This window comes from Desmodus rotundus, chromosome 13 (genome assembly GCF_022682495.2).
Source record: "Desmodus rotundus isolate HL8 chromosome 13, HLdesRot8A.1, whole genome shotgun sequence".
NCBI classification, from domain to species: Eukaryota; Metazoa; Chordata; class Mammalia; order Chiroptera; family Phyllostomidae; genus Desmodus; species Desmodus rotundus.
Genome location: NC_071399.1, coordinates 54,347,509 through 54,419,597, shown reverse-complemented (window position 1 = coordinate 54,419,597; position 72,089 = coordinate 54,347,509). Strand labels below are relative to the sequence as shown.

At 40.8% G+C, this 72,089-nt stretch overlaps 1 protein-coding gene across 1 annotated transcript; it reads right to left on the bottom strand.

The window, feature by feature from the left end:
• Nucleotides 1-46,833: 46,833 nt before the first annotated feature.
• Nucleotides 46,834-68,072, bottom strand: OLFM4 (olfactomedin 4). The gene is made up of 5 exons (XM_024567318.4): nucleotides 67,806-68,072; nucleotides 62,876-63,028; nucleotides 56,657-56,869; nucleotides 55,517-55,676; nucleotides 46,834-48,889 (listed from the first exon to the last, which is right to left on the bottom strand). Exons 1-5 carry the CDS (start codon nucleotides 68,031-68,033, stop codon nucleotides 48,087-48,089), a joined length of 1,557 nt encoding a protein of 518 aa, XP_024423086.2. The 5' UTR covers nucleotides 68,034-68,072; the 3' UTR covers nucleotides 46,834-48,086.
• Nucleotides 68,073-72,089: the final 4,017 nt, after the last annotated feature.

Genomic DNA, 72,089 nt, shown 5'->3' with positions numbered 1-72,089 from the left:
ACATGTAAATATGATTGTGCTGCTTAAAATTTTTTTGCTTTTCAAAAATGCATCAAATACCTTAATATGCTTTAATTGGACTCTAACCTAATTCTTATTTTTTAATGTTTTTTTAATTTTTCTTTAAAAAGTTTATTACATTTATTGAGGTGACATTGGTTAATAAAATTATATAGGTTTCAACTGTATAATTCTATAATACATGATCTTTATGTTGCCTTGAGTGCTTACCACTTAAAGTCAAGCCTCCTTCCATCACCATATATTTGACCCCCTTTACACTTTACTACATTCTCCCCATACCCTTTCCCTCTGGTAAGCACTATTCTGTTGTCTGTGTCTATGAGTTTTTGTTTTGACTTGTTTTTTCATTTGTTTCCATTTTATATATCACATATGAGTAAAATCATGATTTTTTACTTTTTTCTGTCTGACTTACTTCACTTAGTATGATACTTTCAAGTCATCCATGTTGTAGTAAATGACAGTATTTCATCTTTTCTTATGGCTAAGTAGTATTCCATTGTATATATGTAGCTTAAAATGCTTTTACATATCCATATTCTTCAGAGAATAAAACACCAACTTCTAGGCAAGGCATGGAAATTTTTGACATTGAGGCACTGCCCAACTCTCCAGCTTCATTTCATAACCCCCTCCTCACACATTGCTGTGGCTGCTTTGTTACTTCTCTCTTTTGTCTTCATGCCCTGTTATCCACCCTGAGCCTGTCTACCCCATGAATTTATTCTTCATAATTTATCGAGGAGACCTTTCTGTCTCCAGCCAGAGCTGGGTAGTTTCTTATTTAACCCCTTGTAGCATCTCATGCATCCCTCCACTCTAGCATGTCTCTCATTAATGGACTGATTTGTTTGTTTATCTTCTCCTCCTGCTACACCATAATCTTTTCCAGGGTAAGGACCATGTTTCTCTCCCCAACATTTGCATGGTGCCAGGAACACAGTGGTTCTTTTTTTTTAAATATATTTATTGATTATGCTATTTATCTTCTGCTATATGCACTTTATCTTCCCTTCCATTCTAAATGATAGCTTTGCTGGATACAGTAATCTTGGATGTAGGTCCTTGCCTTTCATGACTTGGAATACTTCTTGCCAGTCCCTTCTTGCCTGTAAGGTCTCTTTGGAGAAATCAGTTGACAGTCTTATGGGAAGTCTTTTGTAGGTAACTGTCTCCTTTTCTCTTGCTGCTTCTAAGATTCTCTCCTTATCTTTAATCTTGGCTAATGTAATTATGATGTGCCTTGGTGTGTTCCTCCTTGGGTCCAGCTTCTTTGGGACTCTCTGAGCTTCCTGGACTTCCTGGAAGTCTATTTCCTTTGCCAGACTGGGGAAGTTCTCCTTCATTATTTGTTCAAATAAGTTTTCAATTTTTTGTTCTTCCTCTTCTCCTTCTGGCACCCCTATAATTCGGATGTTGGGACGTTTCAAGATGTCCTGGAGGTTCCTAAGCCTCTCCTCATTTTTCCGAATTCTTGTTTCTTCATTCTTTTCTGGTTGGATGTTTCTTTCTTTCTTCTGGTCCACACCGTTGATTTGAGTCCCAGTTTCCTTCGCATCACTATTGATTCCCTGTACATTTTCCTTTGTTTCTCTTAGCATAGGCTTCATTTTTTCATCTACTTTTCAAACAAATTCAACCACTTCTGTGAGCGTCTTGATAACCAGTGTTTTGAACTGTGCATCTGATAGATTAGCTATCTCTTCCTCGCTTAGTTGTATTTTTTCTGGAGCTTTGAAGTGTTCTGTCATTTGGGACATTTTTTTTTTTTTGTCTTGGTGCATCTGTTACTTAAAGAGGCGGAGACTTAGGTGTTTCCGGGGCGGGGTAACGCTGGTCGCTGTGCTGTGATGCTGTACGTGGGGGAGGGGCCAAGAGGGAGCAAGGGCGCCCGCTCCACTCTCCACCAGATTTCAATCTTTCACTCTGATACCCACAATCAAACTGGGCCCCCCTGGTGCTGGTTCCCAAGTGGGTGGGCTTGTGCACGCCCTAGGCCCCTGTGGGTCTCTCCAACGACCTCTCCTGTGAGGCTGGGAGTCTTTCCTGCTGCCACCCCAACCCCCACGGGAGTTTTCAATCAGAGGTTTGAGGCTTTATTTCCCGTGCCGGAGCCCTGGGTTGCGCTGTCTGCTTCACTCCCCGCAGTTTGGTTTATCTGTGCGTGAATGTGGGGCCGCAGGGTCTGCCAGTGGTCACACTGCCTGTCCCGTTTGTCCCACACTCTGCCAGTCTGGGTCCCGCCATGGCAACTGGAGTCCTCTCCACCCTGGTGCCCGTCTCCGCCCCTCCTACCGGTCTGGGTGAATGTTTATTTTTTATTTCTTTGGTGTCGGACTTCCTTGCCATTCGATTTTCTGTCATTTCTGGTTATGCAAGGAGGCGCAGTGTGTCTACCTACTCCACCATCTTGGTTCTCTCTGGTTCTTTAATAAATATCCACCACATCAATAAATGAACAGATACAGGAAAAACAGAGATACTCCTATGCTCCTCCCAGAACCTGCCTGTGATTTTTCACTCTCTACTCCTCTGATATAGCATTTACTTTTATTCTGAACTTCCCAACAGCAAATGCATAGAGAGAAACAATAAAGGATTTGGCATTTGTTGTCTGAAAAAAGCAAAATTTTCACTTCTTCAATAGAGATGAACTTTTTTCTGACAATAAATTTTAAAAGGAATTCACTGCATGAGTTCCCAAACAAGGAACATTGAACAACATAATGGGCAGTATCTTTAAGCAGTTTTTATAGAAGCTACAGAAATATTCTTCACTTCACTGTTTCAGGTATTAATGTTTTTTAAAAAAAGTTATAGACCTAACACTAAAACATGATTCATGAAAGAGTTTCCACTGAGAAAGGCTAAGCTAATAAGCACCACATTTAGAGGTATCTGGTGATCAAGGATACATCTTAGCACATGTAGGAGACTGCACATCTATAAACTCCACTTCTTCAATATCAATTGTCTCAGCCAGGCTTTAACAGGAGCTAAATGACAGCCCCAAATTGGATTCTCTGAGCCAAGAAAACTCCCACTCATTCAAGGGTAGCTATTTGTAGAATGTAAACTCTTACCAGACTGAGAGAAGAATTTGGCCCAGTGAATAAAAATATAGAAAATAAATGCTCAGAAGCCATAGGAGGAGAAGAGGTTCTGGGTTGGCGTTCAACCATACTGTTTGGTTTTGTTGTACTGCATAGAGGCACTCCAAGCAAAAAGTTACCAGTATGTGGGCTTATCATTGGCCCACAAGCACACCAAGCCTATTTTTAAAAAATCATCTTTCTATGGTTTTGTGTCTAAAAACGCTACCCATTTGTCTTCCAGCCTCTACCTAAAAAGGTAAATATGAATTCATAGAGAATTAAACTTCCAGAAATGAGACTTGGGGGTGGGGGTGGGAGGTCATTTTCAGAGGGACAATAAGGTACCTAAATAGCTAACAATTCTTCAGAATGTAAAACACAATAGAAAATTCCTTCTCAGATAGCACCCTGCTTCCAAGTAGGAAGCAGAACAGCAGATAAGAGTTCAAATCAGACAGGAGTCAGGCAGAGCAATGCAGCTGCAGCCTCCATCAGCTCAGTCCCATTGCTGCATTGCATTAACAAAACATCTGAGCATGGCAGAGTCAAAATTCACTTACAAGGATAATCATTAAAGCAATCATCAGAATTTTAAAAAGATTTCCACAATACTAAAAAAAGCAAAACAAAAATTGCAATAATTATTTTCACATCTAAATCTGCTAAATATTGAGACCGTTAATATAAAGAAAATGAAAAAACTCTAACTTCTAAAATAAAACTGCTAGAAAAATATCAGCAAAATAGTTTTCTAAAGCAAAGTAAGTGGATGTTGCTTCAGTATATTGATTGATATATAATCCAAACATATTGACTTATGTGTAATTAACAAAAGAGTTTAATTAATCTGCTGATTGAAAATGTCATCGATCTTATTCAAGTGAATTTTAATTCAGAGATAATATCATTATGAGTATTATGCTCAAGTAATTTCATTAATTAATCATGAAACTTGTTCTCACATATCCCTTTACCCTCAATAAATCATAAAATAGATGACAAATTTTCTTTCTAGAAGAAAATTAAAGATATCAAATTGAAGCACTTAATTTTATTTTATTACTTGATGTGTTCTAAAATGAAAATGAAATGTTTCAAAAGACATCTTTTTTGTCTCCACTTACGTAGTCATATAAGATAACAATTCTTTTGTGAGCATTCCTGCACCCATGAATAAAATAAAATCTATAAATTATTTTAAAGGAAAGGATGTTTTTTTCAGGCTTGAGGAATATCTGAATTTGTTTTTCTGAAAACTTGGCAGAAAAACAAGAACCAACTACTGAATAATCATTTAAATGACAGGTCTCCATTAGGCTGAATTACTGAAATGAAACTATTTCAGTAATTGTCATTCTTCCCTCCTCCTATACAGCAAGTTCAAATAAACAAAATGCACTTCAGGTCTAGAAAGCAGATCCCCCAAAGCCAATTAATGTTCCCAAGCTAGTAGGATACTAATTAGCAATTATTTCTGCCCCGTGATGTCCAGGCATCCTGGGTTGTTAAATTTTCCCCTTGCTCTAAACCACTGCAGTACACTCATTGAATAGTGATAGTTATTTCTAGGGTGATTTACAGAATGCATGTCTGCACAATACTAAGTGCCCTCCTTCCTCATCCCTGAGAAAAATAAAATGTGAGCAGATGAGGAAAAGCCAAAACAGGTACAGGCTTAAGAGGATGGTTTTTAACAAATGGCACTGAGTTATAATTGAACAGCCTGAGAAGGGTGAAGAGTCATAAGAAGGAAGGATGCAGTCAAAAAGGAGGGACCGTTTAGAGAGAGATGTAGGAAGAGATGAGAAGAAATGGGCAGACAGAATGGAGCAGAATTACTCTTTTCCTGCCTCTTTCTCCCCACCAGTGTGAATCAATTTGCACTTCATACAGTGAGACCTAATTAAACCAAAACTCACTTTCCAGGAACCCCAACGTCACTCTGAGATCCTGTTGTCTTTAGTAATCAAAATGCCAACAGAGCATTAGAGGTCTGAAGAAAGGCAAATCTAATTTTGAGGTAATTCCAGTGCATTTTCAGGATGCCTAGATTGTTACCATAACTCTCATTTCCTCCTCAAGCATAATTTTCCAAAATAAGTAAATAAGTCTAATGATTTTTTCCCTCTCCAAAGGGAACACTTAAAATATGAAGTAGTATAAAAGATACCCTTTTTATTCATGGGCTACAGAGCCCCTTCAATTGACACATGAAAGTTCCAGGAGATTCACTGGTAAACAATGGTTCTCACGACCATCACATTTTTCTAGTGAAGATCACATTATTTCTTACCTTTATTGAATTAAATTTAGCAGGTATATGTTGAGCACCCATGATATCCAAGGTAGTGTGCTATGAGTTATAGGGTGTCCAATATAAAATAGTGCTGGCTTTCAAAAAAAGTTTACTATTTGGAAGAATGAGAATAGATAAGAAACTAAGACAAGTAAGCACTTAAAAAATGACTCTGAGGGAGACAAAATAATGTGAGGGCCATAAAAAGATACAAACAATATGAGATAAGATGTCAAGTAGAGTGTCTGAGTCTGTCCAGGCTGCTGTAACCAAGTACCACAGGCTGGGTGGCTTATAAACAACAGATATTTATTTTCTCACAGTTCTGGTGGCAGGAAGCCCACAATCACGGTGCCAACATAGATAGGTTCTGGTGAGAGCCTTCTTCTTGTTGAGACTTCCAACTTCTTGTCGTACATTTACATGGTGGAGAGCAGAGAAGGGAAGCAAGCTCCCTGGTGTCTCCTCTTAAAAGGGCACTAATCCCATTGATGATGCTGCAGCTCTCAGGACCTCATCTAATCCTAATTACCTCCCAAAGGCCCCACCTCCTAATGCCATCACATTGAAAGGTAAGGTTTCAACATCTGAGTTTTGGGGTGACACAAGCATTTCTAAGCATTTCTGTCTATAATCAGAAGGAGAAATGATACCTGGTTTCTTTGGGGGGATTCATTTGTTCATTCAAATATCACGTCCTGTGCTCTGCCTATGGTCCATATCATGTGCCAGGGCTGGTATAAACATGGAACAAAACAAACAAAAGAGAAAAATATTAAATACCAGTTTGAGTGTTAGGTACTTTTTTTCCTTTCAGCGGGCTTTTACATATCTTTTTTCACATGCTCACCAATATGTGAAAGTGTCAGACTTTATTTTTTGATAAACAGAAGTAAAACATGTTTCCCATTTTAATTTACATTTTCCGAGTAACTAGTGAAACACAGAACTTTTCTAATTTCTTGTGTTTACCATCATTATCATATCGACTGTGACTTGCCTTCTATATACTTTGACATTTTTTTCTATTTTCTGTCTTCTGTCTTTTTCTGATTCATTGGTAGTATTTTTTTATTCTGGATGTTGATACTTTACTGTATACAAACAAAAATATCTTCTACTAGTTCACAGGTTGTTTTCAAACTTTGTTTATGGAGTATCCTGCCTTGTGGAGTCAAATTTATCTACCTTTTCCTTAGTGGATGGTGCTTTTTGATATTTTTAAGGAATTTCTTCCTTATGCCAAGTTTACATTCCTTCAATATTTTCTATGTTTTTTAAACAGGTTTTTCCTGGTAGTTTTAGAGTTTAATTTTTCACATTTTTTTTGGAACTTGTGTGTGCAGTAGTAATCTAATTTTCATTAGCTTTCCTTGCAGAGACTCAATTGTCTCAACACCATGTATTTTATAGGATATATTTTCCCCTGCTGATTTTGATGTCTCTTCAGTTAACAAACCAAATTCCATGCATAAGTGATTCTCTGAGGCCTCTATATTATTTCTCTCATCTACTTATAAATTCCTCTGGTGCTTTCTATTTGCTGGGCTTTCCCTCTACTTTGTTTATTTTCCCATCTTAGTTTCTGTTAATTAATCATATTTGCCTCTTTTATTTTCCTTCCCATTTAGTATTATACAATCTGTATGTGCTTCTTTAGTAATTATACTAAAATTATAATTATTTAGTAATTTTTTCATATATATAGTTAAATTTAAATTTTTCTATCAAAGGCATTTAATATCTTCCTTCCAAACTAAACTAGAACCTTTGCATATTTTAATTCTCCCTTTCAAATCCCCTCCTATTTCACTATTATGTTTTTTAATTTTTTTGCTTGTTTGATATTTTCGTTCTTTTGTAAAGCACATAAAAAAACAATATTATTATTCTCATTGATTTTAGATTTACCACCATAATTTATTTGTTCCCTTTGCAACTGGCATCCCACTTTTTCCTTCCAAATACATTTTTCTTCAATATGAAGTATATTACTTACTTTGGTGAGTGTAATCTGTTAGTGTTACTGTGGAATAAACTGCCTACGTCCTAGCAGGTCTTTTTGAAAAAAATAATTAACTTAGACCTCAGTGTCACAGTGTGTACAAAAATAAACTCTTACAGCCTGGAAACTATGAAAGCACCAAAAAAAAAATACATAATTTTAAAATTAGTCTAGTGTGAAAAAAAATCTTTCCTATGGAAGACTCCACCTGGAAGACAGAAAAATAAATGATCAGATCTTACTTTATATAAATTTAAGTCTTTAATAAGTCAAAGTAAAAAGAGTTAAAAGACAAGTGTCAAAGAAAGTTTTAAATATTAAAATGATAAAGAATTAATGCCTAAGTTATATAAGAAGCTTCTACAAATTAAAAAGATAAAATAAGCCCCAAATTTTAAAATGGACAAAAAATAAAAACTGGAAATTTATAGAATAATAAATATAAATAGGTAATATACATATGAAAAGATCCTTAGCCTCATTAGTAATAAGGATGATGAATATTTTTAAATAAAAATTTTGACCCCCCAAAATTGGAAGAAATTTAAAATATTGATAATTTTATTTACTGGAAAACATAGTAGAAGAATGAATTACTGAGGCCATTTTGGAAGTCATTTTTGAAACATTTTTTTAAATTTTAGAGAGTATATTGTTTGATCCAATAATTCTAGGAGTCTTAAAGTAACACATATGTGCACAAAATTTATTTACAAAATACCCTTGAAGTATTACTTATAATAGCAAGTTCTGTTAATGAGGCCAATGTTAAAATAAATTAAATTACATCTATTCTATGAAATACTATGGGACCACTATAAACAATGAGATGAACCCATATTTAGAAAGAGTTCCAAGACACTGAAAATGAGAAAAATACATGTCACTAAACATAGGCATAGCGTGGTTGAATTTATGTTTTTTAACTAAGAAACTTGAGGCACATGTGTATATGTTTATGTGTATACATATCTCTTTGTACATATGTATGTTTGTGTGCTTGCATCATATGTACAAATACATGGAAAGATAAATGAGGGCCTAAAAAACAAACCAAACTTACTGGGAAGAATTATATACATTGATAGGGAGAGTGCTGAGAAAGCCAGGATCTTCTCTGTATGTGTCTGAGTTTTTTAATCCTTTTAATAAAGATATATTTACACAACACCTAATATTTTCAAAACTAAAGCAGGCAGAGAATTTTTTAAAATACCAGAGAACAAAAAAGAAAATTAAAATCCTTTGTAATCCCATAGTTAACTTCCTTAAATGAAAATCTGACCACTAGATACAGACATCAATGGCTTCTCTTCCCTACAAGAGAAACTGCAAATGCCTTAGCATATATTTTTATCTCTGTCTCCTTTATAGATTTACATCTTATTTTCCCTCAACTAGTAACCTAATATCTGACCAGAACTTGAAATTTTCTGAATACATCTGCTATTCCTTCTGCCTGAAATATATTCTCCCAGCTATGGCTGGCAAACCCTTATTCATGATTCCCTTTTCTGCTTAATATGATAGTACTTCTGTGAATGTTTTTCTTCTCTCATAGTATTAGCATCTGCTAGACCATCAGCATTTGAGTGCCTGCCCCTACTCACCTACCCACCCAGTGATAAACATAGAAATTGGCTCATAGTGGGCCACTCACTAGATGATGAATGAGTGCACAGGAAGGAAGCCATGGAAGCTATGGCAAAACGGTTCAAGAAAATATGGCTTGCTGAACAGCAGTAAAGACTCAGACTGAAATGTACTACATCTCACTGCCATGGATCCAAATTCATCATTTGACAGACTTTCATTACTTTCTCAAGCAACACCTGACACCCAAGAGTAGACGTGGAGAAAAGGGGTGAGCACCGGGGAAGGTTTGCTAGGGGTGCAGCGGTGACTAAAGGGCTGCTGTCATTCTGTGGTGCTACAGAGCACATGGTTAGGGGAAACATTGTTACTGGTGAGGCAGTAAAACTGGAAGAAAGCCCTGGGGGTGATGCAAGTTAGGAGGCGGGGTTAAAGGCAAAACATTTCAGAGCATTCTTTCCCAAAGTAGTTTCAAAGTGTGGAAATACGTCTTTGTGCAGAGGAGGATGGGAAGTCTTCCATTGCCAAATATTTTAGAAATATTGGGCAAAATATGATAGTTTAGAGATAATTTTAGTAGTATAATTTCTCAGAGACTTGATGTTGCTAAACTGCTTCATGAACCTTCAAAATCAGGATGTTGTACCAATCTTTACCAAATGTATTTAACATAATATATTAGTTTTCTAGGGCTGCTATTGCAAAGTATCACAAATAGAGTGGCTTAATCAACAGAAATGTATTCTCTCAAAGTTTTAGAGGCTAGAAGGTCAACATCAAATTGTCAAGTTGTCAGCAGGGTTGACTCCATCTGACAGCTGTAAGGGAGAATCTGTTTCAAGCCTCTCCACTAACTTCGAGTGGTTTCATGAATCTTTGATGTCCTTTGGCTCACAGAATCACCCTAATCTCTGCCTCTATGTTCACCTGGTGTTCTCCCTGTGTGGAGGTAAGACTCCATGTTTCTGCCTTTTGTAAAGACACTAGTCATATTGGATTAAGGCTCACCTTACTATACGATGACCTCATCTTAATTGGACTCATTACATGTACAACAATACTGTTTTCAAGCAAAGTCACATTCTGAGGTACCAGAGATTAGGACTTCAACATATTAATTTTAGGGGGACACAATTCAACCCATAACACACAGTAACCTTTTGCTACTGAATACATAGGAGAACTGGTGTTCTAAGAAACATAGTTTTGGAAAAATAATAATTGAGAGTTCTGGCCAAGGTGGAGGCATAGGCAGAAATGCTTCACTTCCTTGCATGAACCAAAGAAAGCTAGCAACCAATTTAAAAACAAAGAACAACTAGAACTGTTAGAAAAGCATTTGCATGGAAGTCCAACAACCACGGAGTTAAAGAAATATCCATCCAATGGTGCACCAAGGCAAAGAAATATGATCCAAATGAAAGAACAAATCAAAATTCCAAAACTAGAACTAAGCAACAAGGAAATAGACAACCTGTCTGATGCCGAGTTCAAAACACTGGTAATCAGGATGTTCACAGAATTGATTGAGCTCAGTCACAAAATGAAGGAAGAAATTGAGGCTACAAAAAGTGAAATAAAGGAAAATATATGGGGAACCAACAGTGAAGAGAAGGAAACCAGGACTCAAAACAATAATTTGGAACAAAAGGAAGAAATAAGCATTGAGCCAGAACAGAATGAAGAAACCAGAATGAAAAAAAAAAAATGAGGAGAGGCTTAGGTATCTGCAGGACAACTTTAAATATTCCAACATCCAAATCATAGGGGTGCCAGAAGAAGAGGAAGAGCAAGATATTGAAAATTTCTTTGAAAAAATAATGATGGAAAATTTCCCAAATCTGGTGAAGGAAATAGACTTCCAGGAAGTCCAGGAAACCCAGAGAGTCCAAAAGAAACTGGACTCAAGGAGGAGTACAGCAAGACACATCATAATTAAGTTACCTAAGATTAAAGATAAAGAGAGAATCTTAAAAGCAGCAAGAGGAAAGGGGAGAGTTATCTACAAAGGAATACCCATAAGGCTACCAGCTGATTTCTCAAAACAAACCTTACAGGCAAGAAGGGGCTGGAAAGAAGTATTTGAAGTCATGAAAGGCAAGGACCTACATTCGAGATTACTCTATCCAGCAAAGTTACCATTTAGAATGGAAAGGCAGATAAAGTGCTTCCCAGATAAGGTCAAGTTAAAGAAGTTCATCATCACCAAGCCTTTATTATATGAAATGTTAAAAGGACTTATCTAAGAAATAGAAGATCAAAAACTATAAACAGTAAAATGACAACAAACTCACAAATATCAATAACTGAACCTAAAAACCAAAAATGAACTAAGCAAACAACTAGAACAGGAACAGAATCACAGAAATGGGGATTACATGGAGGGTTATCAGTGGGGAGGGGAAGGGGAAGAATGGGGGGAAATGTTCAGGGAATAAGAAACATAATAGGTAGGCACAAATAGACAGGGGAGAGAGAATAGTATAGAAAATGTAGAAGCCAAAGAACTTATATGCACAAACCATTGACATGAACAGTGGGGGAGTGGGGGAATGATGGAGGGTGGGCAGGCCAGTGGTGCAGGGAGGAGGAGGATATAGGGGAGAAAAAAATTGGGACAACTGTAAGAGCATAATTAATAAAGTATACCTTAAAATAAATTTTTTTAAAGAAACACAGTTTCAGTAAAATCTACTAGAATCAATTATATATCATGAGGTTCTGCCAGTAGATGACTAAAAATAGGGGCCCTTATTCACTGAGATCCTGGAATACACCAGGCAATCCAGAAAAGGTGATATTGTGATGACAACTTTACAAATGAGAAAACAGATTCTGATCATTAATGATACTTGCTCAATGTGACTGGGCTGCAATTCAAGCCAAGGTCTGACTCATTAACAAACCACTTCTCTCTCCACTTCAGCTTGCTTCTTCCCAAAAGAATATAACCATCATTAAAGCAAGATCCTTACTGGGAAAATGATGGGGTTATTTTTCCACCCCTCACTAATGCCTAATCCATACTGAAAAGTGGGTGAGATTTGAAACAAAGTAAAGGCAGTGAGGCTTCTTTCTCATCATTGAAATAAATCTGTTTAACACGTATGAAGCACTCCTGGTTAAATGTTTACCTTTTGAACCCTACACTGAAGGAATTGGTTTCGTGAAGCTTTGGCTAATCTTTTAGCAAACTATTAAACTAAAAACTTGGGTGCTTCTTGATGAGGATTTTAACTGCACTATTGATTATAGTGCAGCTTGAAACCATTTTCAGTCTTATCTTCATATGATTTAATTGACATTGAGAGGGATTTTAATTGAAACATTAGACTTCCTCAGTAGAACTACCCTTTGTTTCTAGCAAGGCAATCTAGCTTTCATGCTTTTAATCGCCATCTGTTGTTCAATAAATGTCAAATCATTCCTGATGGTCTCTCTAAGCATAGGGTTGGGTTGTTTGTTTATTTTTTGTTTTATTTTTTTAATTTGCTTTTGTACTCAGTGTTCGTTATGGGCAAATGAGCCCTTGCCATAAAAAAGTGCCATTTCTCATGGTGTTTTAGTCCTGTTAGAAGGAAAAACGATTATGAAGAGACAAAAGAAATTCTTTTTTAAAAAGTTCTAGGCAGTGGGAAGATTTAGAAAGTCTATAAAAATGTTTTAGCGGGGAAGGGAGGGCAGGAATCTTAGTCCCATTCAGAGCATGAAAGGAAGAGAGACCTCTGAAAATCTGAGTCACTTGAATTGTCTGAAATGATAGAGGCAAATATATAAAAGAAATAGGTGAGGGACAAAATCTATTGGACACAGCCAAGTTTAAGATGTACCAAAAAGCTCTTGACTGCATAAGCCAAAGGGGATTTTTTTTATCTTGCAGGTATTATGTATAAATAAAGCAGAAGCAATGCAAGAATTCCATTTCCTGGGACTTCCCCAATGGATTCTGAACTGAACTAGCCTACTCTCCACATGTGGATGGAGAAGATGGCCAGTCTTCAAATGATGTTCAGTAATGAAAAGGGAGGAAAGAACTTCCCAGGGGAGATGCAGAATATGACAGCAAAAGACACAAGAATTTTTTGTTCTTCCTCACTAGCTTTCTGACATTCAGCATCCTCCATTAGTTTAAAAAACCAAGGTTAAAAAACCAAAAGACACTGGATCTTTGGATCACAGGAGAGCCCTGAAAATAAGGAGCATGTGGCTGTTTAGAAAGGGGAGGATACTCTTACTGAGATTTGTGTGCATCATGTCACAATCAGCTTTCAAACCAAGCAGTATGCTTGATTGCTCAGATCAGGGTTTGAAATGTTCTCCAAGGACTAGGAGAAGTATATTCTAAGAGGTAATTAGAATTGGTTGACAAATACCATATGATCTCACCTTTAACTGGAACATAATCAACAAAAGAAAAAAGCAAACAAAATATAACCAGAGTCATTGAAGTTAAGAATAATCTAACAATAGCCAGAGGGGAGGGGGGAGGGGACTGTGGGGAGAAGGGTTTTCAGGAACTACTATAAAGAACACATGGACAAAACCAAGGGGGAGGGTGGAAGCAAAGGGAGGGAGGGAGGTTTGGCTGGGGGGGGGGGGAGGAGGGGGAGAAAATGCAGACAACTGTAATTGAACAACAATAAAATAATTTTTTAAAAACTTAAAAAAAAAGTATTGGTTGAAATACAGGGCTATAAATGGAGGACTGATGTGATTTTACAAGAAACAGATTATAACTCAACATTCTAATGACTTTTTCCTTGGAGAAGGTCAGCAAAGCTATTAACAAGGGAAGTGGGCATACAGAGCTCTCCATCCCAGCCTGCAACTGAACTTTGAACAAAGTACCTCTGTCAGGACTCAGACTCTAATTACCCCAGTCAGCCGCCTTCGCTAAGGAACAAATGCTGAGGGCGCTAAATGGGCAGTCAGGCTTCTGACTGCCCTCCTGCACTTCTCTGGCTCTCTTTCCCAAAGGGATAAGGATAAAGATGCAGACAAGTTCATTTTTTCAGGCACCGTAGTCAAAAATAGAATGCATTATTACAAAGATTAAAGTCCCCCAGACCCAAGTAGCATTTCCCACACTGAAGAAAGGAGATGAGATTTAACAGCTGTCCCTCTGTCATACTGTCCTCTGCCCTGAGACAGGGCAAACACGACAACAAGGGCCATGTGGCCACAATAAGATTTTGAAAGGGTAACCATCTCCAGTTCTTTAATTGGGAAACATAAAGTTGGATAATTTCGAAATAAGCCTAGGCACCCCAGTGCTATTTTGTGTTATTTGTTTACATACCTACCATATATCACTCATAAGGTTTAAACTAAGGTCAGGGAATATTTCTACTTTTTATTGAATTTTTGGGTGTGACATTGGTTAATAAATTTATATAGGTTTCAAGTTGCAGAAAGATGGCAGCAACATAGGTGGGAGCGGAGTCCACTTCCCCTCAACGCAAGGGAAATACCTAGCTGATCTGAGGAGCAGAGCGAACAGCCAACAGTTTTCCAGCATATATGAAGATCAGAGACCAAAGATAGAGGACATTGAAAGATCTGACGGTAAGAAGAGTGCTTAAGGACAATAAGGTCCCCGGGACCCGGGACCCGGGTCCTCGCGGTACAAGGGCGGCAGAAGCGCCAGCCCAGGCACAGGGGCTGCTGCAGGAGTCTTGGGAGAGGGCCAGGCTGAGCTGTGAGAAGCCAGGTGCTTGATTGGACCAGGGGGGCTTGAAAAGGAGGAATTTCTCAAAAAGAAAAAGAAAATAGAGACTCTCAGGGACTAGTTAGAGAACTCTCGGCAGCAGCCTCGGCCCCTGGCGCCCCTCCCCCCTCCGCCCCTGGACTGCGAGCGCGGGATAAGCAGCCCCAGAGCCCCGGTGCTCACCTGAGGCCCAGTTGCGGGCACGCAGATTAGCAAACTGGGGGCCCACACCTGAAACCTCCGAGAGCATCTGGAGCAGAGGCTAGCTGCTCCACCCACAGGCCCAAAACCTCGGAACCGAGTGCCGCGTGATTCAGTCCCAGGGCGGCCCCGCCCGCCCGAGAGACTCAAGCCCTGGGCGGCTGGATCGGCCTCCCAAGCACAGGGCCGCTGGCTCCGCTGGCTGCGTGCTCGCCAAGCACAAAGCCGCTTGCGAGCTTCGTAAACCCATGCTCGCGCATCCCAAGAACAAAGCTGCTGGATTGGCTGATCAACGGCCTGATTGCCTGCCAGGGACCACACCTACAATGCCTACCTAACACTTGCGCACCCTGCAGGGCCTACTAGCTCTCTAGGACAAAGGCAGAACACCCAGCAGAGGGGAGCTGCAGTGTTAGGTGAGACTGCAGGCTGAACAACAACAAAGAGTGTGGCCCAGGAAGGGAGAAAAGTGAAACCAATCCTTCCAACCACCCGCTCCCGTTGCACAGACAGGACACCAGCAGAACAAACCTGACCGGTTTAAAGCCAGCAGAAGATTTTTTTTTTCTTTTTCCTTTCCTCCTTTGCCCCTGAATTCCTTCTTCCTCTCTCTCTTTTTTTTTTCTTCATTCCTTCTTCCTCCCATCCTTTACCATTTTTATGTCTTCTTCCTGCCTTCTTTTATCTATTTCTATGTTTTAATTTGTGTTAAAATTCCTTCTTATCTTGCCTCTGATCTTTCTTTATTCCTTCTTCCCTCCTCCCTTCCTTTCCTCCTTTTTCCTTCCTTCCCTTCTTTTTTTTTCTTTTTTTTTTCTTTCATCCCCCTTTTCTCTTTTTCCCAAAGGTGAGACAACAAAACCTGGAGTGCTGAAAAGACTAGAGTTAGACCGTGTTAAACCCATAAATGTCAGCTCAAGACCAGTGAGCACAGGAGATTAAGGAGACAGCAACACCGAATCCCATTGGCATTCTGCCATAGAAGTGCATACCATAAACCCAGGGAGTCAGAATAGAGCAAATTAAGAAGCAGAGGCCAACAAGAAGAGTCTCACAAACAATGGGAAGACAAAGAAACAATTCCCAAATGAAAGGAAAGGAGGAAGTCTCAGAAAGAATGCTAACTGAAAAGAGGCAAGTCAACTATCAGATACTGAGATCAAAGCAATGGTTATCAGGAAGCTCACTGAGCTCTCTGAGCTCAAAGAGAACTACCAGAAACTACAAGGAAACTACAATGAACTCACTGCAAACTATATCAACATGGAAAAGGAAATAGAAACTATCAACAAGAGCCAAGAGGAAATGAAGAATACAATTTCTGAAATGAAGAACACAGTAGATAAAAAGCAGACTTGATGAAGCAGAGGATTGGATCAGCGAGCTGGAGGACAAAGTAGAAAAAAGCACCCAGAAAGAGCAAGAAAAGGAAAAGAGGCTCAGAAAGAATGAAGAGGCAATAAGGGAAATGCAGGACAACATGAAACGTAACAATATCCGTATAATACGAATACCAGAAGGAGAAGAAGAAGAGCAAGGGATAGAAAACCTGTTTGAAAAAGTAATGATGGAAAATTTCCCTAATCTGAGGAGAGAAAAAGTCACCCAAATCCAGGAATCACAGAGAGTCCCAAGCAAAAGGAACCCAAAGAGATCCACTGCAAGACACATCATAATTAAAATGGCAAATTTCTAAGACAAAGAGAGGATCTTAAAGGCAGCAAGGGAGAAAAAGGAAGTAACATACAAGGGAGCCCCAATAAGGTTAGCAACTGACTTCTCAATGGAAACGCTCCAAGCCAGAAGAGAATGGCAATAAATATTCCAAGTAATGAGAGCCAGAGGCCTGCAACCAAGACTACTTTACCCAGCAAGGCTCTCAACCAAGATAGAAGGCCAAATAAAGAGTTTCCCAGACAAAAGAAGGCTAAAAGAATACAGCTCCACCAAACCAGCTCTGCAAGAGATGCTAAAGGGACTGCTTTAAGGAAAGAAAGGAAAAGAGAAAAACAGAGGAACACAGGCAGGAAAAAATGGCAATGAATAACTACCTATCGATAATAACCTTAAACATAAATGGATTAAATGCTCCAATCAAAAGACATAGAATAGCTGAATGGATAAGAAAACATGACCCACACATGTGCTGCCTACAAGAGACCCATCTCAGGACAAAAGACTTACACAGACTGAAAGTGAAGGGCTGGAAACAAATTTTCCAAGCAAACAGACAGGAAAAAAAAGCAGGGGTAGCAATACTCATATTAGACAAAATAGACTTCCAAAGAAGGGCCATAAAGAGAAACCCAGAAGGTCACTTCATAATACTCAAAGGAAGAATCCACCAAGAAGACATCAACATTGTAAATATATATGCACCCAACATAGGAGCACCCAAATACATAAAGAAAATCTTGGAGGACTTCAAGAAAGATATTGACAGCAACACAATTTTAGTAGGGGACTTTAACACCCCACTATCAAAAATGGACAGCTCTTCCAAACAAAATATCAACAAAGATATTGTGTCACTTAACAATACCCTAGAGGAAATGGACTTAACTGATATATACAGAGCTTTTCATCCCAAAGAAGCAAAATACACATTCTTTTCAAGTGTCCATGGAACTTTTTCAAAGATAGACCACATGATAGGACACAAAGCAAGCCTCAACAAATTCAAGAAAATTGAAATCATATCAAGCATTTTCTCTGACCATAAGGGACTGAAACTAGAAACCAACCCCAAAGGAAGAAACCCAAAACACTCAAAATCATGGAGACTGAATAGCATGCTATTAAACAATGAATGGGTCAAGAACGAGATTAGGGAAGAAATCAAAAACTTTCTGGAAACAAATGAAAACGAACTCACAACAACCCAAAACCTATGGGACACAGCAAAGGCAGTCCTGAGAGGGAAGTTCATAGCAATACAGGCCTACCTTAAGAAGATAGAAACAGTTCAAACAAACAACCTAACCCTATGCCTACAAGAACTCGAGGAACAACAACAAAGACAGCCCAGAGCAAGCAGAAGGAAGGAAATAATCAAGATCAGAGCAGAACTAAATGACATAGAGACTAAAAGCAGAGTCCTAAGGATCAATGAATCCAGGAGCTGGTTCTTTGAAAAGATAAACAAAATCGACAAGCCTTTAAATAGGCTCATCAAGAAGAAAAGAGAGAGGATCCAAATAAACAGAATTAGAAATGAAAGAGGAGAGATTACAACTGATACCACAGAAATACAAAGGATTGTAAGAAATTACTATGAAGAACTGTATGCTAAGAAATTTGAAAACCTAGATGAAATGGACACATTTCTAGAAAAATATAATCTTCCAAAACTGAATGAAGAAGAAGCAGAAAACCTGAACAGACCAATAACAGCAGACGAAATTGAAGCAGTCATCAAAAAACTCCCATCACACAAAAGCCCTGGACCAGATGGTTTCACAGGAGAAATCTACAAAGCATTTAAGGAAGAGCTAACCCCTATCCTTCACAGACTATTTGAAAAAATCCAAACTGATGGAAGACTCCCAAACTCTTTTTATGAAGCCAGCATCGTCCTAATCCCAAAACCAGATAAAGACACAACGAAGAAAGAAAACTTCAGGCCAATATCGCTGATGAACATAGACGCTAAAATTCTCAACAAAATATTAGCAAACCGCATCCAGCAATACATTAAAAAGATCATCCACCATGACCAAGTGGGATTCATCCCAGGGATGCAAGGATGGTACAATATTCGCAAATCAATAAACATAATACATCACATCAACAACAGCAAAGACAAAAATCACATGATCATATCAATAGATGTGGAAAAAGCGTTCGATAAGATACAGCACCCATTTCTGATAAAAACACTCAGCAAAGTGGGAATGAAGGGAACAGTCCTCAACATAATAAAGGCCATATATGAGAGACCTACAGCCAACATCACACTCAATGGACAAAAACTTAGAGCTTTCCCACTAAGATCAGGAACAAGACAAGGATGCCCTCTCCCACCACTCCTATTCAACATAGTATTGGAAGTCCTAGCCACAGCAATCAGACAAGAAAAAGCAATAAAAGGCATCCAAATTGGAAAGGAGGAAATGAAACTGTCACTGTTTGCAGATGACATGATAGTGTACATGGAAAACCCTATAGACTCCACCAAAAAACTACTCGACCTAATAAATGAATTTGGCAAAACAGCTGGATACAGAGTCAATACCCAGAAATCAAAGGCATTCCTGTACACCAACAACGAAACTGCAGAAACAGAAATCAGGAAAAAAATCCCATTTGATATAGCAACAAGAAAAATAAAGTACCTGGGAATAAACCTAACCAAGGAGGTAAAAGACCTGTACTCAGAAAACTGCACAACACTGAAGAAAGAAATTAAGGAAGACACAAACAAATGGAAGCATGTACCATGCTTATGGATTGGAAGAATTAACATCATCAAAATGGCCATACTACCCAAAGCAATTTATAGATTCAATGCAATCCCTATTAGAGTACCCATGACATATTTCACAGATATAGAACAAACATTGCAGAAATTCATATGGAACCATAAACGACCTCGAATAGCTGCAGCAATTTTGAGAAAGAAGAACAAAGCAGGAGGGATCACAATACCTGATATCCAACTGTATTACATGGCCACTGTAATCAAAACAGCCTGGTACTGGCATAAAAACAGGCACATAGACCAATGGAACAGAACAGAGAGCCCAGAAATAAACTCAAGCCTTTACGGTCAATTAATATTTGACAAAGGAGGCAGGAGCATAAAATGGAGCAAAAACAGCCTCTTCAACAGATGGTGTTGGGAGATCTGGACAGCTACGTGCAAAAAAATGAAACTCGATCACCAACTTACGCCGTACACGAAAATAAACTCAAGATGGATAAAAGACTTAAATATAAGTCGTAACACCATAAAAGTCCTTGAGGAACACATTGGCAGGAGAATCTCAGACATTCCACACAGCAACATCCTCACAAACACATCCCCTAAAGCAAGGGACATTAAGGAAAGAATAAACAAATGGGACCTCATCAAAATAAAAAGCTTCTGCATGGCTAAAGAAAACAGCATTAAAATAAAAAGAGAACCACAAGTATGGGAAAACATATTTGCCAAGGATACCTCAGACAAGGGCCTGATCTCCAAAATATATAAAGAACTCACACCACTCCACTCCAGGAAGGCAAACAACCCAATTAAAAAATGGGCAAAGGACTTGAACAGACACTTCTCCAAGGAAGACATACAGAGGGCCCAGAGACATATGAAAAGATGCTCAGCATCACTAGCCATCAGAGAGATGCAAATTAAAACCACAGTGAGGTACCAGCTCACACCAGTCAGAGTGGCCAACATAAACAAATGCACAAACAAATGTTGGAGAGGATGCGGAGAAAAGGGAACCCTAGTGCACTGTTGGTGGGAATGCAGACTGGTGAGGCCACTGTGGAAAACAGTATGGAATTTCCTCAGAAAACTAAAAATGGAACTGCCCTTTGACCCAGCAATTCCGCTGCTGGGATTATACCCTAAGAACCCTGAAACACCAATCCAAAAGAACCTGTGCACCCCAATGTTCATAGCAGCACAATTTACAATAGCTAAGTACTGGAAGCAACCGAAGTGCCCATCAGCAAACGAGTGGATCCAAAAACTATGGTATATTTACACAATGGAATTCTACGCAGCAGAGAGAAAGAAGGAGCTTATACCCTTTGCAACAGTATGGATGAAACTGGAGAGCATTATGCTGAGTGAAATAAGCCAGGCGGTGAGGGACAAATACCTTATGATATCACCGTTGACTGGAACATAATCAATAGAAGAAAAAACCAAACAAAATATAACCAGAGACATTGAAGTTAAGAACAATCTAAGAATAGCCAGAGCGGGGGGGGGGGGGGGGGGACAGTGGGAAGAGGGGATTACAGGAACTACTATGAAGGACACATGGACAAAACCAAGGGGGAGGGTGGAGGTGGGGGAGGGAGGTGGGTTCACCTGGGGTGGGGTGGAGGGATGGGGAGAAAAGGCATACATCTGTAATTGAATAACAATAAAAAAACATTTATATAGGTTTCAGGTGTACAATTCTATAATATATCATCTATATATTACATTGTGTGTTCACCACCCCAAGTCTCTTCCCATCACCATTTATTCCTTTTACCTTATTCTACCTCCCCTACTCTCTTTTCATCTGGTAATCATCATTTTGCTTAATCCTTTCACCTTTTCCACCCAGCCCCCTACACCACCCCTCTGACAGCGGTCAGTCTATTCACTATATCTATGGGTCTATTTCTATTTTGTTTGTTAGTTTATTTTGTTCATTAGATTCCACATAAAAGTAAAAACATATGGTACTCGTCTTTCTCTGACTGCCTTACTTAGAATAATACCTCCAGGTCCATCCATGCTCTCACAAAATGTAAGCTTTTCTTCTTTTTTATGGTCAAATAGTATTCCATTGTGTAAATGTACCACTTCTTTTTTATCCACTCATCTAGTGATGGGCACTCGTGGTGCTTCCAAAGCTTGGCTATTGCAAATAACACTGCAATGAACATAGTGGGGCATACCTACTTTCAAATTAGTGTTTCAGGTTTCTTCAGATATATTCCCAGAAGTGGAATCACAGGGTCAGAAGGCAGTTCCATTTTTAATTTTTTGAGAAAACTCCATACTGTTTTCCACAATGGCTGCACCAGTCTGCATTCCCACCAACAGGACACTAGGGTTCCCGTTTCTCCACATCCTTGCCAGCACTTGTTGTTTGTTGATTTATTGATGATGGCCATTCTGACAGGTATGAAGTGATATCTCATTGTGGTTTTAATTTGCATCTCTCTGATGATTAGTGACATTGAGCTTTTCATATATCTATTTAGTTTTGTTTCCCCACTCCCCATCCAGCAATACTCAAAATAGTGCCCAGCATATCAACAAATATTTTCTAAATTAAAAAATACAAACTAGGAGTTTTCAAGGGAACCTCAGAGCATGAGCTCCTTCCAAAATATCCAGCTCTTCCCCAGTGACCCAAAATCTCGGGGAGAGGGTTATTCTCTTTTTATATCCTCTCTGCTTTCAATAGAGACAGAGTATCTGGCTTATTCCTTTGTTCCTCTGGGAGTTCATCATTGATTCTGAATGAACTTGACCCTACGTCTCTCCTCTGCAAGTCCAGGATCAAAATCACCACCACAGTCAGTGTCAACAAAACTGTATGTTTAGCTAGAGTGTCACCCCATCCCCACCCCCCACCAAGACCTCACCAAACTAAAATATTTGACCACCAGACCCTGGAATCCAAGTACTGTCAAAATTATGAGGAACGAGAGAGAAATACGTCTTCACACCATTACTCCTTCTGAGCAAATTGTTTATCACTCCCTCCATCATAATGATTCCCATGATGACCTGTATTTATATGTCTTATAATTGCCCTATGTATGATTATGTATGTCCTGTGATTATACATGTTCAGTGCTTCTTTTTATTCTTACCTTACATCCAGTTACATTTCTGTTGGACCCTTATTGCTCTCAGCCTTTTAAAAATTGGAGAATTCATGGATGGTATCCTCTAATCCAGCTCCCTTATATCTGTGATGCTCCCAGGCTTGGACTCCAGGTTTCTGGGCCTCCCCATGTCCTTGCTTCAGCTCAACTGAAGTTTGTTTATTTCTTGATCCCTGGCTCTGGACACCAAGCAGTTATACTCTAAGTTTGGTTCTGTGAAACCAAGGTAACAATACATTGCCTAATTACTCTTCAAAGATATTTATTGTGAGAGGACACAAGAACAGCTTTTGCAGCCTTCCTGCTGTTAAGAATTCTAAAGGTTAAGGTCTCTGGTAAACCGTGATTAGAAAAAAATCAACGGAATAACTGCATGATCACCTGCTATATTTAGCAGGCTACTGATTTCCAGAGTCACCTGGCATTTCTGCCCTGCAGCCCTCTCTAACCCCTCAGGAAGTCTTCCAGACGGAATATGTGCTGTTCTCCTGGCCCAGCACCTGGAGCAGAGGTACAAGGCCTGAAATAGCTTAGCGTCTCACATAATGAAAGGGTGTCCAAAAGAGAAAGAAAGAAAAGAAAATGACTTACTATAAAATGGTTGGGTGAGGTAGTGCTGGTTCATAAAACAAAACTGTTATATAAAATTCCAATGAGGCTTTTTGCTCTCTTAGGTTCATAGAAGGTATAGCCCCATTTCTTAAACTGCTCAAGACTCTGTATCTAGTGGACTGGAGTAGTGAGGGGGTGGGTAGTGCACCCACCCCCGCACTACCCCTTCTACACACTGTAGGATTTCCTTTCTGTGGCTTTTCTACCCTCCACAATACCCCTTTCTCTTCCTTCCAGTACTGCTTTGCTCTTCCTTACCCTCAAAAAAAAAAAAAAAAAAACCCTGCATGTCAGAAAATCTGTCACTTGCATTTTAGCATACATTGGAATTTATTTGTGGAATAAGAGGAAAAATTATTTAAATAATGATTACTAATAATTTTGAGCACTTACTATGTGCCAGGATCTTTTCTAAGTGCATCATACATGTTAATCCAGTTAAGTCTCACAACCGCCCAATGACATAGTTTGCTATCATTTAGTCCCCATTTTAAAGATGAGAAAATTGGGGCACCGAGAGGCTAAGGAACTTGCCACAGTCACCCAGCTAGTAAGTAGGAAAACAGAGCTTTGAACCCAGGCACTGTGACTCCGCAATCCATGTTCCCAACCTCTAAACTAGTCTACCTTTCATTAACTTTTCACCACCACCACCCTTCACTTTTTAGGGAAGAGTAGAGCAGAATGGTTATTAAGTCTGGCCCCTTAAAATTGTCCTTGGACTTTACCTGCACTCTAGTGGATCCCAGGCACCCAGAAGATCTGGGAAATGGAGGACAAAAGAGGGACAAGCTGGTCTTTAGACTTCTAAAAGGGAACTGAATGTTGTTCACTGGGGCTTTCAAACTGCTTTTCTCTGCACCAGAGTCTTATCGTGGGAAAGGCAGCAGGGTTCCCACCTGGACACCTCCACTTTAAACTGCCTCACACCCTGGGTGTTTGAGGAGGATTTTCACTGAATAGAGATTCGTGACTCAAAAAGGTTTGGAGACCCCTGGGAATGAAGCAATCGCACAGGTGTCAGGTTCTTTAATTGCTAAGCCCTTCTCCTGGCTGATTTACATAGCCCTGCACTCCCTCGAGAGGACCAGTGGTAAGGTGTAGACCAGAACACATGTTGGAATGCCAGTTCTGTCTGCCAGTATCATCTCTGTGACTGTCTCCTAGGAATGCTCTCGCCTAGAGCAGGGAGAGCATTCCTAGGAGAAGTGGACACATTAAGAGAGACAATGACTTTATCTTATGCCCACGTACACAAGCTTAAAAAAATGTTTAAGGGTATTAACCCATTTGGAAATAAGATGAATCTGTGAGAGCCTTCCAGCAAGTACAAAATATTTGAAAATCCATTTCTTCCCTTGTCTTCCAAATTCCTTAAATCAGTTACACAGTGTCCATTTGTGATTCATATACTATTTCTCATCTGCCTGTCTGAGCCTCAGGAAATGCTTCAAAAGACCCACAAACAGATGTGTGTGTGTGCATGTGTACGCACACATACGTGTGTAAAAGATTTAAGCAGGGCCAGCTCCAGGTACCCGGTTGGGTGATCTACCCTGGGTACATTTCTCAGCAGGATTTTGGTAGATCAGAGAATGAAAGTCCTGTTCCCTGACTAATTACATAAATCATATTCACACAGCTTCACATTTATAGGCTCGAAGGAGGCCATAGAACACAGTGGTCAGTGGAAGCTGGAGCCAGGCTGCCTGGACTCAGATCCCAGTCCTGTCACTTATAAGCTGTGGGTCTTCCAGAAACTTCCTAAATGAACCTCTCTGACCCAGTCTTATCATCTGTAAAGTGGGAATAACCATAGTGCCTATTGACAGAATCGTTGTTCTGACATACAGTACTTAGAGCAATGTCTGATACATGGCAAGGGTTCAATAAGCATTACCATATACAGCTATAGAGGCACCAACCAGCCCCCTCGGGCCCTGCTGTGTAAGCCCAGCCCTAATTCCACTCTGGCTCCAGTAAGAATTCCTGGATGCTGTCGCTGCAGAATGCAGATGACCACAGTTAAAGAGGAAGATTAGCAGTCATCCTTGTTGCAGACAATCAGAAGTTACAAGGTTCCTGGGGGAGGCTAGCACTTCATTAGGCTTTCTTCCTGGCTCAAGTTAAAATTGAAAACACTGCCTGAAGCATCTTGTGATCAGAACAAATATTCTTCACTCCTTCATACATTATTATTGAGCACATCTTAAAAATAATAGCCAACCAAGTATATACACTCCCTGAATCAAAGCTGTGCTAAGCGTGTTTTCCATTCATTCACAGCAACACTATAAGGAAAGTACTGTTACTCTTTCCATTTTGTATATGAGGTTCAGAGAAGTGAGGTAACTCTCCACAAGTCACACATACATGGCAGAGCTAAAATTCTACCAGAGCCAAAGCCAGTTTTTTACTATTGTGCTACTTCTCTCATGTCCTCAAACTCATACAGACAGGCAGGGTGGCCTGTGCTTTATCTATCCTCTTGCCCTCTCATCTGTGAAATAGGAATCACAAATCTCAATTCCTTTCTCACTAACTCATAGAAAAAGTCCCCAGGCTTCTGTTTACACAGCACACTGAAACCCAAAGGGAACAATGCTGGGACAAGCTTCACTACTTAGTCACACAAACTCCAAGTTTCAGTTTAAACTTTGCATGCAAAACCTTTCTAATCTCTCTGCCACCACATTCAGACAGAAAGGTGTGAATATACACTTCCTTGTTTGCAAGCTATACAGATGTAATTGTGATAAAAATTGTCTTGGGTGTGCCTCTCTCAGCCATTAAAAAAAAAAAGTCTGGATAGGTATTTTGGGCTGCTTTAGGCAAAAAGAAGCTATAGAATCCTTTTTTTACAGAAATGAAACCCTTTGTTTATTGTAATTAACAGGGAGTATTCTGTCAACTGAACAATAACACTAGCATCAAAGTACAGATAATGTAATTACAGAGTATTAATAAGGTCTCTACAAATATCCATAGTGACATCAGTCAAGTCATCATGTCTGCCTTCACCCCACCCACCTCCCCACCCACCACCTCATGAGGACACACACACCACACACACCCAGAAGGCAAGGACAAGTTGTTCCATAATTTAGTTATACAAACTCATTCAAACTTAGTGAAAGCCACATAACTAACACCCCATGCAGTGCTTTGAAATTTTTATTCATAAAAATCCATAGGGCAAATCGTGTGGTTAAGAGCGTTTTTAGCACAGAGGTCCAGACAGAAGGCCGGAGGAGTCCCTGAAGCACAATGTCATTCAAACTCTAGGTCTCCTGTAGAGTCGACAGTCTGACAGATGTCATGGGCACCTCGATTCAAAGACGTCCCTCTTGGCAGGGAAGCTGCTCCCTTCCCGGCTTCAAAGAGCACAGAGCATCCCAGCCCTCTCCTGCCTGCCCAAAGCGGAGCTTTTTGGCTCCTCCCTGGACTGCTGTCCCTGCCCCTGTTCAGCCTTCCTGAGGCCCATACTCCTTAGGTGGCTCCACCAGGAAAGTAAACCCCAAGACCCTTAGGGAGGGGGAGCTTAGCTGGGCAAGGAGAATGTGCACTAGGAACTGGCATATCCAGGTTTGGGGGCATGGCTCTGCCTTTGCCTGGGTGGGAGGCTCAGGGCCTGTTCTTGGACCTATTCAAACCTCAGTTTCATCATCAATTAGATGGTGATGATAATACTTACCTCATAGGGTAATTGTGAAATAACTGTTCTTACCATAAATAATAATAATAAAATCATAATACAATGGGTGGAAGGAAACTTTGGAAAGTAATGGTTAGATGGTGGTGATGGGTTCATAGATGTATGTTGGTCCCCAAACTCATTAAATATGTACAGCTTTTTATATGTTCATCATACCTCAATAAAGTGATTTAAAAAAGTAAAACATACAAAATATCTTGGTAAGTGCTCATTCAATTTAAGTCTTATTGGTTGCCTTCCCTTTCTGTGTAGTTGTCCTTTTTTTTCCTAATGGAAGTGAGATTTAAAATGGTTGATTAACTATCTTAGCAATGGTTTTTAGCAAAATCCTGAAAAAACTGAAGCTAAAAAATTGACAGAGAATTAGAATTCAGCACACCTATGGAGAGGAAGTCCACGTGTGAGGAGGGAGGACTGGGCCCTGAGGTATCCTTGGGTTCTTAGGCCGCTGCCCACTGCTAGTCCCACTGTTCCTGCAGCCTGGTCTTCTCCATTCTTCTTTACATACCAGCCCAGACATGTATCCTCCACCAGCCCCTTGTGACAAAGCAGAGACCCAGACACATTTTGGGAAGATTACACTAATGGCTAAGGAATCAAAAAAGATAATTCAACAAAAAATAGCAAGTAACCAGATCATGTTTACACATGTAGGTTATCCACCTTGAGTAAGTGACCCCTATGGGGAAGCCTCCCTGCCTAACTGTCCTGCTGCCTCCATGCACTGTGTGTCACATTTAGACCCTGCCATCCTACAAGGATTGTGTGAATCTCTGCAGCAACAGATTTGGCCAATGTGTAGCCAAAAGGGTGCATGGTTTCCCTAGGCTGCTCTAGGCAGACATCACCCATCAACCACAGCACTCTTCCTCACTGAGTATGTACTTGGACTCAGTATTCTAGGTATGAACTACTAGTCAGGCAAAGCTAAATTCACTCCTGAAAGTCCTTATCAAAGAGGCCAGAGCCCTGAGAAAGCCATAAAATTCCTTGTCCTGCCTGACTAAAGCCCACCGTCTAAGCTCTGGTTTCCTGTCTGAAGACCACCTTGTCTCTAAGTGAATGAACTATCAGGAACGACTTACATCAGAGAAGAACACACCGGCCCACAGAGAGAGGTACTATTCTTGGTACCAACTCAAAACCACATATTTATATGAAGGTCAATAAGAGAAGGGTCTTCACAGGTGTCTCCTCTTATACTTTCCACCTAACCCCCAGGTCCAGAATCAAAGCACCAGATGCCACAGTATTAGCTGAAGATGGACATCTTTATCATGTTGTACATTATTTACCCTATGGTTATCCTCACTGGGAACACAGAAAAGTGCAAGCTACTAGCTGGTAGAAAGGATTATTTTGAATCCCATATTACGCCTCCTTGGATATAATGTGACACAAAGGAGTAAGTGGTTAGTTCCATCTGAAGTGGAGACAGCTCTTGAGCCGGGCTTTGATAGTGGCTAGGATTTCCCCCAAGAGCAGGTAAGAGTGCACGGGGCATGTGCAAAGGTGTCATGCATCATGTCCAGGAAACAGAAAGTGATTCTAAATGGCCAGTTGTGAAGAGTACAAAGTACAGAGGTAGAAAATGAGATTGGACAAGTAGGCTTGAGCATGGAGTAGGAGCCTTCCATGCCAGGCTAAGGAGTTTAAATACGACCCTGTAGGAGAAGGGTTTTAAGCAGAGGCATGACTTAACTGTGTATTTCAGAAAGATTGTTCCAACAGCAGCCTGGAGGGTGGATTAAGAAGAAAACACAGTAGGAACAGGGACTGTGGAGAGCAAGCTATGGTAGTAATCCAGGCAAGTGGGCTGCCCTAGAGTGTTGGAAAGAATTAGAGAAGAAGTGTGCATGTTGGGAGAGCCATTAAGTCCCTAAAGCATAAGAGAGTTGAAAGTCCAGGCTTGGGTGATGGGTTGATGCCATTTTCCTAAACAGGGCACACAGGAGCAGGAGTAGGTTTAGGAAGAAATACACCAAGATCCTTTTTGAACATGTGAGTCCACTCCTGCAGAGGAACATAAGAGCAGGATGTTGTGGCCAGCGCTGTTGTTTTCAGGTGGCTGGAGGAGCTGGACTCTTTGACCAAGTCACTACTATCCATGCTTCATCTCTCAGGCAGGAGGAAAGCAAGCTATGATCGCCTCTTTCCTCATGGGGGTGTAGCAAGGCTTCGTTTAGCTATTTCAAGAGCTGTGCCACATCCAGATGAAAGGAGTGCTGTTAGTGAGGAGCATAAGGAGACCAAGCATAAAGAAATGTTTAAAAGGCTGCCTGAAGGCTAGGAGACAGGCTGGCAGGGGGTTCTTTCTAGCTTCATAACGAGATTTAGAGATCCAGAGATGAAAAACAAAAGGATGCAGGCAGCAGAAGACATGGATTCCTTCTCTCTCCAGATGGATTAACATTTGGATTGTTTTTTTCCAGATGTAACTGGCCAGGATTAAAAATCCATGCTTCTTCCACAGGGAGACTGGCAAACCAAAGCAGTGGAATCCTGGTGGCTCCTAAGGAGACAGCTATCTGCCCATCAGCTCACCATAGGGACTGCTCTCTGCAGAGGTGCCAAGGCTGGGAGCAGCCAGGTTTTAGGCATGGGTGCGGCCCTTCACCAGCTGAGGGGGCCGTAGGTCCCTCCATCCTTACAAAGCCCAAACAGCACACCAGACACCAGAGCCCATCAACCTGGAGAAAATAAAAATCAGTTTGCTTGGTACTAGGCATCAGATGGCCCCCTTTCCTATAAGACTTCTGAAGTGTCCACAGTGTCTTTTCTTGTCAGCTCACTCATGAGGCAGCCCCTCAGACTCTACCTGGCTTCTACAAACCACTCCTCCCTAGGACCTCTGTGAAAGTAGCCAGACTTTGTGAGTTCTGGAAAAACAACCTCTCCTCCAGCTTACCAGTTTCTGGGAGAAAGGGCACCTTCTTCTGCCTGCATGACTTAGCTCCTTCACACTCACTCTTTCCCTCCACTCCCCTTACTGCCCCAGGTCTAGCACATGAGCCTTACCTCAAGGCCCTGACAAATCACACTTCTCCCCAGAACCTTTCTGAACTCCCTAGTAAAAGCAACTATCTCTCTCTCTCTTTTTTTCTCTCTCTCTCTCTCCTCTGCCTCTCTCTTTACTCTCCTGTTGCCCTTTATTTGCTCTAACCTTGAGTTAAGTACCTGCATTACTGTTGCTGTGGTTCTGAGCTTCTCTCATGCTCTTGATGTTCAGCCTTGCAGAGCAGGGCTGTGTTGTGTTCAGCCAGTTAGCCCCCTGGGCCTGCCAAATGGAAGTCAATGTTTGTTGAATTCATTAGAAGAGGTGAGTAAAAGATGCAAGTTGTACTGCTGCAGTGAAGAGAGGCAGGTGCTCCCAAAATGAGTCTGTTTCTGCTAAAGCTGCCTGGATTTTATAACCTGGTGTTATTGCAGGGGGACTTAGGGGTGTGTGGCAGGAGCCATGGTTATAGGTCTGGGAGCATCCACAGGCTAGGCCTGCCAGTGGTTAGGAGGGTCAACTTTATGCCCCTGGGAAGAGTTCTGGTTCAGACATAATGGGTTGAATTCTGGCTCCCTCTACTAATTTGGAGTCCTGGAAAAACAAGGAAATCTCTTTTCCTCTTCCAATCCTCAATTTTTTCACTTGTAAAATACAATCATTATTCCTACCCTTGCAGAAAATTATAGAAAGATAACTGTAGGTACACAGTGCCTGACACCAAATAGACATGCAATAAGTTCTCCGAATAATTCATTCATTGATAGACAATATTAACTAAGAGAAGGTGCAGCCTAGAGATAAGGAATCCACAGCTTGTGACAAGAGTGATTCTTATGATGCAGATTATCAAAAATGTCCAGGTGTCAGTGCATCTATAATCTGAGTTACCTGAACTCTGAGACCTACCTGGATTCTCTCCTAGCAAATCTGATACCCTCAGAGCCTTAACTACACTGTTTCCAATCTGTGGTTTTCACTACCTCTACAGGGTTACCATGAGTAATAAACCACCACAATACAAGGCTGTTGAGCCTTTTATGAAATGCAAACATGTTTGCACAGCCCTGCACCCAGACCCTCGTAAGCAAGCATTAAACAAGTGTTAGCTTTTATGATGTTTTTTTTTTTTTCCCTCTTAGACTCTAAGCTCCATGCAGTCAGGAACAGTGACTGTTTTGCATCTCACTCTATAATCAAATCCTTAGCACAGAACCTGATAGAGGGGTCTCAGTGAATATTTATTAAATAAATTAATTAAGACCTGACTGGCATTTTTTTTAACTTTAAAGCATGGAGGCCATGATGATCTGTAATGTTTATTTCATTCTACGGCATTCAATGGTTTCTAGTCAGATGGGGCGACCAGTTCAAGTCAGGAAGTACTTTTGCTAGTGAATCCATGATTGCATTTTATCATGAGTAAAAATAAATCAACATTTTTCTTTTCTTTCTCAGTCTATTTATTACCTCTGTGCAATAACTGGGAATTAGGAGAAAATCTATGTTCCTTCTTTCTAATGTTGACCAACAAAGTTGTGAAATTGAATGCATGTTAATAATGAGTATTGATTGATTTCATTTACAAGCTTGGACACATAACCTGGGAATTCTGGAAATTTTCTTGACCACAGCCATGGATAGCCAGAGAACAAGCTGATCTATGACCACTGTGAATTTCTTGTAAACCTAAAACCCATACTTCTGACTGCCCAACTGCTCCAGGAGTGATAAGGAAGAGAGAAGCCTCAATTTTTCATGTGCCAGACCTTGTGCAAGGATCTTGCAGTATTTTGTGCAGTCTGCCAAATAAATATTTCCAGTTCTTCTTCTGGGCATACTTCCCTTTCTCTTCAAAGTTAGGTTTAGCCATGTGACTTTGGACAATAAATGTGAGCAGAAGTGATACATGTCACTTCTGGGATAAAGTTTTAAGGGCCAGCATACTATTTTGCACCCTCACTTTCCCTCTGTGATAGCAATGAACCACAGAATGAAATCTCCTTTAACATAGAACCAAGAGTTAGAATAATTTGGAACAGGGTTTCCATCCAGTTCCCCATGAGTGAGTGGCATTATTAAGAAACATGTCTTTAGAAGTTTAAGACACTGTAATTTGAAAATTCATTTGTTAGTGCAGCAAAACCTGAATTATCCTGACTTATACAGTATGTTAGATCATTTAATTTTTTAAAAAAAGATTCACAAGGTTTTGTTAGGAGACAATTCTTCATGGGTCTCATGCATTTTGGCATGTTTTGAAAGCAAAACAATAGATCCCTTTGTTCCAGACTATCTTTTCAAGGACATTAACAAACAGCCTGGAAAGGTAGAGATAGTATAGCCCTTCAGTGGAAAGGGTGGACAGTCATGCTTACTCCCCTTCATAATTTAGGACCCTGAGACTTGAGTTCCTCTCTTATGATATAGCTGGCTGTGTGTACAGGCATCCACCTGAGCCATTGCAAGGGGAACTTATACTAACATGGTGATGTTTATGTTTTGCTGTGCCGTGAGTGATAAAGTCTGTGTATCTGACCCAGAAGTCTAAGTCTTCTCCCAGCACCTTTGAAACTGTGGCAGGCTAACAAGTAAAGCAGAAGTAAGGTAAAATTTCAGGCTTTACATAGTTCTTGACAGCAGGTACTAGCATCACCATTTTACATGTGACAAATCTGAGGCTCAGAATGAGTTACCCAGTCATACTCGTAATAATTGGAAGATCCCATTTTTCCTATTGCTCGCCATAAAAAACAAAACTTTAATACCATTCATTCATTCACTAATCCAATTATTAATGTCTATTAAATACTTTATTTCAAGCACTATGCTAGGAAGCTGTTTCCTAGAGTTCTTTAAAAACCAGCACTGAATTATCCCAGTTCTGATGCCTAAAGTAAGATATATGAAGTTGTCTTAACCTTGGCATATAATATACCCATTTTCTTTGTTTTAAAATATATTTTATTGATCATGCTATTACAGTTGTCCCATTTTTCCTCCCGTTAATTCCCCTCTGCCCTGTACCCACCCCCACCATCATTCCCCCACCTTAGTTCATGTCCATGGGTCATACATGTAAGTTCTTTGGCTTCTCCATTTCCCATACCATTCTTAACCTCCCCCTGTCTATTTTGTACCTACCATTTATGGTTCTTATTCCCTGTACCTTTTTCCCCATCCTCTTCCCTCCCCCTCCTTACTGATAACCCTCCATGTGATCTCTGTTTCTGTGAATCTGTTCCTGTTCTAGTTGTTTGCTTAGTTCGTTTTGGGGTTGTTGTTTTTTTTAGGTTCAGTTGTTGATAGTTGTGAATTTATTGTCATTTTACTGTTCAGATTTTTTATCTTCTTTTTCTTAGGTAAATCCCCTTAACATTTCATATAGTAATGGCTTGGTGATGATGAACTCCTCTAACTTGACCTTATCTGGGAAGCACTTTATCTGCCCTTCCATTCTAAATGATAGCTTTGTTGGATAGAGTAATCTTGGATATAGGTCCTTGCCTTTCATGACTTTGAATACTTCTTTCCAGCCCCTTCTTGCCTGTGAGGTTTCTTTTGAGAAATCAGCTGATAGTCTTATGGAAACTCTTTTGTAGGTGCCTCTTTCCTTTTCTCTTGCTGCTTTTAAGATTCCCTTCTTGTCTTTAATCTTGGATAATTGTGATGTGCCTTAGTGTGTGCTTCCTGGGTTCAACTTTTTTGGGACTCTCTGAGTTCCTGGACTTCCTAGAAGTTTATTTCTGGAGCTTTGATCTGTTCTTTCATTTGGGCCATATTTTTTTTGTCTCAGTGTGCCTGTTACATGGTAACACAGCCTTACTGTATTCAACAGGGTGGGCAACCCACATTGCTGTATTGTGGCTCTGTATGTGGGGGAGGGGTCTGAGAGGGAACAGTGCCACTTGCTCAGCTCTTGACAGACTTTCAGTCACTTCCTGTGCTACCCACAAGCAAATTGGGCCCTTTTGGTGCTAATTCTTGGGTGGGTGGTTTTGTGTATATTCTAGGGCCCTGTGGAAGTCCAGGACACTGTTGGAGAGTTCTCTCCAACAAATTCTCCTATGAGGCTGGGAGTTTCTCCTGCTGCCTCAACCCTCACAGGTTTTTTCAGTCAGACATTTTTAGGCTTTATTTCCCCGCACTGGAACCCCGTGTTGTGCAGTCTGTCTTGCTCCCTACTTGTTCCTCCAGTTTATCCACATGCAAATGTGGGACCACCTGGTCCTCCTGCCACCACCTTTCTGCAAGTCCTCTCCACCCTGGCTTCCCATCTCCACCCATCCTACCTGTCTGAATGAATATTTCTTCTTTAACTCCTTGATTCCTTCTTTAACTCATTGGTTGCCTGGATGAATGTTTCTTTTTTATCTCCTTGGTTTTCTTTAACAGTTTTATTTTCTGGCAGTTCTGGTTATTTTTTGTTTTTAAATTTGTTATTGTCCTTCTTTTGGTTGTGTGAGGAGGCAAAGTGCATCTACCTATGCTTCCATCTTGGCTTGAAGTCCAGTACTACTATACCCATTTTCAACTACCTTTTCCTGAGCAAGCTGATGACCAGGAGAGTGTATGTAGCAAGTAGTCAGGTTTCTCATAATTTAATGTCTAGGGTACATTTATCCCATTGATGCAGTGGTAGATCTGGAAGCTATAGAAAGCTCTGGAAGAAGCCCTGAGTATGGGTACAATGTTGGGGACCTATAAATTATGTGCTGCTCACCACGGGCATTTAGACACAAGCAGGAGCTTCACTCCATTTTCCTGTCCTCTCCCAAGCACTGCAACAAAGGAACCGGGGGCTTAGCATAAGTAAACTGCAATGGAAGTATTCACTCCCCCACCCCTCCCCCACCAGGGAATAGCCTCAGGGTGTAAGCTCCCAGGAAAAGTGAGCCAGAGGCTAACATCCAGCCCACTCTTACGTCACCCTTTTCTACTGGGACAAACTGAAAATGATTTAGGCCAACAGATCTGGGTTTGACTCGACTCCAACTGTAATCTACTACTTGAATGACTTTTGGTATATTTTTAACCTCTCAGCTTCAATTTTCTCATTCATAAAGTCAGATAACAATATCTAAAGATTTTATGAAGGTTAATAAGTGAGATCCCATATATAATGCACAGTGTCTAGCACATAGTAGGCTTTCAATAAGTAGCAACAATTCTCATTATCATTGTTATTTTGCTTTGACAGAATGTCGAGAACATTCCTTTAAACAAAAAGAAAATTAGAGACTAGGTATAGAGCCACTGGCTGAGAGCCAAAAGGGAAAGATAAAGTGTTATAATTGCCTCTCTGGGGAAAAACAATGAATCCAGGCAGCTGTGCTGCTCCCACTCTGACAGCATGAGAGGAGGGCTGTGTCAAAGAACGTCCGTCGCAGAACACGAGCATCCACCATGTACAAAGCACTCTGGGGTGATGTAAGGGGTACAGCTGGGAGACAAGCATTTCCTACCTCCCAGAGGTTTATTCTACAGAGACTGGAACAAAGGGAAGATAATAAAGGTAGATAATCTTTATTATCTACCAAGAATGAGACAAAGGGAGAATCAGAAATCATTGTATTATGAGGGAAATTGAGGAAAGGAAAGTTAATGTGCTTGATGTTTATGGTGGGTGAGCTTTCATTGCATTGAAGGGGCATTATGATAGGCTTCAGTTATGGGTATTTGGGATGGGCACTGATAGGTGAAATTTCAGGAGAGACATGGGAAAAAAAGAGGACAGTGAAGGCAAAGGGAAACATGAGTTTGAAAAGGATTGGGTTTGGCTGTAAAGTGTTAAGGGCTAACCAGGAGACAGAGTCTACACAATGGATAGCCTTGAGAGTTTGCTTTTTGTGGTCATCACTGAAGAGTGACAGCCCCTGAACTATGTGTAACAAACATTAATCTGACAGCCAGGTGTAGGGTGGGTTGGAGGAGGAAGAGGTTAGCAACAGAGAGACCAGTTAGCTAAGTATGCAACACTGAAGCAGAAAGTCCTGGATCCCTGAACGGTGGGGGAGAGATAGTGACAATAGGGTGATTCCTGAAAAGGTAAAGATTCTGGATCTAACAAAGTGAAGCCTGAGAAACTTAACAACATCTAAGTCGTAAAGCAAACATTTCCTATGCTGAACCCAGAGAGGTACTGACAAAGCACCCCTGTGATATGGTTGCCACCCACACACTGTGGAGAGCAGACACACACCTGGAGAGTGCTATTTAATAAGACCAAGTGGTCAAGGATTTGGGGGTAAACTTAAGCAGTAATTTCTCAAATGAGTGGCATTTTCCATATAGCAATACACTAGGGAAAAAACCTATGGGTTCACCTGTTCTGGAATCTTTTAAAGACGGGTATGATGGAGGATGCCATTCCACTGGTCAGAAGTCTGAATTAGTTAAGCTGAGGTCATGAGGTCAGCTTGGATGTGGGTAACTCTCAAAACCAGAGCACATGGGGCTTTCCTGTGATGAGATTTTAAAGGACCCTCAAATCAGGGACATTTCCAAGGCAGCCCAGGAGTAGATTGAACAAAGATGTGAGTTAAATATTTCTCTACCCTTTTCACACAAACACAACCCAGCTTATTGGAAAATGTTGATGTGTGCAGTTTTGGAGAATGAGCTTTACAAAGTAAACACTGCTTCTTTTTGCAAAGCAACTTGCCAATTTGAATCAAAATTCTGAGGTATGTTTATGTTTTGACCCAATAATTTTACTTCTAGAAATCTATCCTAAGAAAATAATGAAAAGGTCAGACAAAGATCTATATGCCAAGATATCTGTAAAAAAAAAAAAAAGGAAAAACAAAATTAATTGTTACAATGGGGAAATAGTTAAATAAATTATGGTTTATTTATGAAACATTTTATAGATATTAAAAATCATGTATTTGAAGAAGGGAGGATGTTCACAAAAGAATACTAAATGAATGAAAGCAGCCTACTAAATTATACGTGCATTATGTTAATTATGAGGATTTCATAATGGGACAAACAGCAAACTCTGAGGAATGAAATCGAGGCAACTTTCCTGCTTCATATTTTTATGAACTTTAAAATTTGTCCATAACTATTTACTAACAATACTAATAATAACATTTATCAAAGGCTTACTATGTGCCATATACTTTATTAAAACTTTACATGTATAGCAATCCACTTAATACTCTTAACACTTCTACAAAATAGGCACAGCAATCAAACCCATATTGCAGCTGAGAAACCAGAGGCTTAGGGACAGGTTCTTTGCTCAAAGTCATCCTGCTAAGAAAGGGTGGAACAAGACCCCGGAGGGTCTTGATCTCCCTGCACTTATTTACTGTATTAAGTCCCCTCTGTGCTCAGTGAATAGACAGGTGTATGTAATGCTTTCAAGTCCAAATGTCCTTTTACTTCTACATTTTACTTTATAAGGGAGTGTAGGGGTGATTAGCAGAGAAAAACATGACCTTCAGGAACTGGACTCTGTTTTTCTGCCAAATAATTCACCAAACTGCTGATGGCTCAAATTTCATTTCTGTGGGAGGAACATGGATTATAAAAAGTCAAAGAAAACTACTTTTAATTTTTAGCAATTAGCTAGTTATGTAAATTATGTTAAGTACTTAACACTAGAACTAGTCATTAGAGTTTACAAGTAGAAGATTAAGAACAAATGGGAATATGTTTTTCACTCTAGAATAAAATAAAATGGGAAAATCTGCACATTTTTCTCCTGGAAACCCTAAGTCTGTTTCTTTGATAGGCAAAACAGTGAAGTAGAAGCACAGTCATCCTCACCCCTGTGAAGACATTGGGTGAGTTACCTTCTCTGGTCCCCACTTTCCTTATCTCTGGGACAAAGAAGTCAGTCTGGATGATGTTTTGGTCCATTTCTTTCTCTGATTGTCAGGGCATCTATGACAAAAATCATATAAAGGATAAACCTATTCTGAAAAATCTGGTAGACCACCAGGCACAAGAATCCATCATTTTATGTGACCTTTCTCCACTAGAAAGCACAGCCCCTCCTCTTCTTCCCAGCCTGGCAGCCCTTACTGAGATCACAAGGCTTATTCAAAGCTTTTCGAGATAAAGCAGCCAAAGTGGGAGTGATGCTAAGTAGAAAAAGTAGGATCAGGGAGCGGGGAGAACTCAGGGTACCCAAAGGACTTGTCAGATCACGTTCCTACCTCTGCTTGCTCTTCGGAGCTGCCAAGAGAACTGCATTATGATTCCTTTGTTGTTGGTTTTGCTTTTTCCTTTTAAAGCACTATGGGAATAAAGGTTCATAATCCCAAGGATCCTGAGCTAATTTATAAAATGAGAGAAGGAAGTTATTTTCCGTGCATGTAGCATGACTTCCCCCTGACAAGGCACATGCTGGGCTGGCAGCACAGGCTTGCTTCTTCCCCAATGCCAATTGATATTCTGCTCACAGCACAGAATACAGGAGAGTCAAGGCCAAATGCAGGTATTGCACAACAGAAACGGGCCCTGGGCAGACCATTTTCTGGGGGGCAGATCTTGTTACCCTCTTATTGCTTGGGGACAACAAGAAACAAAAAGAGGAATGGGCCCTGAGCAGTATCTTTGAGAGACAAACCCCTATGCTAAATCTCTACAGAATCCACTTGCAGAAACCTCAAAGAACCAAACATCACTCTGAGCTCCATGGCCCCTGGTAAAGCTAGCATTCTCCCTGCTCTTGACCTAACTTCATTCCTTCAGTAACAACAATTACACACTTAGGAAGCCAGAACCCAGGCCTATGCTAGGCCCCCACAGTGTATATGAAGTGGGGTGAGTGGGTCAGATGCTGCCAGTAAGGAATATAAAATCTGAAACTAAATAAAAGATTCACTGTAGGCATGCTCCCTTAGCCAGAAGAGAGTATGTTTTTCTCTTCTGCGAGCCTCCCCCTGCTCAACTTAAAGGTTCTTAAAACTAAAGCTGGAATAAGAATGAGGAAACAACTGCTGACTGCGATTTATGGACTGATCCTATGGACCACACCTGGAGCTAAGGACTGCATATTTTATCAGTTCATCCTCACAGTAACCTTATTTCATAGTTGAGGAGACTGCAACTCAGAAAGTTTAAGCACATTGACCAAGGTAACCCAGCTGGTAAATCGTGGAGCTGGGAGGATTTGAAATCAAGTTGGATTGCCACCCAAATCAGATCTGTATCCATTCTGCCACACTAATACCTCCTGTCTATATGTTGTGTGCCAGCTCTATAGTAAATACTATGGATGAAAAAATGTGTGTGTGTGTGTGTGTGTGTGTGTGTGTGTGTGTACAGATTCCCAAACTCCCTGGGATTTGGATACATCCATCCAGCACAGCAAACTTCCCAAGCCCATGCTCAGCCCTTTTTTCCTAATTCTAAGACTCCTTCTCCCCAATTCAGGCAGCAGGTTGAGTTACCAGCCTTTACTTCACTGCTGGAGTTGGCAGCAGATGTGACTATGACCTACTTCACCGAGTAGCTCTGTCACATGCTACTCCTACCACATAGCCCCATCATTAGCATATTATGCCCCCAAAAGTTCCATTCAAGCCAAAGATAATCAAGATCCCAGCCCACCACACCAGTTTCCCAAAGCTTCTCCCTGATGCCACCGCAGCTTTGGTGCTCAGCGGCAACTTCAGTGAGCGTTAGGGGCCTGAGCAGGAACCAGGAACCACTGCAATCTGAATTTTTGTGTAGCTTGTTTTCTTTCAGGCTTGCCTTGTTTTTTTTTTTTTTTCCTAATTGACTCACGTTTCTCCTTTTCACTAAATTGCTGTGTGAAAGTAGAAGCATGTGTCTCTTTTCTGCTCCACCAAAATCAGAAAAAAAATTAAGAGGTTAAATAAAAGAGACAAAACATATGATATTTTCCTATGAGGTGCCTACAAATAGGGTGACCATACAGCGCTACTACATGTATTAATAATTACACCAGGACAACAAGCACAACCCAGACTGGCCCAGGCCAACAAGATGTGCAGGCAGATTGGAAGTCTGAGAGAGCATGGTCCATGTCACCACCCTTTTGGGGGCAGGATGTAGCATATTAGGAGGTGGTGGTAGGGGTGTTGGCTGTTTTAATACCTAAAAGAAAGAAGAATTTAAAAAGCAAGAGCTTTTCCCAGGGGACAGGGGGTGGGGATGTCCAGCAAAGGCAGATAAAGTGTGTCTTCCTGCCATTGTCTCCTCTTTTTCCTGTCCTGCAAACTTTCAGAGATGTCTCATCCACTCTGAGCCCCACCTTCCTCAAAATCTCTAAGCTCTCCATTATTCAAACTTCTCAGGCAAGGTGTAAAAATAAACACATCATTATGAATAAATTCTCCTGGCCAAAGATATTTGCATTTTAACTATTACCAAATCCCTAAGGCAAAGCAGTATCTCTCAGTAGACTTGGGGCCTCAGGATCTTAGCAGAGGTTGGCAAGGTTGGCAGAAGCCAGCTCAAGTCTCTGGATAGGTGAGGCTTCAGAAGGAAAAAATACCTCCCCCTTTTGCACTTTGCCAGAGGTTTAAAGGGAATAACCTGGCAATCAAGAATATTGAATTACTAGGATTAACAGGCTCTAGATTTTGTCGATTCAGGGTTAATGAGAGCCAGACTGTAAAATGCATGATATGCCAGTCTGGCATTCTGAACCATGCTGGAGAGGGCCAGGGTAAGCATCCCCTCTGAGAAGTATCACCTCTGAGAAGCCCCTCTGTTGTGGGGCCCACTTTAGAAACTCTCTCGTTGAAAAAATGCATTTTCTCTCCCTGAAGGCAATGATGACAGCCATACAAACCTGAGCTCTGCTGCTGGCCGGGTCTTCAGACAAATGACCACAGAGCAGCACCAAGAGCTTCCAGGGTACTATTTAATTGGGTGCACAAAATCCAGAGTCTACTAACAGCCACTTAAATACCAGCACCATTAGCTGCATCACTGTAGAACTACCTACCAGATGTGTAACAACCATATTTACTGGTCTGTTTGCAGCTGGTTGTAGCTTCTCTGGGCTCATGACCCATTCACTCAAATGGCTGCTTCCCTATTTGCTTAAATGAGAGAGCCCCAGTACAGCCCCGGGACATGGTGGCCCACATGTGTCCACAGGATGCCCAGTACAGGATCAGGAGGGAGGGCAGTGTAGAGGTCAAATGACTGCAATCATCTGATTTTTATTAAACACAACATTTAAAAAGAACAACCATTCTGTTGCCACCACAGTACTTTATTTTTCTTCTGGGAGAAGAAAAGCTCTCCAAATGTTTTATTCAGCAGGAACTAGAACATTGTTATTATAAAGTTTCTTTCCCAAACTAATTCCCTGAGCTTATGCTGCCAGAATTCCTCCTCTCCAGGGCAGTTCTGCCTTCATTCAGTGACTTCTGAGATTTTGCTAGAAAAGCCTATCACCCGGGCTCCAGTAAGCAGCAGATGGTGTCAGTGGGGCCGTGCAGTGCAGCCCTGCCCAGGATATTTCTGAGAAAACCAACAAACTGTTTGGTGTCATTGGAAAGGAGCCCCATGCTACCATACTAAATGGGATTCTCCTGAGTAGCAGATCAGAGCCTGTTGAAGACCCAGTGGTGGTCCCTATCTGCACTATTACCTCAGGAGTTCTGGGTAAAATCTCACCTCCCAAATGCAGCCTGTTGGCCAAAGGACCCCCTAGCTCTGCTGAGGAAATATATCAGCCAATATTTCAGGGATGATGAACACAGGGAAAATGAGAAACATGGCATGCCCCAAATTCTGGAAGTTTCTGGGTCATTCTACAAATAGAAGAGATTTTTATTCTTATCATCAATGGGAAATTGAGGAGCCCAAGACTCTACTAGGACACTGGTGGATCCCTGAGATGGATTCACCATCAGGATCCCATTGCAATATTTCCGATGGAGTCTGGTGGAGAACTATAACATTGTAAAAACCAGCTCACCTTCCAAAATTCATTCAGAGTGAGCACTGTTGAAGGAGAAATTTGCTATGGTAGCATCAGGTAAAGCCACCAATGGGTGTGAGCACAGAAAAACAAAATAGTGATGATTCATCAGGGGACAAAGGAGGTGATAAAAGAAGCAGTCACCAGAGACTAGCCGAAGCCATAGTGATGGTGAGAGCAGTGGCCACCGAATGAGGTGGCTGGCCACATATGGTCTATTGCCACTGGCATCAGTTTTCAACCTCTTTCATCATCTTTCTTGTATCACAGGACAGGGAAGATTCAAACTACATTTTCCAGTCTCCTGGATAAATACACTTCTTGGTTTATTTTAGGTTCAATTAACCAGATCCACTTGATACAACCTTGTAAGATGGAAGGCTTTCCAGGAGTGCAAGTGGGTAAGTGGGCACCAGCGGAGGACGGTAGCAGATGGACTCCATGTTCCATTGTCTCACTACCATTTTGGAGAGTGTGAGGATGATGCCAGTGGCAGTGGCAGAAGCAGTTTCTGGATTTCTGGGTTGATGACTGGGGTGTGACCATAAAGACAAATGTTAAACAGCAGACTCTGGTTGTCATTCCTCAGCCTTTCCAGTGATTTTTGTAGGCATCTAATTCTCTGTATTAAATCCTTTCTCCTTGCAATACCTACAGTGGTGAGTCAGACCAGCTGGCTGTTCACCAACCCGTTTTCTTTTCTTCAGTATACCCAGCTAGAACAATGCATTTGCCAGCCTCTTTTGCAGTTAGGTGTGACCCTATGCTAATGATGGTAAAGTAGGAGTGTTGAACAGCCCCTTCAGACCTGAGCTAAACAATTGCCACCTAAGACTCTCCCTGCTTTTCCCCCCTCTACTTGTCTGATACAGACAAGCACAATGACCTTGGGCACTATGTGTGGTGATGGTGGGACCACAAGACAGAATGGAATGAGCCTGGATCCCTGGATCACTGTTTGAAAGAGAGTCACCTTGGAAGAGAAGCTCCCTCTCACCATAGTGGCACCAGACAAAATCACAACTGGCATGTGAGGGTAGAAAAAGGTGTCGAGGAAGATATTATAGAAGCAACAACCAAGAGCCAAATGGTAAAAACAGTGGCCACTGGAGTGAAAGTACAAAAAAACGCTGCTGTTTTCTAAGTCACTGGGATAGTGAGGTTTATCTAATGTGAGGGTTAGCAGCACCCCTGTGAAAAGAAGTTGTTTCTGCTCTTGCACTGAACTCTGATGACAGTCACCAAGGTGAAACTCAGAGGGAATCACTGAAAGTGCTGATATAAACACAATAGAGGCCACAACCAAAAGGAACACATGAGCTGGTAGAATCTGACTAAAAAAAAGGAGATTGGAAAGCCTTGGGGGTCAGTATACATTTCCCATGTGGAAGCTTAAGAACCAAATCCCTTTGATGTCTTATAAACCCCAGCCCCTGTTCATCATTCCACCCTCATCCTTCACATACACTGAACTCTAGAAAAAAAAGCCTTAGAAGTCCCCAAACACACCAAAGCTCTTTTTTTAATATTGCAATATTTCAGGTCGAGGAAACCATGTTCACAGATTCCAAGATGTCCAGGGGTGGCTTCCAAGGAGAAGCCTCCCCACTGCACAGACTGAAAGCCATCTTTCTCCACCATGGACCTTGATTCCAAGGGCTGTTCCCTCTGAATGAATTCCAGGAGCAGATGCAGATCTCAGAGACAAGTGGAAGCATCCCGACGTACAGATGTGAGGCCTGGCAACTGAACTGACAACTCAAATAGCATCTCTCATCCGTGAGCCAGGCCAGCTGGTCTGTTCCACTGGCTGGGAGCATGCCTGAGAAACGTGCCTCCTTTTTATATTTTGATGTGTCATGATTCACCCTTTTGTTGTTCCAGAACATTCTGAAGCACAGGAGGCTAATCATCCTTAATGGTGTGACATCTGTTTGAGATGACTGGGGTCCCATGACCAGAACCCCCCTACATCATCATGAAGGTGGCCACATAGTCACCCTCTGTCCATCCTTTGTCATTTCCCTTTCAGTGGCTCACCAATCAAGAAGAGAAGAAAAGCAGCCTTATGGCTGGCAGTGCAAACTAACCTTAAAAGATAAATATATGTTACTAAAAGTAGAGTACAGAAAAAAATACTTGCAGTTGTTCAGAGAAGTTTGATGTTCCACTGACCACAGCAAAGCAAGTAGGAGAACATGTGCACGTGTTTTGGTCCCCGCTATGGGGCTTGAAGAAAGCTGGCCTTCATTTAGGTTTTCAGTGGCTCAAAAGAAAACGAAAACAGCCTCAGTTTCTGCTGCTCATGTTGAGTCACAACATGAAAAACATAAGCTCCAAGGATCAATCATGCAGTCAAAGATAGGGGAAGGGTGTTCTAGCCTTTGGAACTCTTTCATACCAGAATGGCACCCGCTTACAGAGTCACTAGTTGCAAAAAGTCTTAAAGGACAGAAAATGTAAACTCTGATCCCAATTAGCTTTGTGTCCTGTCAGCCCAATGACCAATCTGAACCTAAAGTTTACAATGAGTAATAGGGATAATAACTTCTTGTTGAGCACAGAGCATGTGGCAAAGACTACACTAAACACTTTACATACTTACTATTATTTAATTTACCTAACAGGACTCTGGGGTTTTATCCCATTATACAAAAAACAATGCAGAGTATCAGAAAATCAAAGAACTTCCTCAACACCATATCACTTGTAAACAGCTGAGACAAGAGTCAAATGCAGTTTGGCTTACTCCAAATCCTACACTCTTAACCTCTGTGCGTCATTAATTAGTATCAGGAATCACCTAGGTAGAGATACTTGTGCCACAGGGGTAGAGATTAGAGAACAAATATTGAAGAAAGCTGGTGGCAGGGCAGCTTTCAAGGTTTGGAAAGCCCTGCCAGGTAGGCTTGATTGATGCCCAGAGCCAGATATCCCCTCCATCCCGACAATTCCAGGCCACCAGGGAACACTTATAAAGGCAAGCAGCTCACCACAGCTCTTCACAATTCCCCCACCGACCCCCTCCAAAGATAATAAAAATGTAGGAAACCCTGAGAGCCACTGGTAATGCTCAGTCACCCCCTGGGGTTATTTGAGCTCACAAGTTCTCTTTTTCAAGAGGAAACCGGAAGAAGCCAAGTTCAAAAGGCTGTATATCACATGATTCCATAGAGATAAAAAACAGATCAGTGGTTGCCAGTAGGTAGGAGATGAGGGTAAGAGTTGACTGCAAAACGGGACAAGAAAACTTTTGGGGGGATGATGAAAATGTTTTATACGCTAATTATGGTAGACTTGACACAAATGTATACATTTGTCAAAACTCATTTGATCATACACTTAAAATTGGCATATTTTACCTTGTACCTTACATCTGAACAAAGCTGATTTAAATATATGCACACAATTTTTTCTACCGAAAGAAACCTAGCTAACAAATCTTGAGCTAAAATTTTTATTGTGTGACTTTTTGCAATAAACCTTGGAACCTGAATCCCTCAGTTGTTCATCCTTCCCAGAGGGGACAGTTCCTGCAGGCAGCCACTGCTGGCTGATCCACCACGTCCACTGGGAAGAAGGTTCTAAAAGAGATTTTCAGGCAAATTCTTCTGTACTAGTTTAAATAGGAAGCTGATTCCCAGAAGTGGAATCACTGGATTTATCCAAAGAAATCCAAACACTAATTCAAAATAATATATGCACCACTGTGTTCATTGCAGCATTATTTACAATAACCAACATTTGGAAGCAGTCCAATTGTCCATCAGTAGATGAGTAGATAAAAAAGCTGTGGTATACTTCCACAGTGGAATACTACACGGCCATAAAAAGAAGAAATATCATGGATGGACCTGGAAATCATTATGCCAAGTGAAATAAGCCAGTCAGAGAAAGACAAATACCATATGATTTCACTCATATGTGGAATCTAGTGAACAAAATAAACTAACAAGCAAAGTAGAGATAGGTTCATAGAGAGCAGGCTAATAGCTGTTGCAAGGAAGGTCTGGGTGGGGACAGTGGAGGAACTGAGCAAAAAAGAAAAACAAAAGAAAAAACTCATGGACATCAACAACAGTGTGGTGATTGATGGAGAGGGGGAGGGGAAGGGGGCTATAAATGGTGATGGATGGAGACCTGACTTGGGGTGGTGAACACACAATAAAGTGTACAGATGATGTGTTGTAGAACTGTGCACCTGAAATCTGTGTAATTTCGTTAACCAGTGTCACCCAATAGATTCAATGAAAAGAAAAAGAGAGAAGCTGATTGCTAGAGTTACCTTGGCTTCCTGCCTCCTTTCTCAAATCTTAGAAATCAAACTATGTATTCAGTAGAAACATTCATCTGGGAAATTGCCTAGAGCCAGATTAAATATAACATCACTGTTTTTAACTTCTATCTCATATGACATACCTGTTTTTATCTTCATATCTTGTTGCATTCTGAAGGCCATACCTGTCTCTGTGCTCAGCTCCGAAATTCAGGGGGAAATCTTGCTTAAAATACTAAGTATTGCAGCAACCACCTGCCTCAAAGGATTTGGCGTGGATTTAAAAATTAGTATTTTAGTAAGACTAACTATACCAGCCTCATCTGCATATCCTTCTGGTTCTGGGTCCCCCATCCCCTACACATTCTTTTTGATAAAGGTACTCTCTCCCCAGTTTGGTCAGTTAGTCTCTTTGCTTTTTGCACCAGACCTCCTGCTTGGGAAAGATCTGAGGTTTCTGACTCATGTTAATGGCTCATTTGGAAAAGGAACACAAGCCATACAAATATAGTCTAACATTGCAAATGATCAAATCAGTCGTGCAAATTAATAAGTACATAAGGTCATATCCCAAAAGAAAATAGTGCAGTCTCATACAACAAAAGCTGCCAGAAAGAATGGATTTTAAAGATAAATGAAAAAGCCAGCTTGACTTTGGACTCCTTTAAAAGCTATTAATGTAATCTGCCATTGAGTATATGGTCTACTGGCACTGCTAGTTGGGAGGTAGCCATTCTCCGTACCTCACAGCAAGGTATGAGCTATTGTATTAAGAGTTTTTATTTCTAACTTTTATAAAAAGAGTAAATAAGACAAAAGACAACAAAATTTTCAAAGCACATTTTAATCATTTATTAAAAGGGGAAGAATACAGCATTGAAGGAGCCAATTCTATAGACCAGGACTTGAGAACATTGAAGGAAAATAGACCAAGACCAGATGATAAAGCCTCCAAAAGCACAGAAGCACATACACCTACAAGCTGTTCAAACTGCATTGATTTATGAGGTACCTGCTACAGGTTTTCTACATTTCTCCCCCAAGAAATAAAATAAAATAAAATAAAATTTTCTTACAAGTTCCAATCTTAAACAAAGACAAAAATTGAATGAAACAGTTGCATGACTTCACACAAGTCACAAATGCTGCAAGGGCTTTGTTATATAACAAGAAATGTTGTCATTTTATCACTGCCCTCTGATTTTGTTACAATCTTAGAGTCATGAAAGTAAAAATTCATGATGAGAAAAAAAGTAACTTTATTTTGTATCTGTTCCATAGAAAAACTGGTTAATTTTTATCAAAAGCAGCAGGTAGGAAGAAGGTGGGGAGAATTGGCTGGTAAATCTGTTTCCAATCTTCTAAGCTTCCTTGGAATCAAGTAGTGAAATAGGAGGGTTCTACTGATCCTTATATAAGTAGACAATGGGGAAAAAATACTCCAGTGCCTCATTTCCAGATCCATATGGGGTTGATTTGCAATGTACAATTAAACGTATAAAAGGGCCTTTCTCCAGAAAACTCAGTGCATTTTACAGATAAAATACGCTAAATTTACTTGTCTGCTCTGTACAAAACATCATTTCAGATGCTACCAAGAAAAACAAAGTTAGAGATTTTGTTCTTCAAGGAGCTTCAGGTATTAATCTGTCTAATTCGGCTCCAGGTTTTATTCAGGTAGGGAAGAATTAGACTTCATGGAGAAGAATGGTCATTGAGCTCTCTTACCTGTACATAGTATCCCCAGAAGCCATACAGAGTTCTTTTAAGTTTCTTAATTTCCAGATGTCACCTCACTGAAGGTTTTCTTGGATTCATAATGACCTTAGACCCCTGACAATCCCACCCTGGAAGGACCATATTTCACTAGGGAAATGCATCCCAGGAGGCAGATGGCTTTCAAGAGAACTCATCACATCAGGGCAAATATCTTAGGTCTCTAGTGTGGTAGATTATGCTCCCAAATATTAGTACTAAGCAAATATACTCTTAATCCCTCCTGCAAGTCTCTAAAAAAGTGGAGAACACCATTTTTTTTCAACTAACATTTTATTTCTCTCTCATCCTAACACCTAAACAGTTTAGCGGGGTTCCTGCTCAAAGACAAGATCATAATTCAGAAGGTAGCCATCATTATAGACATAAAGTTTCTGGTCGAAAGGATGATAATTAATGCTCTGCACAGTTTCCTGCATCTTGTGCATTATAATGTTTAGTCTGCCCTCTTTCCCTGTGTTTGTGTCATAGTAGTAGAAAATCTCTTCTGTTCTGGTGTTCAGAGTGCGGGTGGCATACAGAACCCCACATACCATGAAGGCATTAGAAACAGATGGTTTATACTGCTTGGTATACCAAGTGTTTAGCACCACAAGTGTGGTGTCATTGAGCTTACTAACCACCATGTTACCAGTGCTGGCTTCAGTTGCATAAATCACCCACAACCCATTCTCATCTACAGCCAAGTCAATATCTTGCCAATCAACATTAGCATATGAAAAGCGGTTATTATAGGCAGCATCTGGGAGAGTTTGAGTCACAGCAGCCGTGTTAGTAGTCAGGTTAACTCTGGCGATGGTGCGGGAGTTGTACCAGTTGACATACATGTTGTTTTTGTAAACTGCTGTACCACCACCTTGACCATAGAAAATCCGGTACTCTCGGGCATTTATATACAATAGTAGATCATCCAGTGTGTTATAGAGTCTGTAATATTCCAAGAGTTTCCCATCTGCATTTAAAGGTGCCACCCAATACAGCCCTTTGTCTGGATTCTGAGGAGAGTAATCCCGACCCCAGGCACCATACTTGAAGGCAAACCCTCTCCAGTTGAGCTGAACTATAGCAGGTCTGCTGATGTTCACCACACCACCATGAGCACAGCTCCCTAAACAAACAAGAAATTAAAAAGGGCATTCTTAGAGAAAATGAACAAGACACAGACAGTTTAATATCCTAAGAACTAAAGGAAGCCATAAACATTTTTCTTGTCAAGGTTCAATGACAACAGTGGTTCTGATGGAGAAGAGCCAAAACCTTCTCTTGGTTTCAGTCTCCGTGCAAATCGCCTGTCAGCTCTAGAGAGAACAAGCTTACATTTCCATGGATTGGCTCTGAGTCTAGAAAATGAGGATAATGAAACCACCAAGGTTAGAGAGGTGGCCCAAATTCAGAAAAGGGGGATTTGGTAAATTTAATATATTTTTTTCTATCAAGAAGCACTTCACCAATCATATTTTATTTCATTTTTCTTATAGAGAAATCAAGAAAGCAGGATCATTCCAGAATCTTACCTTGTTTCCATAAAGCCAGAAAGTACCACTCACCGGGGTCAGGGAGAATCAATCATAATGAAGGAGAAGACTTTCCGGTGCAACTATCCTTTCCCTTTACCTTTCTGCCCTTCCATGGGACCCCAAGTGCATATCCACACCAGGTACCAGTGCTGTCCCAAGCTATGTTAACAGAGGAAGCCTTCAGAAGCCATGGGAGTAATTTTAGGACAACATTGCCTGCTCTGAGCCCAAAGCATAGCCCATCACACAGATCACTTGGTGATCATCTTGCTTCAGAGTGACAAGGCGGGTCTTTCTGTTTATAACCTGTGTTCTACTGCAGCAAAGAATGACAGGCAAGTACTTCACCATTCCCATTCTGACACTGTTGTTGTCACAATGTGCACGATCAAGTGGGACCAGACTCACTGAATCTATATCCCCTCTAATACTTGGGTAAACAACTCAGGCTGGACAATTGGCCCTTCACATTGCATTTCCTCTAAATGCCCATGAACCCAAACCATTTCTGAACTATAAAAAAATAAAAAATTTCCTTATTTTTATAATAACTATTCAAAGAGTTGAATACACATTTTCTAGGATCTTAATAATCCCCTTAAAAGTAGATGAGATAGTTTATTGAATAACAAAAAAAATGCAACTTTAAGTACATTTGAGGAAATTTTCCTCATCTGGCTGCCTGGAGCAGAGCAGGTGAGGGAAGGAGGGAGCAGAACCTGAATATCTGGCTCTGGTTTTAAATGCCTGGAGGGAATCAGGGAGCCATGGAGAGCTGGAGCCAAAAGCAGAGCTCCAAAGAATTGCATGAGGTTAGCATTGTTGGGGGCAAGGGGTGCAAAACTTTTGCCTCCAAGTCTCTGTTTCTGACCCATTCCCTTCCTTACTAAATATCTCCCCCTCTCCCTGCCTCACTCAGGGACTGCTCAGAGGTGAAACCATTACTAGAAATCCTGCTTTTATTTTTCCAATCTGCTGGTGCTTTTTGGTCCCAGAATTAAATACATGCTCCTTAAATGCTCTCATAAATCTGCAGTTGGTGCGAAAGCCAGCCAACCATACAACAGGTAGAAAAATGAAACAACTCTGTACCCAACCTCAAATAATTTTGCATATCATTAAGCAGAACACAGCCATGGGTTTATTTTAATAATGCATGCACCATTTCATAAATAAAAAAGCAACATGTGTTCAGCCAAGAGACTGTTCCTACTAAAGAAATAATAAATAAAATTATAAATTATTATTTCTTCTCCTAAAAGTGATCTCTCAGATGGATGCTTGTTTGCTTTTGTTTATGAAACAATCCATGAATTATTAAAATAAAGTTAGTGATGTGTTCAGTTTAATGATAACAAAAACTGTTCAAGTTTCCATATGCTACAAACTGGATTTTCTAGTTAGAATATCTTCCCTAGAACTTAATTATTCAACTGCATTTCACTCTGAGGAAATGAAAGAAAGTCACTTTTTTCTTGCAGGTTAGAAGACTTAGGAACTGTTTGCTTAATTGAATCTTCCCTTCCTGGAAAGGAAATATCTCAAGCCAATAGCAACAAAATATTTAAAGAAAGCTTATGATGCATATAACTAACTCAAGCATTATCATGGGGTTAAAGATAATAAACTACTCTGTCCCAGATGTGCAAATCCTTAGATATGAATGAACCAAAATAATCTTCTCTTTAAAATCACAGCTACTAGCAGCACCAATAGTAGTAATAGCTCATCATTTTACTTGTTGGTGAGAAAATTAAAGTTATACCTGGTATAAATATTAAAACTCTATGACCCTAAATCTCTTTTGCTCACTTCCCAACCATTCCTAAATACTCTCCTGTTCTGTTTGTTATCTTCACTTTATGCTCTGTCTCCTTTGGGCCATTTTTAGGATGCTGGCTTTGTCAAAAGGAAGTGAATACAGGGGAAAAAATCTAAGCATTGTTGCCAATACTACAGATGTGGCTATAGCAATGAAAAGCTATGGCATTCTTCCCTGCTTCCTGGCAGCAAACAGTCTTGGAAACAAGACTGAAACTCACATCCAGTGTCCACTGCTCATCTAGCCCAGCCAGAGTATCCAACCCTACCCCTACCTATACATCCACCCTAAGTTTCTCCCCCCACATCCTTATCTCACAACCCTTCCCAGTCCCTTCCTTCATTTCAAGAGTATGTTAGAGGCACTCCATCCCCTCCTTACACATCCCATCCAAACTTTACCCTGCCACTGATGTAACAACCCATTGCCCCACCATGACCCAAAAATTGTTAAAAAATAATGAATCATTTTTCATTTTCTGGTGAAAGAGGACACAGCATAGAACTGAGAGTAAAAGTATCACTTTAGGTCCTTTGCAAGCAAGGAAGAAAAGATAGTTTGGTATTAATCAGGTTGGTGAGTTGTTGGAACTTTCTTGTCACTCCAGGAATCACAGGTGTACCTCTATTAGAGCATCTATGCAAAGCAGCCTGCTACAGTAAAGATATTACCACATGGATTCCAGTTCAGTCCTGACTCTAATATTTACTAGCTGCGTATCCTTGAGCAAGTTACTTAACCTTCTGAACTTCAGTTTCCTCATGTTAAAAGAAAAATAATAATACCTACTCTGCAAGACTGTTAGGAAAAATACAGAGAAAGTAGGTACATGTAACTCACTAAATGGTAATTATCAGCAGCATACTCACGATGTTACCATTGAAGGTATATGTGACTGTCTCCCTTCCTGGATAGTAGCTTTGTACCCATCCTGGTGACCTCAGTACTAAGAACAGGCCAGCCATACAGTGTTTGTAGAATAAAGAAATGAAAGACTAATCAAATCTCTCAAACCCAGCTTACTTAGTCATACTGATAAAATACCAGCCCTCTACCCTACTATATCTCTAAATTTTTAAAAGACCCTGGTGTTCACAGAATATAAGTCAAGGAATCTTTAACACAATGGTAGCTTTGGTTGGCAGTCTCTTCACCATGTAATTCATTAGATACTGCCATGACATTCTGAAAATATCCTGGGAAGCCACATGATGAGACTTTAAAATACTGTAACTTGGTTGTTTTTAAATATCATGGTTAGCATTTGTCTTTAAAGATAAACATTGTATGCCTGCAGAGGAAACTTAATCTTAGATCTATCAATATGCTCTCTCACCTGGGCAAGTGAACTTTGAGCCAAGAGGAGAATAAATAGACTTGTGAGAATTAGGCAATTAAAACAGTAGTAATCATAAAATAATTAAGACTAAATTGACTCTAATAATTGGATATATGCTACTCAACACTCTCCTCTTCTCTAAGCTTGGGACTTTGGCGGATAACCCCAAATCTTCCATGCCCTGGTCAATCACCAACCATTTCCCGAGCACTTACGTGTGTCAGCACAGAGCCTAGCATTGCCGAGCACCACAGTGCTCAACCCTTGGGCGTTTCCATCACATTTTGCCTATGCAGTCATTTAAAGTCAGGGGAAAACCACAGAGAGACAGAGTCAGTTGTTTTCGGGGGGGAAAAGTTAATGAGCAGAAGGCCAATTATTTTTTATTAGGAAGTTCTAAGAAATAAAGCAGAAAAAGATGGCATCTGCAGCATAAACCAAGTGTTAAGTGCACTTTATTGAACCCTTACTACATGTCCTGGTTCTAAGATCAAGCTGATCACCGGGATAGCAAATCACAGCTGCAAGGAACGGGCTGAGAGAGCACAGAATTCCTTCATAGCTGAAACATGCATCCAGTCTTTTTTGTTCTGTGCAACTCTGCAGGCCTAAAAAGCAAAGAGGCCAGATTTTCAAGTCCTATAATAGTGAGGAACTTTAATTAAAGTCTCTACAGGCTCACAACTTGGTGGTGCCTGGGGATTTTTCAATTCTGCATTGTCAACCAACCTAAACAGAAAGAGAGCAAGTGAAAGAAATTGATTTAAAAACATGACAAAAAGTCAGTTTAATATAAGCATCATAAATATAATATGAACAAAGCTGGAAGAGGGCCAAGTGGCTTGGCCGGGATCCAGGTACAGCCAAGGTTTTAGGAAAGTGAGAAGATATCTGGGTCCACTTCACTTAAACAACACAGCTGGGCTGGTATGGCTGACAAAAGTCTAAGTGTGAGGACCTAGAGGAAAGTTCTAGGGAAAAAAAATAACCCAATGGACTCCCTTGTTTTCCTCCTTAGATACTAAGCAGTGTTCTTTCTCCCCCACCACTGTCCTCCTGACACTCTAGGTCCCAAGAGGCCCAGGAAGGGAGGGGCCTTGTGTTCCAGCCACAGGTCTGTCACTCCCTGTGTGGTCTCAGGAAAAGCAGCATCCTCACCATCTAAGTCCCCTCCTCCGAGAAATAGTGGGTCTAAGCCAGATGGCCTTGAATTCATTCTGCCCTAAAATGTGCTTATTCTAAGAGATGTATAGAAAACTGTGCTGGAAAAATCTATTCCATGAGGGAGACTTGCTGAGGTTAAACAAGGAAGAAAGAAAGACTTGCTCAGGTACTATCAGAGTTTGTCATTGCTTCGACTCCTGCCCTTAGGGAGTGCTTAGTGGAGAAGCACATAAGCACAATGAGCACTCATTTACAACTTGTGTCGGCACCACTGATCCCAGACCCAATTTAGCCTCACTTTGTTACAAAGGATAGAGCATGGCCTTTGTCCTAAACCTCCTCTGGTATGGCATGCTATGACAGATTCCCAACTGCAGAAGGAGGGAGAGTACCCTGAACAGGACCAAAAGGCTGATAACTATGGCAGTATGTAATTAAAGCCTTAAACAAGCCAGCTACACTGACAAGGATCCAGAAACGCAAGGTCTAAAAGGAAACAGGTTGTGATAACAGGAATTGATGAAAACAACAAGCGCTGACCAGGTGATGAAAAGATACAATCCACACTCAGGCTGAGATGCTCACGACCTGTAGCAATTGTTTCTCTGTGACAAGGTGTCTCTGAGGGACAGGGCTGAATGCTGCGGCTGAGAGGCTGGCTTTAGTTCACCAGGAGGGATGTGCTGAAGCGCACAAGGACCTGGCACTGCCTTTGTTCACAGCAAGGTTTTCACTTCAATTATCCTCATTAGTAATAATAACAACTGCCAGTGCATAAGTGCCGATCATAAGAGCTCTGAGCTCCTCAAGCCTTGTTTCATTACTCTCACAGCAACCCTGCAAGGCAGGCTCTATTATTCTCCCATTTTATACATGAAGAGATTAAGGATCTTTTCACTGTGGCCACATAGGTGGGAAGCTCAGGTCTTTGGGGTCCCAAAGCCGTGCTCCAGAGTTCTACACCCCACTGCCTCCAATGACATTCATGAGGTACTTACAGAGCACCCACCTCTGCGCTATACTGGACCCCAAGGGTGATTCATTATAGAGTGTGATGTCATTCCTGCCCTCCAGGAGCTCAGTCCAGAGGGGACCGCAAGAGACACCCACAAGTACGGGACATGTGAGGCCACCCATTAAATCCTCATGGAATTTCAGGACGCTCAACATGCATTTAAGAAAAGCACAAAGGAGCTCTGGCCGGTGGCTCAGTTGATTGGAGCATCATCCTATACACCAAAAGACTGAGGGTTTAATTCCTGGTCAGGGTGTATACAGGAGGCAACTGATCAATGTTTCTCTCTCAAATTGATGTTTCTCTCTCTCCCCCATTCTCTCTCTCTCTCACTCTTTCATCCTTTCTCTCTAAAATCAATAACATATCCTCAGGTGGGGATTAAAACTTTTGTAAGAGGGGAAAAATAAAAAGAAAAGTACAGAGGAAAAATAAAGAGGCAGAAGGAGGGAGGGTAGGAGAGAGAAGGAAAGAAAGATTCAAGCCACAATCCCAACTCATCAGATAAATAAGCCAATCAGCCTTCACAATCCACAGGCAGTGTGGAGGCCACACAGATTCCAGGGGCTTTCCCCAGGCCCCTGACAACAGCTGCTTCACCAGAGGGATGTTTGTCCTGCTAGTAAATGCAAAGGGGATATGTGTACTGCGTGGATTTTGTTTTAAATTAACTCATTGTTTGTGCTTTTCCTCTGTGAGCTCCAGAATGTGACAGTTTGTAAAGCTACTAGGGAAGGAGATTTAGAAGATGGAAGGGTATATATACTCAGAACAGCAAAACACCCATCCTTGCTTCAGGGTTACAATCCTGAATCCCTTCCCACCCCGACCTAGGCTTCTGGGGGCCTGGCTAAGTAGTAGAAATATGGCATGCTTACCTGGAGCGGGACGAGGTGGGGCCACAGGGACATTTTCGACTTTAGAGGCTTCACATTCCTTCAGCTTTTTCTTCAGAATCGCGATTTCTCGGCGAATAGTAAGGACATTGTTTTTGTCTAGTGTCTCGAGCTTCTCTACCAGGAGAGTCATATTCCTTATCTAAGGAGATAAAAATTCAGAGTGACTTTATATTATTGTGCAATTTCTTTCATAAACATTCCAGGGCTGAATTTGTCACTTAGTGAAACATTGCTAGAGAATACACCCGAGATTCTTCTGAATGGTTTCATTTGGAAGAACACATTTTATGGTTTAGCATGAATGCCTGTCAGATCTCAGGCAGATGTGTATGACAAGGAGAAAATGGCAAAGATTTTTAACAGCTTTAATAATAGAGCACAGGTTCAGTCTAAGCAACCACAAATGTCCATTAAAGTTCATTTCTAATAACCTTCTCCTATAAACTCATGTTTACTCCTGTTGTATCATAATTAAGTTTCTAATGAATAGTGAAGAACAGAGAAAACTTAAATTCTAAAATAAGTAGCTAGAATTCTCAACTATAGCCCATGCCATGACTGGTAGTAAATTCTCATTGATATAAATTACCCACCCATGGTCTTTGTCTACAGAGTTTAAAAGGCTTCACTAAAACATACTTAACGAAACTCCTTAAAAAGGGTTACCAGTATGTAGAGAGAAGTTCCAAGAGGGGTCAAATATTATGTGATCATTCAAAAGGAGAAAGAGACCTAGTAAGTCCAAAATCAGGTCAATTGTGGCTTTCTAGTCCCATGAGGATAAATCCAGAACAGAAAAGGCACTTGACCTAACTTGGCCATGAAGTTGTTCATAGCATCTCCTTTCTAGAGACATTAAAAGGCCATTTTGTTCTGGGATAGGACCCAGATTATTACCTGACATCTGTTCCTCAGTCAATATGTTCCAATTGTGCTTTGTGCTTACCATTCTAGTCGAAGACAGGTGTCCAGTTCTGGCAGAACACTGGAATATGTCATGTGGTCATGAGAGAGTACAGACTTAGAAGTCAGAAGACAGAGATCCATATATTCTTGGCCTAACACTGATAACTGAAGACACTTATTATCAATACATTGAGAAGTAAGTTCACCTCTTACCTCTACTTCCAGCTGGTCAACAATTTCTGAGCTTCCAACAAAACTGCCCTTCAGCTGGATGATCAGTTTCTCCATCTCCTTCACTTCTATCTTGATGAGCTCAAAATCTAATTCAGTATAAGAAATGGAATCTTTTTCCATGATCTCTACCCGGACAGTTAGGTTTGAAAGTTTCTTTTCATAGATACTGATTAGTTGGACATACTCCTTCACCTGAAAGGAAGTCAAAAATATCAAGTCAGTTCTCAGAGTGATATCATACAGTTTCCTCCAGTACCACTTCCTTAATGTTCCCTGGAGACAAAATCACCACCACCACCACCACCCTCCCTCCATTTAGAACCACTGCTCTATGTACTTTCTAGAAGGAGAAATGCACCAAGTAGAATTCTTTCCTTGTTCACCATATGCAATGAGTTTTGAACCCCTCTTCTTTTTACAAAATGGCATAAAGACCCAACTTACTACACGATATGTGAGTGTATATGCAACTGTGGAGTGCTCATTTCATTAACTGCACCCACATTTATTCTAAGAACTGATTATTGCAATCAGCCCTTTAAATTACACATTTGTTGCATACATTTGAATGTCTGATCATTAAGTTAAAATACTTACAAAAATTCCCTTGATGGTTTACTGTGTAATTGGAATCTCCAAATGGATATTTCAATAAACACAGTTGGTGGTTCTTTCTGTGTCTGATCTCTAAAAGATATGCCATGGCTTTTTAAAAGAGCTGTTCATTAAAAGTCACTGGTTTTACATTTTTTAAAAACAATTTGAACACAAGTGACACTTTCCCCCAAACAATGCTAATGTCAAGTAGCTGATCCACAATGTCTGGATGAAGTCAGAGCCAGATGTTGGTCTCTAATCCTTCTACTACTAAAGAAAGCCTTAACTTTTGTCATTTTAGCCCTTCCACTCAACCTGTCTGAGCAAATTAGTGTAGACTCATAGACCACAGTCCTGAAGGGCTAGAGCTTCAGGCAAAGAGGATTTTAATGAAAGCTGAAAATGCAGCCCTTAGCACTGATGGTGTATTTCCTCAGGCAACTGATGCTCACAGCCATCAGACGTGTCATCACTGAAAGGATGATAAAGCTGGTGACATTTTGGCAGATAAGAAGGTTAAAAATTATACATATGTATACATGGTCTGTCCAGAAGGTATTGAGTCATGTAATATGAAAAAGATATTTACTGAAGAAGATACAAGATACAAGAAACATTGGACAAAAGGACAATGCTGGCTCAGTCCCCTTCAAAGTAGGCATCTTGGGACCTCACCCAGTTCTCCCAACTGCAATCAGCTGCCCCATCGTATTTTCCTGAATCTCATTAACAGTCTGAAATCCCTTTCAGAGGTAATTTTAGTTTTGGGAAAAGGCAGAAGTCACAGGGCACCAAATCTGGGCTGGAGTGGGGCTGAGTCACTTGGCTGATTTAATGTTTCACAAAAAAACCGTGCACAAGATGTGATGCATGAGTGGGCACATTGTTATGATGAAGCTGCCGATCACCAGCTGCCCATAGCTGAGGCCTTCTGAATCACCTGAACAGTTTCTGTGGAGAAATGTTCAAGCTTAATGCAAAATTTCATGCAGATTCATTGCCCTACTCATTCAGTCATTTTGAATGTGACAGCCACACAGTACACATGCTCACTCAACAGCATCTACCATTCCCACTGACTAGTACAGTGAAGTTGTCATTGTTCACACATGTGCATTCCAGTCCACTCTCCTTGGCTGCCAGGTTACATCAATGTCACACAAACCATTCTTGTTATATTAACAATGGCTGGACTTTTTCTGGACAGACATCGTATACATACATATCTATAAAACCTAACAAGCTCCCCTCAAAAGTACAAACACACATATAAGGTAAACATATTTCCATTTCTAAAATAAAAATAATCAGACATAATACCTTGCCTATGATAAAATAATAATAATAATAATAAAGTGCCAATCTACTGCAGAAATGGAAGCTTACAAAATGAATATTCTTGTTGGAATTTGGCCTTGCCAGCTCTTGTAATAAATGACACACCCTCTGCTTTCCTAGAACATTTTGGTGGCAGATCAATAGCAGCTGTTGTTCTACAAAAATGAGGGATTCGAAAGTCATCCCTGCTAAAGGAAATGTGGCTCTCACTGAAAATCAAGGCATAACTTGGAGTTTGTTTCCTATGAGAATGTGTGGTGTGCCTGTACTAGTTCAGCCACAAAAGGAAAGGTCTCTGAATATCTGTTTGGGAAAAGGCTTAGGTTCTTTCAGCTGACATTTAAAGGAAAGCTCACTGTTGTTAGGGAAACCTGGAATCACCCATGGAGTTATGGAAAACGAGAGAATTTGGGGATGAGCCAGAAAATTTTGACAATGTAAACTTTACTAATATAAGCTTATTGTACAGATCTCTAATGATGAAATGGCGTGGAAAATTCTGAGAAGACCCCAGCTCTTGCTACAACACAGGTGGCAAACACAGGGCCTGCGGTACTAAGCCAGCCCTCCACCTTGCTTCTACCCAGTGACAGCACTGAGCTCTCGCTTAACTGTTAAGGAGTACTTACATTTATACAGTCTTAAAATTACATTTGGCCCTTTGAAGGTAACTGCGAGGCTGATGTGGCCCCTGGTGAAAGTGAGTTTGACACCCCTGCCCTAGAAGCTGCAGTCTTAGCAGAGGCAGCCCAACTTGCCCTTGAATGTGTAGCAAGAATATGGGTCTAGCCCTAAGGGGACACATCCCTGTGTCAACATCTCTACCCAAGGCTCCTAATCTCTAAAAGTTGAGCTTTAAAAAATTCATCTCTGCTAGCCTTCAATTCACAGCCTGACATTCAGAGCTTCCATGTTTATATTTGCTGTGCACATATATGTCACTGATGCATTCTAAGAATCAAAGTTTGTTTAGTTTCTTTTTTTCTGGAACATTTGTGCTGTTCTGTACAATAAATGTGGTCCTGCAATAAATACGGTGCAATACAGCAGGCTATTAAGCTAAAGAATTAGTCTGGCTCATGTTTCTCCCAGTTCCCCAAAAATCTGTGATTATAACTATGGCCAGACTATTTGAAATAAATATATGTACTTTGCAGCACACTCATTTTAATATATCTTCAAAAATAAATGCAACAAGGTTAAATGAGCTTGAATTGACCACCATGACATATGAAGCACTTCGGAGCTACACCCACCTAAACTGTAATCTGACCAGTACTTAGTGGGCATTTGCCCACTTGATTTCTCTAAGCCTTAATTTCCTGCTATAAATTGGGAGTAATGGTATCAAGCTTAAAGATTATTGTGAAGACTAAAGATAATAAATATTAGTGTCTAGTATAATGGGTACTGTATAAGTTACAACAATTGTTAGAGAAAGAGTATTTCAGTTTTTTTCAACCTGACCTTTTAATTTATTATATTTTACTACACAAAACATTGCTCAATCAATGTTGTTTGTTTATGAGTTGCCTAAATGTCTCGCAGGCTGCCTCAACCTTCTCATGTGTGACAATCTATTAGCAAATGCTTGATATTAAATAACCTTGCAGAGAAAATAACCCTTCCAGAAAAAATAAAATCCTGAGCTGCCTTTTTTGTCATCCCCTTCCAAAGAATACTCACAATAGGACATATTATAAACAACGGAAAAGTATAAAATGCTTCCAGCATCTCGGACAGAGACATAAGTCTTCTCTGTGTACTGGCAGATAATGAACTAATATAAGGCAGTCAAAACCCTTTTCTACTGGCCTGCCCAAATGGGCATTCCCCCAGGCCTCTAGATAAACGGTGATTTCCAAGGCAACCAAGAGACAGCTATAATAATTCACCTGGAAATTCAAAAGCTCTTAGCTAAAGAGATAACTTTAGATTTGAATTCATTAGTGACCCAGAGCCTCTCCTCTTGGGTCTGCACTGGAGGATGGTATCAGTATGGCTAAGAGAAAAGAGAACTAGGATTAATTTTGAAGACACAAATTCCTAACCTGCCCAGAGAGGAATGACATTTAACATTTATGTCTCTTTACCTTTATGAACTTCAGTTTTTTCCATCCCTAAAATTAGAAGGAGAACACAAACATATCTGCTTTGAAAGAAAAATAGAAATGGAAGCATTTCAAAAAGCACAAACATAATGTGCTACTCTTACTGTTATTATCACCTGTCATACTGATCTATTACGCAAATTTCAAAAGTCAGGACTATTCCTTTCCTAGGCCTCAATCACCAGTTTTTTTTAGGACCAGCTACTAACATTTTCAGAACTAAAAGTTTTCCCACCTACTTTGCACTTCTTCGCCGCCAATTCTTAGCAAGGCAGATACCACCTGCCCCACTCACAGAACTGGAATTAAATATCCCACACTCACAAACCTGGCAAGATACATGCTCTCCCTGAAGCAGCATGGGGTTTCATGCTGCCCTTCGCACCGCTGCCAGCAGAGAAGACATGCAAATCAGTAGCCTGCACCATTTCAAAGCAATGACTCTAACTGAAAAGATCTTTACCTAGGATTATCCTCTGCTTGTTGTGTTTTTATGCATAACTTCTTATCTGTACTTGATTATGCTGGAATAAGGCTATGAATATTAATGATTGGAATTTATAATTTAGTGCTGTGCCTTTTCTGCTGATTAATTCAAGGACATTTATTTCTTAAAAAGCTAGATTCCAGAAGTAGTCAAACACATTTTCCTGGACACTCATTTAAATTTAGAATATTTATCTACCAATTCAGGTTGAAAGCAGGATGTCAGCCTCACCATAATTTTTTTAAAGATAACTATGCTGGATGTTGTAGTAGCTAAACTTAAGTATCTCAGGAAAACTTACTTTGAATCTTATAGGAAGGCCAGAGCTCCCTGTAAATTAATGGAATGTTATTAAATAATGTATAATGTGATTATAGCCTAGCATGAACTCCACCTGTGCAGAAAATAGGAACCTTTCAAACTGACTTTTAACTTGGCTGAAAAGGTAGGAAGGGTCAAAACTATAATGCAAAGTCTCCTTGCTCCAGTCAGTTCAGAGAAAGGCAAACCCTGTAGGAAAACTTCCTCCACTAGAGGAAAGCATTAATCGGGGGGGGGGGGGGTGAGTCAAGGTCTTTATTTACCAAGGCTGAATGACCTATTAGTTTTGATCCAAATTCCCAGGGAAGCCTTCAATTTTGGTCTAATGCTGGACATGTCCAAGTAATGTTCCCATGAGACAATAGATAATAATCACCCAAAAAAGAGAGTGGCTGGGGGAAAGAAAGTAAATTGGAAAGAGGAAGTAAGAGGGAGAGAAAGAAAAAAGGGAGGAAAAGAAGGATAATAGGCAGAAGATTTGGGGGAGTAGGGGAGGAGAAGAAACAGGAACAGGAAGAGAAGGGGCCTCCCAAAAGTAAGAACAGTGAAAAGGAGTTTCAAAAACTTAGGAAGAAAGGGAAAGAAAGATTAAGAGGATGCACAAGAGAAAGGACTGAGGCAAGGGGAGAAATAAAAAATTAAAGAGAAGGAGTAAAGGAATAGGAATAGGAAAAATAGTAAAAGAGAAGGAACATAAAATAAAACATAAAGAGGATAGAGGAGAGAAAAGAAAGCAAAGCTAGAGAGAAGACCAAGAAGACCAAAAGAAAGAAAGAAAAACAACAAAACAAAAACAATTATAGAGTTGGGGTTTGCAGGGAGAGCTCAAGGTCTCTTTCCACTGCATGAGCACCGTGGTGCTGAAGGGCATCTATCCAAGGCACAAATAACCTTGATCCATTTTCTCCCTGTGCTCCCATTTTTCCTGCTTTAAAGAACTCCATAGCTGTACTGGAAATAAATGCTAAAGCCTCCATAGCATGCCAATGTGCTGTCTTTGATACAGTAAAGAACAGCTTCTTAGAAAGTCCTGAATAAAAAGTGTTTTGTGAAATAACAAAACACACAAAAACAAATGCAAGGATACAGACAACCAAATGGTGGTTTCAGAGGTGAAAGGGAGTAGGGGGAGGACGAGGTGGGTAAAGGGAGTCAAATATATGGTGACAGAAGGAACCTAGACTTTGGATAGTAAGCACACAATAGAGTACACAGATGTTGAATTATAATATGCACCTGAAAATTACATAATATTATTAACCAATGTTATCCCAATAAATTTAATTTGTAAAGTGTTTTGTTCATTCTTATTGAGATATTGTTCAAAAAGGGAAAATTGCTTACTTTAGAAAGCTCTTTCTCAAACTTCTGGTAGAGAATGAGAGCTGTGCTTTCCAAGTGTTCCACCCTCTCCACCGGAAAGGTGGTGTCTGGTAGGGCGACGGAGCACAGGCAGGTCCCTCGGTCATCCTGGGAGCCAGTGAAATTGGAGAACAACTGTAAATAAAAATAAGTTCAACATCAGTAACAAGCGGAGAAATGAGCTTTTTGGCAACTGGGGTGACAGAAATTGGCTTGTCAAAAGAGTGCTTACAGGCAAGCAAGTGGAATCCAATGCATAAATGAATAGAATTATAGGAACTAGCTAAAACCGCCATGTTTCACTGGTAGTAAACACTCTTAGAATTTTAGCCACATCTTCACCTGTTTGACTAAACCGCTGTGTCAGCCACCTTTATCTAAAAAGCCTTTCTTGAGGAAGCTTAAAAAATATTATTACTGTCCCCATGTAAAGAAAGGAAAATAAAGAATGGATGAAAGTCCTAACTTTAAATTCCATGTCTACCACTTTACTGGACTTGAATCCTTTTTAAGTCCCAGTTTCCCCGCCTGTCAAAGATAACCTACATCACAGGGTTATCCTCCAGATTAACTGCATAGCGTAAACCAAGTCCCTGGCACAGTGTTGGTGATCAGTAAATGTTACTTTTCTTTTCCTTCTACTTATTCATTTTCTTTTCCTCACTTTACCCAAACCCCAAACCAGTTCATCCCCATTGGAATGAGAAAAACATCAAGGATATGGGTTATGGTGCAAATATACAATGCAAATTCACATCCTCTCCTCACCTGAGAAATTGTATAATTAACATCCTTCAAAATGGAAACAAACCAGCCATTCGTTAAAAACTGAACAATGCATGAGTTTGAAGGTTTTAGGCAAATTTTTTAAAAGTTTTCCAGCTTATGCCCTGGCCAGTGTGGCTCCATTGGTTGCAGCACCGTCCCATAGACTGAAAGGTCACATGTTCAGTTCCCAGTCAGGGTACACCCCTAGATTGTAGTTTGTCCCTGGTCAGTGTGCATGTGGGAAGCAACCCATTGATGTTTCTCTCTCACATAGATGTTTCTCTCCCTCTCTCTCCCTCCTATCCCCTCTCTAAGCATGTCCTCAGACGAAGATTTAAAAAAAAATAAGTTTCAGAAAAGTCACTTTAAAATATTTAATGTTGCTTTAAAATATTCAGGCTCACACTTCGGTGCCACTGCATATTTTAAAATGACAGGTTTGAAATATCCTGTTTCTCTTTTGTCCCCTTTGAACTTCTCTAAGGGGATCCCACCATAATTAACATTTTTTTATTACTACTATTGCTTTACAGAGTAACTCTTGGCAGCTGACTGGCTCTACCCTTCAATGATCTCATCTGACAGCCAGCCCAAAGCTCGCCTGTAGACCATTGACAGGAAGTGTCTCTGTCTGAAACCAACAAGAGAAAAGCAATCATTTGCAGAGTCTGAAAGAGACTCATGCTACACCTCCCAAAGTTTAGAAGGTCAGCTGGCTGCAGCTAAGGTTGTATGTTCTGTGCATTTAATGTCCACCGACCTCCATGATTCCCAAGCAGGCTGAACCTAGATGCTTCTGTAATCAAGATTTATTCCATAAGTGATCTCTGACTTTTGCAACTAAGTTGTTCATTAAGTTAACCTAATATTCTTTAAGATGAGCAGATATATATAGATATATAGATATATATAAATTTGTACCCCAAACTCTCTATGCCAAGTAAATTCCTAACAATGGCTTCAACTTTCTTTGCCAATCACACCCACACCTGCAGGAGTTGAGGAGTAAGGAGGAGGAGCAAGCAGGTTTATGCTGAACACCAAGGCTGGGAGAGGGGTATATGAATAAGGACTGGACAAACGCTACTGGGAACCTGTCACAGAGGCCAGCTTCTCTTGGAACCAGCTTTATCATTCCCTCTGAAGATAGAAAGACTCCAGCTCAAGTATGCCAAGGCTTTTTACAGAAGGGCTAATATATCATGGGCTTTTGAAGAAATAGCTTATTATAATAACTGCTAAAAAAAAAGAAGTCTTTCATTGCATTTTGACAAGGGGAGGTTAATTAGCTGCACAAGACAGGGTTGGACCATTCTTCAAGCTCTCTGAAAAGCTCTATCAACTCAGAGAACACTGGAGATCATCAAACAGTCTCAGACAATCAACTAGAAACTACTAGCTAACAACTTTTAGTCCTGAAGTTCACCTGAAAGGCAGGCAAATCATTATGAGCCCTGCTGACAGTCATTCCACCGGCTTCTATTGAACATCTCTGTCCCGGGGCTGTGGACTCCCCAGCTGCCATCCTGCTTATCATCAGTCCAGCGTGTTCAGCTGACATCAAAATGGGCCATAAGTTTGATCAGTGTCTCCCATTAGAGATATTTCTGCTCCTCGCATTCAAAGACAATGAAGCTAATGGTGATGGGTCTCTCTCTGTGGTGAATGCTTAAACTCCATGTGTGTGTAACACGGGGAATGGAAGACAAAGGCAAGCACTCATCCCTTTGGTTATTGGGAGGGTATGTGACTCCCCTTGTGGAGGGCAAATCGGACCCTGTGTGCCGCACAAGACACCATACTCTGGTAGGTCCCCACTTACTTGGCATGTGTTCAACTAACATTTACTGGTGTCTACAACATGCCAGGCTCTGGTAGTAGGGAGATAGACAAGAACTGATTCCTGCCCTGTGAATCAGGCCCATTTTCATGATGAGAGTTGTCTATTTTTTTTCAACAAGCCCCTTAGCCTGATGATAAAAACACATGACTCATTCTGGTTCTGACTCTGCCAGTTACAGTGTGGAGCAAAGCAGGAGCATTTTCTCATCTGTGAAATGAGGACCCTGAGAGCGGCCCCTTCATGATGGGGGGTGGCATCTGAGAGGCATGTAGAGTCTCTGAGCACTACAGCAGAAGGTGTGACTCACATTTGTGATTTGAGGTGGCAATTGGCTCTAATTAGCAGCCAAGTCTAAGTGCCTGGAAGATTCAAGGCATAAAATAATGGTACTCAACATTTTCAAAGTACAGAAAATGATACATTTGGAACTTGCTCAATGACAGTTATAAAGGGGTTTTCCACCACTTTCCAAAGAGCTCATCAAGCTGACAGCCAGCCCTAGAAAATTGGGTTTCTAGTGGAAGTGACACCTTATAGTCTGCTGTAGAAGAGAAGCTGGAGCTGTAATACTGACTCATCAGATGAAGATAAGTAAACCAGGAAAGAGATTGAAACTTCTAAGTACAATTTAACTACCATTTCTTATCTACTTTTAAATATTTATCACCTTATCAGACAATAGGCATTTTGGATTTCTGATTGACCTACATTTTATTTTCTATTTATTTTAACTGATCATCTTACTCAAGTACTAATTTCCAATTGGTGATGAAGTTTCAAAATAAATTATTATTGTTATCTCATTTTTTAAAAAAATGTTAACAAGTCTAATTGTCTCTGTGAAAATCATGCATTTAAATGAAATAAAATGATGCATCTCAGTTCTGGCTACAAAGAAAATTTGGACATAATCATGATTCCCAAAGCAGCCTCCTTTTAAAAATAAGCAATTTTCATCTATCTGCCTTGAAAATACAGTAAGCTACATAGAGAGATGGGGAAGAACGTGGGCAGACAGTTTGAGCTATGGAACTTGATGGTTTAGTGACCTTAAGTCAGTGGCTTCCCCTCTCTAAACCTCAAATTTCACATCTCTACAATGGGATCATTAATTTTATCCATCTCTTAGAGTTAAATAAGATGATATATACTATGCACTTGACAAAGTCCTGGCATTTATTAGGCACCCAATGAACACCGCTGCTGACATTTCTAGCTTGGTCCCATCAAAACCATTTTTAATCAACACATTTTTATTGCCTATATAGTCTTGATGGTAAATACAACAAACAAAAGCCTTTTCCTCCTCTCTTCCTGGTGGCCCTTCCATTCAGACATGATCATGTAAGACCTGACTTGTGAGTAAAGATCATAGAAATGCAGGGCGATGGTTTTGGGGAGATTTAAGACTTCTCCACCCCAAGTCACCCCTTAGCATGGAAAGCTTAGGTTTTGCAGAGCGAAGCTCCTACTGAAAGACCCAGAGCTCATGTGGGCAGAGAACGAGGAACTTCTTCTTGCTCCCTAACTCCTCATCCCCCCAGGCCTTTTCCTATTTCCTTAAGGGAGGTCCATAGAACTCATTGCAAAGAACTGGCTCACTACACGTTCTAGTGATGTAGCCTCTAGTACATGGTTTGCTTTATTGATTTGTTTATTTGTTGCTACTTGTGGTGTTGTTTTGAGCTGGAAATGGCTCTAAAAATTCCCTATAAGGGAGATTGAAAAATAACTATTACTCCTTCAGGGAAATATGTATGTGTAATAGAACTTTCCTGGAGACCAATGTCTCCTCCCCCTACTTCTGTCACTCATCTCCTTTACAAAACAGGCTCAGGGAGACTGTCAGAGCCCCAACCAGACCACCGTGGCTATCACTCCCTCCAGGGCTATCCTTCGTCATCCACAGGGTCTCTGCTGGGCAGTAAATCAATTGAACAAACTTTTCTGGAGCTACTACTGGCAGGGCTGCTTCCCTAACAGCTCTCATCCAGGACAGAACCTGGGCATCTCAACTTTTAGAGTGCCCTTCCCACCCCTCTCTCCATTCTAAAGTGCAGCCAGGTTAGAGAGCCTCTGTATAGCTTAGATTGTTTCCTGAACTGAGATGTCATCTCTCTTGCTAACAATTTAATTATTTCACCCAGGTTTTAATTCATTTCCTTGGCACCTACAGTTAACAAAGGGAGTCGTAAATCTTTTAGAGTGCTCAGGTCTAGCCATCCATGAAATTATATTCAGGTCCCCAAAAAGCAAGAGGAAGGGAATGACTGCAGCTCTCAGACTCTGAGACCTACTCACCTGGGTCACGGAGCTAGAACCAGATCCGGAGCTGGCGCTGGCAGCTGCCCTGGATCTGGAGCCAGAGCCAAAGCCAGAGATGAAGTTAGAGGTAAATTCAGTGAGAGGTAAGGAGCTGGGGCTCAGGTGAGAGGCCAAGGTTCCCCAAGACCCCAAATCCTCTGCAGCCCCTGAAGGTGGGCTGAGGAGGAAAAGAAGGGCTTGAAGGAAGGGGAAGCAGGGCCTCATCTTGTACTTTGGCTGAAGCAGCTAGCTTCTTCCCAGAGTCCAGGGGCTTCTTATAGTGCCTAGTGGGGATTTCCCCATGGCCAGTTTGCGGGGAAAGAGGAAGTCACCAGGGAGCACGTGATGGCCCTGAGAGGGTCAGGACACCCAGGAACCTGAGTCACCTCCACACCTTGTTACTGAGCCCACACTCAGCTGCCCTTTGATCTGGTTATCTCCTGCCAAATATTAATTCAAGTGTGCTTTTTCAAGCCTAATATCTCATTTCCAACATGCTACTTCCTTGAAGGAAACCCTATCAAAGTAGTCAAAGTAGAGCTTTGAGGTAGGTCCTGGGAGGGAGGCAACCCCCATCCTTTGCCCAGAAGCCACTTCTAGTGGCCCATTTCACTGAGCTCTTCTCTCCAGAGAAAGTCAGGGAACTCCATTTAAAAACTGTCTTTCTCCCCAGGGTGTGATTCCCTCTTCAGTTGCTACTGCCCAGGTTCTCCCCTTGCAGTGTTTGCCTCTAGACAAACTTCTCTCAACAACTCAAGATGAAGGAGGGAACAGCCATGTTCTTCTCCCTGGAAATTCAGTTAGGGCTCTGTACCTCAAGCACTCACCACTGTGGGCTCCAGGTAGGAGAAAGAACCCAAACAGGAGGCTGCTCAGACCCAGACAGGGAGGCTCACATTGGGCAGCTTCTCTCTCCTGAAGACTCTGTCTGCATTCCATTGTCCCACACTCTCCTGTGAACTGGTCAGGTGTTCAAGAGCTCGATGCTTATTCATCATGAAACTGAGAGATGGGGGTGGTCTTTAGGCCCCATTTGCAACTCTCCAACTTTTCACACACCCTCGTGCCATATGCTTTCCTCCCTGCAGAGTAAGAAAGGTATTAGCCTGAATATTAAAAATCAGCTCAGTCACTCTGTGGCCTTTGCAAGTCCTTCAGCCCCTCTACTGTTGTAACAATTTCTAAATTGTTAGAATTAAGTAAAATATTATATAGGGAGTGCTCATAAACTTTGAAGTGTTATATAAATGTTAGGTTTTTGTGCTCTTTTGTTGTTTTGCTTTTAATTTACTAAGGTCTGGCTCTGTGTGCAAGGTTGCTGGGTTTAAAACAGAGAAAGAAGGTCCCTGCCCCACTTCATCCCAACCTACCTCTGGAGCATTTGGAAGACGTGGCTTGAAGGACTCTTTCCCCTGATGGGCTCCATAAACTCCCAGAATAAACACTGGCAATGTGAGAAACAGTCTTAAATCATTGGAAAACTATTCAGATACTCAGGAAAGGAGCAGGCAGGAATATAAGAAAGAATGAGAGAGTGAGAGAAGAGAGAGAGAGAAAAGGGGAAAGAGAAGGACAAGTCTCTCTTTTTGGTGTACCCAAGGTACACTGGGACTGCATCCCTGGTCAAGTGCCCCACTCTGCCACCTGACCCAAGGACTGAGTAGACACCCCACCTAGATCAGTCTCCTCAATGTTGAGGTCCACACTGCCCAGCTATCCAGGCTGTCATTGCTACCTCCACACACCTTCAAGCCACACAGGGTGTCTTCTTATGCCAACCTTACACCCATTTTCATGTGGGTGTGGTGATTCAAGGTGGTTAGAGTAAACCCAGGAAAGACAGGAGCATTCTCCCGGAAGCTCTCTGGAAAGAAAAAAACAGGATCTACCTACATATCTTCTCCCAAGTTAATCTGTGGTAAAGACTGAGATCAAGGACAGGTGATCCATGGCTAGCTCTTATAGGATAGAAGCAGTAGTATTTTGAAGCCTCCACCTCTCATATTCTGCCCTATGTAGGGTTAATAGATAGAGCAAATGAAAATGTGGGATGCCCAGTCTAATTTGAATTTTAGATAAATTAAAAATCATCATTCAAGTGTATATCCCATGCAATATTTGGAATATACTTGTTCAACTTGGGCAGAGCCTCTTGGGGCAGGATGTGACCATGAAGTTCACCATTCCCTATGGGAAGAGATTCAGGCTTGGCCTCTTTGGTTGAATGTTCTAGCCACTTGGACAGCCAGTCCAAAGCAGGAAAAGCATGTGTGAGAATGAAAACATATGTGAGTATGGGTATACTGCATCCATCATCCTGCAATGGAATGCTATGAACATGGATATAGGGAGGGAAGTTTTTCTCTCCCTCCCATCACAGTTCCCCCTCTTCCTCCTTATTCCCAGCAAAGCAAAGGGCAAAATCTCATCTCATTTGTTAGTAGCCTATGTCTGTGGCTATAATGAGCGTTCCTTGTCCTTTTTCTCAAGGAACATGTCAGTGTCCTTGTCAGAAAAAAAAAAAAACACATTAAAAATGGTAGCCCACAGTCATGACTACCTTTAGGAGACCCCTTCTAGAAGGGTTGCGTTCCTTTAGGAATGAGGCAGCAATTCTCCCAAACACAAGTGTACCCCGACCACATAAAAACCAGCCTCCAGTCCCCTGCTCATTAGCTTCTTTGTTCCTGTATGCCTCCATCATTTTCAGAATAAAATTTTAATCTATTTGGTAGCCTCAAATGCACAAAAGCATTGATGATGCCTTAGTAATGAGATTATCAATGATACCAGTTTGATCAATTCCTCTGCAAATACCTTTGTCCCAAGAAACAATGAGCCTCCTGGTTATTTGACAGCCTCAAAGACAAGAGGTAATTATCAACATGGCGAAGTAAACAGTGTATGATTTATAAAAATGTGTTCCCGCATTGGGTTCCTTCTAGAGTAAGGTAGTAACTGAAATTCTCTTGAGTAATACCATTTTTCATTGACGGCTTGAAAGTCACTGTTTATGCACTTTATTAGGGGCATTCTCTGATGCTGTACTTCTTGAGCAGTTGTAACACAGAAAAGAGATACCCAGATAGATAGGGCTTTCATTTAATCCCTGTCATTAGAAACCAGTGCCAAAACATACTGTGGTACATTCAGAAGAGAGTATCTTAAGGTATACAACACCAATTGCATGAATGTCGAAGAGACTGAGTAGACTATGGTGGCCCAATCTGGAGTGGGCTGCTGTGAGAATTCACCAAGTAGTCAGCCTATGGAGGATGGAGACAAAGGCCTCACTGGTTTTGAATCTCCAGCACTGAGGTCAGTGCTGGGCACTTGGTGCCAAATACACATTTTCACACTGAAAAGATATATTTAATAAACATATGAATGAATGAATGAGCTGATTCAAGACGAATTAGAGAAAATACTAACTTTTAAAATTAACATTGGATGAAAAAGAGTAAGTTCCAAGCAAGAGAAATTACATGAGTAAAAGCCCTCAAGCAACTTGAATTCTCTTCAGGGTCGTGATTATGCCCCTGCAATGTCATGCAGCCAACTCTAGCAACTCATCCCCAAACCAGAGTTCCTAAGGGTGTTCCTCAGCCTGACCCAAACCCCAAATCAACATCCCAGCTCCCTAAGCATATTCTATATCTGAGCTGCCTGGATATAGCCAGCCCATTGTGGTTTAGAAGATTCAAAACCCAAACTACAGAATTTTCAACCAAATAGCTATGTTTTTCAACCTGCAGCAAAATCGTCAACACTAATGAAATGCAGAACCAAGCTAGTGAAAAGCACAATTGACTGAAACCAGTGCAAAGTTCTGAGCAAATGCTCACAAAATAGTGTTGAGAGGTAATATATACTGATTTTTTTTTAGGAAAAAAGAGAAACTTTACATACTCTAAGGTAAAATTTGGACTAATAAGACACAAGAGGGCTCAGAAGTATTTCCCTCAGGGATGTAAGTGTAGAGTCAGGAGTCACCACTATCACCAGGGGCAGAGGGATTCAGAAGACACCAAGCCTCAGGCTTATCTCCAGACCCCACCAGCGAGTCTCTGCCTACAGACCACAAGCTGTCCCCCAAATTCTTCTTGTCATCGCCTGACCACTGCATTGAGGCACACCCTCACTGCATCCCCGGAGCAACACTTGAGTTTTCCACACCTACTGGATTTTGTAAATCACCTAGTCATCCCTCAAAGCCCAGCTGAGTAGGTTTTCCCAACCAGAGGTGAAAATGCTTCTTCCCTTTTTTTATCTGCCCCATTG

Bases quoted from the DNA above. Each gene is read 5' to 3' on its own strand.
- OLFM4 (XM_024567318.4), bottom strand. From the start codon at position 68,033: ATGAGGCCCTGCTTCCCCTTCCTTCAAGCCCTTCTTTTCCTCCTCAGC. The intron at 56,870-62,875 runs GTAAGCAATTTT...ACTTCCTTTCAG, and splicing joins TTGAGAAAGAGCTTTCTAAA to GTGAAGGAGTATGTCCAACT. The intron at 55,677-56,656 runs GTAAGAGGTGAA...TTATCTCCTTAG, and splicing joins TTGACCAGCTGGAAGTAGAG to ATAAGGAATATGACTCTCCT.